General features: G+C 40.5%; 7 protein-coding genes across 7 annotated transcripts in view; 5 read left to right on the forward strand and 2 right to left on the reverse strand.

The window, feature by feature from the left end:
* The first annotated feature begins 7825 nt into the window (after positions 1-7825).
* Positions 7826-8755, forward strand: LOC114553037 (olfactory receptor 142-like). Its single transcript, XM_028574131.1, has one exon. It carries the CDS (start codon positions 7826-7828, stop codon positions 8753-8755), a length of 930 nt encoding a protein of 309 aa, XP_028429932.1.
* A 2669-nt stretch (positions 8756-11424) lies between these two features.
* LOC114553038 (olfactory receptor 4D1-like) lies at positions 11425-12354 on the reverse strand. The gene has a single exon (XM_028574132.1). The coding sequence runs from the start codon at positions 12352-12354 to the stop codon at positions 11425-11427; it is 930 nt and encodes a 309-aa protein (XP_028429933.1).
* Positions 12355-19994: 7640 nt separating this feature from the next.
* LOC114553039 (olfactory receptor 52K1-like) lies at positions 19995-21028 on the forward strand. The gene is made up of 2 exons (XM_028574134.1): positions 19995-20178; positions 20295-21028. Exons 1-2 carry the CDS (start codon positions 19995-19997, stop codon positions 21026-21028), a joined length of 918 nt encoding a protein of 305 aa, XP_028429935.1.
* A 5051-nt stretch (positions 21029-26079) lies between these two features.
* On the forward strand, positions 26080-27024 carry LOC114553040 (olfactory receptor 52K1-like). Its single transcript, XM_028574135.1, has one exon. It carries the CDS (start codon positions 26080-26082, stop codon positions 27022-27024), a length of 945 nt encoding a protein of 314 aa, XP_028429936.1.
* Positions 27025-34592: 7568 nt separating this feature from the next.
* Positions 34593-45465, forward strand: LOC114553041 (NACHT, LRR and PYD domains-containing protein 3). Its single transcript, XM_028574136.1, has 9 exons — positions 34593-35715; positions 36746-37031; positions 37540-39319; positions 39422-39595; positions 39677-39850; positions 39937-40159; positions 41339-41523; positions 41616-41662; positions 43873-45465. Exons 2-9 carry the CDS (start codon positions 36755-36757, stop codon positions 44403-44405), a joined length of 3393 nt encoding a protein of 1130 aa, XP_028429937.1. The 5' UTR covers positions 34593-35715; positions 36746-36754; the 3' UTR covers positions 44406-45465.
* An 8096-nt stretch (positions 45466-53561) lies between these two features.
* Positions 53562-61174, forward strand: or55e1 (odorant receptor, family 55, subfamily E, member 1). Its single transcript, XM_028574137.1, has 4 exons — positions 53562-53570; positions 58970-59026; positions 59154-59205; positions 60171-61174. The coding sequence occupies exons 1-4, from the start codon at positions 53562-53564 to the stop codon at positions 61172-61174; spliced, it is 1122 nt and encodes a 373-aa protein (XP_028429938.1).
* Positions 61175-63777: 2603 nt separating this feature from the next.
* arrb1 (arrestin, beta 1) overlaps positions 63778-71691 on the reverse strand; it is a 17595-nt gene continuing 9681 nt past the window's right edge. The window contains exons 11-16 of the mRNA XM_028574138.1: positions 69747-69884; positions 68372-68455; positions 66849-66872; positions 66271-66341; positions 65707-65755; positions 63778-63892 (exon numbers count right to left, since the gene is read on the reverse strand). Of these exons, the coding sequence (XP_028429939.1) occupies positions 63778-63892; positions 65707-65755; positions 66271-66341; positions 66849-66872; positions 68372-68455; positions 69747-69884 (481 nt within the window). The remainder of the gene's footprint in view (positions 63893-65706; positions 65756-66270; positions 66342-66848; positions 66873-68371; positions 68456-69746; positions 69885-71691) is intronic.

Consider the following 71691-nt stretch of genomic DNA (forward strand, 5'->3'; position numbering starts at 1 on the left):
ACAAAAAATTGAAAAAAAGGTGGGGGGGATCAGTTGAGCAACATTTAGCACGTACAGTGATCCGACAGGAGCTCAGACAGACGTACTTTAAAGGCAGTTAGTGGGATAAGGATTTTGAGTTTCAGGGTTTTTGGTAGTTCATTCCAGTCATTTGCAGCTGAGAACTGGAAGCAGTGGCAGCCAAAGGAAGTGTGGGCTTTTGGGGTGACCAAAGAGATGTAACTGCTTGAGCGCAGGCTGCGGGTGGGTAAAGCTATTTTGACCAGTGAGCTTAGATACAGTGGGGCTTTGCCTAGCAAGGACTTGTAAATGAGTTGGTACCGGTGAGTTAAGCGACGAGTGTGTAACGAGGGCCAGCCAACTAATGCATAGAGGTTGCAATGGTGGGTGTTTTAAGGGGTTGTGGTCAGAAAACGTGTGGCACTATGGTAGACAACATCTAGTTTTTTTCAAGAGAGTTAGTTTGAGGCAGTTCTGTAAATGACATCACTGAAATCGAGAATTGGTAAAATTGTCATATTCACCAAGGCAAGTTTGGCAGCGTGAGTGAAGGAGGCCCTGTTGCGGAATAGGGAACTGATCCTAGACTTAAAGGAGAACTCCGGGCAATTTTTACGTTCAGCGGCTGCAACTAATGCCGAGAGCTCCCACTTAGCTAAAATGGCAGTTATGGGGGCATAAGATAAAGAGTGCCTTTGTGCCTCTTAACAGACACAAAATGCAATTAAAATATCTGTGCAACATGAACAGGACCCTTATATGACAACAAGATGAGTTTTCAACTCAGACTTTGTTTAAATTCCCCTACCCTGTTAGCTGCTGAGTGTGTTCAGCCGGGCTTGTATAGGGAGAAAAGAGTCGGCCCGAGAATCAAACCTTCTGGCACCCCCATAGAGACACCCATAGATCCAGACAACAGGCCCTCAGATCTAACGCACTGGACCCTATAAGAAAAATAGTTATTATAGTTATATAATAGTTATCGTATTTTTCTTTTTCGTATTTATTAGGTGTCCTACATCACTTTTTTATGGACAACCTGCAGCCAATCAGAATCGAGTATCCACACAGACCATGGTTTAAGGCAAGATAAGTATCAAGTTGCGAGCCGGATAGACTTCACAAATTACATCCCTATATACTCCAAAGGCTATGCAGAACTCGGGAAAGGTCAGAGTCTTAAACAGTCTAGGGTCCCCATCTTTAATGCGACGGATAGGTCGCCACGGTCTAAAAACACGCCACTCGCACAGCTCAGAGCCCAGCAGAACTTTAACAAGATTGGTGTCATTACCTGTTAAAATCTGGCTCCTCAGCTGATGAGAGATGGCAGCAGATGGTGAGAAGGGTTAGGGTTAGGTTAGGTAAGGTCCTTCTGGGAGTGAACTCTGGGGTGACGTCATCACGCTGAGGCTGGTGCTGGTGCTGGTGCTGTTCGGAGATAGTGGAGACTTCTGGAGCGGAAATGGATGCTGATGGAGCGGAGATGAGGTTCGACGAAGGCTTGATGGTTGAGTCGTTTTCCAGTTTTGAAATTCTGGCAGTCACATAGAGGATGAAAGATTGAATGTTGGACAGTGCCATAAGCACTGGATCCATGGCTGGAGGTGCACTTGGGCCAGGATGAACATGGCCACCGACCCGTTTGTGTGCAGTACCGGCCGGCTCGAGATCTTTGTCGTTTCTGAGTGTGCTTTTTTTCCGGATGTGTGGGGAGGAGACACTGGCAGGATGTCAGCTGGTGGAATACCAGAGAGTCGCAGAGGAGGATAAATAAATCCTTGTGAGAGGCGCTGATCGGAGACTGGATGTTGTTATTGATCAAGGTTTCCAGTATCTTGGGCACAGGCGCCAATGCTGGGAGGATTCAGGGTTTTACTCGCTGGGAGGATTCAGGGTTTTATTCGCTGGGAGGATTCATGGTTTTACTTTCCAAGCTTCGACGGACGGCGGCGGCGTTGTCATCCAGAGAGGCATCCTCGCCCAGGCCTAGTTGAAGCTGCAATGGCTGGGTGTCATCGATGGAGTCGATTTGCCATGAATCATCATCGACAGCGGTGGAAGTCATGGCCATCAGCAGGGTGAGTAAGACCAGACGTTGGAAGCTAGACAAAAGCATGAGCTTGATGTGCAAACGAGAATTGAGTTGCATAGATGCAAGCAGCAAGCAGTTAGGAACAACTAAATTGGCTTTAAGTAGGGTGCCCTAGAAGCAAGGGGAGTTGACCAGCTGATGCACTGATGCAGATCAGCTGATGCAGCAGTGTTGTTGGCCAATAGCGGTTAGCGGCATCTTGACTACTTGGCCTGCCAGAACTTAACTCGCAACCTTCAAACAATGCACCATTATGCCATAAAAGGCTAAACTATTTTTATGACTTCTGTGCATCAGAGGTCACCTGGAGTAACCACTTCCTCAATGACTAACACAGCTCTTTTGCAATGAGCACATACACACATTTTGTTAATAAAATATTTCTACTTTCTAATACCCATCCCTGTTGTATATAACACCTTTAAGATGGATACTATATACAATTGCCACAGTTTGCTTCTAGCTTGGGGTGTTCATTAATTTGGTATTTTTACATCTTTTTTAAGCAAATTTCCTATCCATTTACATACACCCATCCATACATCCATACATAGGAAGTTTGCTATTTGGCCTGACAATAGGAATCATCGACAACCAGTAGGTCCTTTGATGAGGATGTCAGTCTGCTGCTGGGAGAATCAATTGACTTGGAACGTTTAAAAACGAGTTTCAGCTCAGTTGGGAGGGACTCTTGAGTAGAGCAGAGCAGCAGATGTATGTGAGGATTAATACAATGTCATGGAGTGTGCCTCCTAAGGTTTAATCTTTGTGTTGTATAGATTTAGTTCAGGGTAATGGTAGGTTTGGGTTTTGTGGCTTATTTCCTTTCATAATGAAGAATGAATTGGTATACTGTTGCTTCACATGAGTTTAAAGTGTAAACCACATCTTTACATATCTGGAACTAAATGTCACACAATAGTTAAGTTTAGTTTATCCTCCTATATTTTGATTGCTTAATGAACCAAATGAGGGATCATGATAAACTCTACTCAGGTTTTATATTTTGCACTTGTTGCCTATTTTGACACTGGGGCTTTCAAATATTTGTATTTCATGATTGTTATATCTTTGTATATGTTAATAGTTTTTACCAATCTTTTGCTGATTGTGGTTATCTGTATGAACAGAAGCTTACATGAACCTATGTACCTTTTCCTGTGCAGCCTGTTTGTAAATGAACTGTTTGGTAGTACAGGGTTGTTTCCATTCCTTCTGGTTCAGATCCTCTCTGACATTCACACTGTTTCTGCTTCTCTTTGTTACTTGCAGATTTATTGTGTGCATTTCTATGGACATGTAGAATTGTTTACCTTAGGAGTCATGTCTTATGACAGATATCTTGCTATCTGTTATCCTCTGCATTATAACACTCGTATGACGTCTAACAAGGTTGCCGTGCTTATTGTGTCCGTATGGTTATTCAGTGTACTTGAAATTGTTGTCATGATGTCTCTGAGTGTCACCTTACAGCTGTGTGGGAACACAATTCAAAAAGTGTACTGTGACAACTACTCAATCGTTAAACTGGCATGCTTCGACACAATCGTCAATAACATATATGGACTTGTGTACATGTTTACAGTAATATTTGCTCTTATAATTCTCATTCTTTACTCCTACATGAGGATTCTTAAAGTGTGTTATTCTGGTTCTAAACAGACCAGACAGAAAGCTGTCAGTACCTGCACACCTCACCTTCTTTCCCTGCTCAACTTTTCTTTTGGGTCTTTCTTTGAAATAGTGCAAGGCAGATTTAATATGAACAGTTTACCCATCATGTTACGCATTTTTCTGTCATTGTACTGGCTTACGTGCCAGCCGCTCTTCAATCCTGTAATGTACGGACTGAAAATGTCCAAAATTCGTAACATATGTAGAAGTCTTGCTTTTGGTAAAATAATGTAGAACAGGCCTACAGAGCTGAACAATGTTACCTAAAGTTACGATTAATTGAACATTTGACCCTGATGATGATTAATGAAAGATTTTTTATTTTATTTTTTTCACTGTCAATGTTTGTACTGTAAACATGCTCAACTATTAGAGGAATGATTTTATTTCTAATGAAAGAATGCATATCTTATCTTTGTGATTTTTAAAATACTTAAAGGAAACACACAGATGAACTATTTATGAGTATTTATTAGGGATGCACCGAATCCAGGATTTGGGTTTGGATTTGAATTGAATATTGGGCTTTTCGACGGGGTTCGGTTTCTGCCAAACCTTAGAATTTTTTTTCCACCGAACCCTACTCGGCTGCTTCTCGTTAGCTAACGTTAGCTTTCTAATTTCACCCACCCAACATGCCTTCTGTAGTGGAATGGCTTCGAATGACGACCAAAAACGCTTTTCTTTTACTGTGAACATTTACTGTTCAATATGTTGCAGTTTTACAAACAGGAAAGTGAACAACTTAAGCTTGACGGACATGTCTCACGTTCATCTCAGTAATCTAGCAAGAGTACACAACAGACAACTTCCGTGTAGGCTACTTCAAAATAAAAGCACTTCCTGTGACGGTTAGCAGTAAAATTAAATTACTGTTAAACAAATAAGGTTGTGTACCTGTACATATCAGCTGTAAATCTAGTGCTGGAAATAATATAAATAGTGAGATTTAATCACACTATAATTTACCATTTCCTTTAGACTGTTTTAAACTAAACAACATGAATTTTGTATTTAAGCGCTTTAAACAAACATTTCATAACACCTTCATCGTACACTGGTTTGCGAAAATTTGCCAAACAAAATTGTCACTCATCTGACGATAGCGATGTGCTTTCCTACAATGTGAAAAGAGCGTGTAAATTCAACATTAAGTTGTTACATTTAACTATTTTAGAGACCGTAGACGTTGTTTACTTCATTAATGTGTTCACTGTGTTAATGGACTGAGGATGGGAGGAGGATGTCGGTTTCGGATTCGGGAGAATCTTAACCAGTGGATTCGGTATTCGGCTGGACCCAAAAATCTGAATTTGGTGCATCCCTATTATTTATTGAATATTAACAGTTGAAATCAAAGCACACATTGCTTGAAAAGAAAATGTCACATTTTAGTTTTAATGTAAAAAGCAATTTTCCTGAAAAAGTAGACACAAAATAAATGACGCATGACGGTCATGTTTTGTCGGCTTAACTCAATTGGAACGGCCGTCACCTCGCAGTGATCAGCGACCGGCTCACACCTTTTGTCGGATAAATTTACTCCTTCGGTGTCGTCTTTACTGAAGCCAAAATGTATCAAAACAACGGACGCGGAGTCACGTGACTACACACGCGGTAGTCTGTTTTTTAATGGAAAGTATATGAAACAGTAGGGAAAGTATTTACATGATTTAAAAATAATGAAATGGGAAAATTATATCAGTTAGAGGTTCTGAATTCAGTTTAATTTACTTTTCGAGCAATTGTCCTTCCCTAATTTAGAATATTTACTGTGTCATCTAACAAAGTTGGAATAACAAAAATAACGTCAATGAAATGCCCAGATGATAGTAGTGTTAACAGTGATGATAATGTGTCCCTAATGATGTAAAATTAAACATGTAAATAAAGTTGGTTTGAATCTTTCAACGACTTCAGGTGATAAATCACTCTTGCACCACCTACAGCCTGTAGTGAGATTTGCAAAAATCCACGTCTCCCTGTTCAGATGCACCAATCAGGGCTGTGGGGGGGGGGTTGGGTGTCTAACTGAGAGTCAATCACTGCTCATGCACACGCATTCATTGTCCCTTGTGGGGGGATGGGCTTATGAGACCATTTGGCCTAAACGCGTGCTTGGTCGGGACTATTTGCATCACTTTTGAGGCAGTTAGGTTAAGGAAAAGGTCATGGGTGGGCTTAAGTTTGGCGACGGTTGGGATCAGAAAAAGAACGGGATAGTTGGGTTTAGGAACAGAACAACATGACGGTGACTGTTGGGTTTAGAAAATAGCGGGACACGATCCCCGGTCTCCTGGGTGAAAATCCTGTGTTGTTTGACCCGTCCAACACTTTTTTCTAACCAGGGTCTCTGTTTTTATCTCAGGCACAAACATTAACACACTTCTCCAGCAAAGGGGCGCTATATTAAAAATCCGGTTTTAGAACTCCCCATGGGGTCTTTGCTCGATCTGCCTGAAATTTGGCATATAGCATCTTTAGATGGCCCTGACCAAACGTTACCAAAATAAAAATTGGTTTAAAAATGCGAAAAAAAAAAAACCAACAAATATTTATAGCTACCGACCAAAACAAGAACTTTTGCATATCTCGTCCACATTTAAATGCTGTCAACACATAATTTAAGATTCTTGTTTGCCATGCTGCTCTAAGGCTCTGGACCAAAATTGGCTAACTGCGTGTCAATCACTGCTCATGCACACAGATTCATTCTCCATTGGGGGGGGAGGGGCTTATGAGACCATTTGGGCTTTAGTAGAAAAGGGGGAGGGACTGAGAAGTTGTCGATGTTCAAATGTTTTGGCTATGTCCTGGAGCTTCACAATCCTACCTACAGCACCTTTAATAATTACTTAATTTTCACTTCAAGAACTTAACCTTAACCTGGAGCTTCCCATGAGCAGAATCTAAAGGAACCATAAAGGCTGATTTATAGAAGTTTGTAAGCTCTATGCAGAGCTTACACCATAGCCTACGTCTCCCCTGTGCTTTCTGACCACAGTTGGAAAGCTGTTGCAGGAAAAGTTAACCCTCTCCTTGAACCCATGTTGTTCAAGTAGAAGGAGAACCTGTGAACGAGTAGAAGGAAATGCGATGCTACCAAGCCACAGCCAAGCTAGCCAATCACAGTTGTTGTGGTCTGCTTTGCCTCTATGTGACTTTAAAATTTTGATTAAAATTTTCGGGGACATGTACCTGTGTACATACGTACTTACGGTGTAGATATAACCATATATCAAGCTTAAGAAACAATCCGGATTGCCAGAAAACCCTACCAATAATGCTGATGGTCGAAAGGTGCTCAGTGTGATACCACACATCTCTCAGTTTCCACAGGCCTCTTTGAAAGATAAAAACATTAACCCTTGGTGGAGGAAAATGTTTAACACTGAACAGATGGAATAGATACAACTCAGCCTTTCAGTGCCAGGTGTACCAAACCATATAACTGACCCTGGTACCAGGGATAAACGGGTATAGATAGATTGATGAAAGGAACGCAATTGACTGAAACACCTTCTTTTAGGTAAATTAAATTGGACTATTCCTAAACCATCTGGTGTTAGGGTTAGAAATTACAAAAAGCAGACTATAAAGAGTTATTTTTGCTGACATTAATTTAAAAAAAAGTGTTTAATCCTTGGGACCTTTGGTTCTGAGGTCACACTGTTGCTGCGGGTGTCCTCCCTATTCAGAGGTTTTATAAGACTTTGAAGCAGAGTTTTCGCTCAGTTAGACGGGACTCACATGATGACTTTAGTGGGGCAGCAGGTGAATTCACACAATGTCACTGACTGGTTTTGTATATTTTAACCAAAGCATTATTGTGACTTTGAACAGAAAATGGTCCACCCAGGGATGTTTTATACAATTATTGCCATGATAGTTAATCTGTTTGGCTTTACTCCACTGACTTCTGTTAATGTGTGCTTTATGTTTAATTTGCAAATTGTGCCAAACAAATCCAAGTTGACGCTGCTTAATATTTTTACAAATCTCTAACAAACGGTAATGTGCACAGTAGAATTGTTGTCAACCTAAAGAATAATCACAATGAACTCTACGCAGGTTTCATATTTCACATTTGCTGCCTACTTAGACACAGGACCTTTTAAGTACTTATATTTTATGATTGTCATGGCTTTATATATTTTCATTGTCACTGTAAATGCCTTGCTGATTGTGGTTATCTGTATGAACAGGAGCTTACATGAACCTATGTACATTTTTCTGTGCAGCCTTTTTGTAAATAATCTGTATGGTAGTACAGGGTTGTTTCCATTCCTTCTGGTTCAGATCCTCTCTGACATTCACACTGTTTCTGCTCCCTTCTGTTTCCTCCAGATTTATTGTGTACACACTTATGGAGCTGTTGAATATTTAAACTTAGCCGCCATGTCTTATGACAGATATCTTGCTATCTGTTATCCTCTACAATATATCACTCGTATGACATCTAAAAAGATTGCCACTCTTATTGCTCTAACATGGTTATACCCTTTGATTGCATGTATTGTTTATAGTATATATTTGCACTCCCATTCCCGGCTCTGTGGGAACGTCATTAACAAAGTTTATTGTGACGGCCACTCTATTGTGAAGCTGGCCTGCTCAGATTCACATATAGTTAATGCATTGGGGCTTATTTTATCTTTTGGTGTAATCTTTGGGTCTTTAATTGTTATTGTTTACACTTACATGAATATTTTTAAAGTATGTTTTGATGGTTCCAAACAGACCAGACAGAAAGCTGTCAGTACCTGCACACCTCACCTCATTTCACTCTTAAACTTTTCTGTCGGGGCCAGCTTTGAATTATTACAGAGCAGGTTTAATTTGAGCAATGTAACCATTATAATGCGAATATTTTTATCGGTATATTTTCTTACATTCCCGCCACTCTTCAACCCTGTAATGTATGGCCTCAAAATGTCCAAAATCCGTGTCATAGGCAAAAGTCTGATGGCAAATGTAGGCTATTAATATGAAGTTGTTCAACAGATTGACTTATTATCTTTAATTTAATCCTTAGACTTTAGAAGTTCTCTAATGTACAACTGTGCATTTTATTTTGTGAAAAATAAAGTTAACTAACCTCCAAATTGTACTTCAGTACAACACTCAAGTAAATGGACTTAGTTACTTTCCATCACTCCAAAAGTCACAAGGGCAGGCACAGGGAAACCAAGGTTTCTAGCATAGAAAATGTCCTGCTCAGCCTATAGACCTACAATGAAAGTGCAAGGCCAACGCATTCTCACTCCCAACTTGTCAAACACTGACGCTTGGTCAGGACCCCTTGGCTTTACTTTTTAACACTGGGTACTAGAGCAGCAAAGATTAATTGATTAATCAATCAGTTTTCAACTACGAAGTTACTACAACTATTTTCATAATCAATGAATCAGTTATTTCTTTTGAAAAAAAAAGTTGCAAAGAAACTCCCGCACACTGTCTAACTTGCAAAGATAAATTTAATAGCTGGAAACATTTCAGTACTAGGCCTTCATCAGGCACAATCTTCATCATTTTGCCTAATAAAGGTACAACCTTGCCAGCCATTACATTTTTTCTTTGCATGTTAGACAGTGGGCAGAATTTTCTTCGCCAACTTTCGACCTGCTCGTCCCTCTCTAACGCACCCGTCTAGAGTGTGAAGTATTTTCCTGTTATGAAATAAAGTAAAAGTTCTCTGATTGCAGCTTGTAAAATATATGAATATTTTTTAGTTTCTTCTGCCTGCACCAGGTGTTTCCATGACGCTATTAATCATTATGCTTCCTCCCTTTCTTCTTTTTTTTTTTTTTCGCTTGGCAACAAACAGGCATTAGGTCACCAACTGGAACGGAGCGTGCATTAACTTGCAATCTTGGAACAATGATTCGCCAAACGTGCATTTTTTGAATATCTTTGAGTTGTGGACAAAACAAGGTTGAGAGTTCCCCAAGTTAAGGAGTTCAAGTGTCTCGGGGTCCTGCTCACGAGTGAGGGTACAATGGAGCGTGAGATCAAAAGGTGGAATGGTGCAACGTCAGCTGGAAAGGCATTTAATTTACCAGTAGATCATTCCAACCTCCACCTATCGTCATAAGCTTTGGGTAGTGACCAAAAGGATTTTCTTCCGTAGGGTGGCTGGGCTTAGCCTAAGAGAGAGGGTAAGGAGACTTCCCGGAGAGAGTTCAAAGTAGAGCCACTGATCCTTAGGGGGCTTTCACATCAGGGACCCGGAACAGATCAGAGTACACTTGACCCCAAATTTTGGATCATGTGTACTCCTGTACGATTCACATCAAGTGTGAAAATCGAACTGTATTATTCAAAATGACTACAAGGAGTTTTTAATCGGTTATGAGACGGTCTCAATTTAATACTGATGCCACATAACCGGACTAGAATTCCACACTCTGGTATAGGCTTTTAGAAGCAGTTCATAGGCAGGGCAGGACATTCACGGCAGCCATGGCCGCCCTGCCTCCTCAGTTTGGGCTTTTGACCCTCCAAAAACGATATGCTCTGCAGTCCCACTGGCCTTGATTCCCCACTCGCTCTACTCCAGCCGACTTCGCTGTTTTCTCCTCTGGCTCTTGTCTGTCATTACAGTTTCATGTTTTTTTGATGAGCCAAAGACAATAACATGCATGTGCCTCGATTTATAAAGCTGCACATACGCCTGGTTCTATTTTTATAAATCTGAATCTTTGTGGAGCTAGGTGCACACCCAGGCCTCATTTCCACTCCCCACTGAGAAATGCCCTCAAACATCGCTTGCATAACCACTCTTTAGACCTGTCAGTTAGAAATATACCTACTATATAGTAAGAAAATGCAGTTTCCCAACATGCCAGAGCAGCTGTCATTATCCGTGACCGCTTGCACGGCTGTGGCTATTTATAGCATCTGTATCACTTATTCATCACGTTTCTGCAAACCATCACCGTAAAATCTCAATCAATTAAAGGTACACAGACAGAAGGATGATCAATAAGTTCTTATATTTATAGTGAGTTTATAGTGATTCATTATATTTTGAAACTGACTTCACAATTCAGGATCAAATTAAACAATCATGAACAGGGAGATGATGCTGACATGTAAATAAAAAGAATGATGAAATCCATCATTCATAAATAATTTAAAATGAAGTTTATAACTTCGCCTTTGATATTTGACAGAATGATGTGCAGCCTGAAAAAATAAGGGATTTTAATCAAAGTCCTCCTGATGTGCCACAAATCTGAGACTGAGTGACCTTCTTAGATGAGTTTGTACAAACATTGGTAATTTGTAAATATAATTAAAAAGAAATTGTGAAATAAACAGCTCCCCCCACTGACATTTATACTATGTATTAAAAATGACTGATGGGAACAAACATTTTTATTTATTGGACAATTACGCACCTTCAGTTTCTGTCAACTAAAAGTGCTGATCCCAATAACTAATACCTTCTTATATGTTTTTGTCATGTATGAAATTTTACGTTGTATTTTGAAGCACATTGAGTCTACTCTTGTCGTATGAAATGTGCTGTAAAAATAAACTTGTCCCATCACTACTGTGGACGCCATATCTCTGTTTGTTACTTTTTCAAGATGATAACACAATGCACAGAACAATACAAAGGTATACATCTGTTAGGTGGCTGCTAAATACTAAAAGCCTAAATTTTTTACAAGATTTTTACATGCAACACGGATGTTAGACAGTTTCAGGCCGTACATTACAGGGTTAAAGAGTGGCGGGCATGTGAGAAAGTATAACGATATAAAAATGCGCACCATAATGGGTAAACTGCTCATATTAAACCTGCTCTGTAATATTTCAAAGCAAGCTCCAAAGGAAAAGTTGAGTAGAGAAGCGAGGTGAGGTGTGCAGGTACTGACAGCTTTCTGTCTGGTCTGTTTAGAACCAGAAAAACACACTTTAAAGATTTTCATGTAAGTGTAAAGGATCAAAATTAGAGGAACAAAGACTGACAAGGCACTAACAATAAGTCCATAAATGTTATTGACTGTCGTGTCAGAGCAGGCCAGTTTTACAACAGAGTGGTTGTCACAGTACACTTTGTTAATTATGTTCCCACACAGATGTAGAGGAACAATTAAAGGCAGTGTACAAAAGTTCACAAAAAATACGAGTGACCATGTTATGGCAATAAGGCTGGCAACTTTCTTATATGTCATACGTGTGTTATATTGCAGAGGATAACAGATAGCGAGATATCTGTCATAAGACATGACGGCTAAGTTTAAAAATTCTATACTTCCATACGAGTACACAAAGAAAATCTGCAGGAAACAGAAGGGAGCAGAAACAGTGTGAATGTCAGAGAGGATCTGAACCAGAAGGAATGGAAACAACCCTGTACTACCATACAGTTCATTTACAAACAGGCTGCACAGGAAAAGGTACATAGGTTCATGTAAGCTTCTGTTCATAGAGATAACTACAATCAGTAAAAGATTGGCACAAATAATAAAAACATATAGTGACATAACAATCATGAAACATAGGTATTTAAACAGCCCAGTGTCAAAGTAGGCACCAAGTATGAAATATGAAACCTGAGTGGAGTTTATCATGAGGCTTGTTCTGGTTCACAGCAAATCTACTGCTGTACACACAAAGCAAAAGTTTTGTTACATTTTTAGTTGCGGTGTCGGTTATAATGTGTCTGTTTTAAACATCTGCTGGTTTGACACAATTTGCAGCCAAAACATCAAGCACAAATAAACAGTGGCCGGCATACTAGTACTAAATAGAGTCACCATAGTTTACCATTTTCTGTGTGAATATAATGCTTAGGTTAGAAGTAGATAGTTGAGAAGTAGTTTGTGACACTGTGTAAATGTGAGCTTTCACCTGCTCTAGACGGACTGTGAGGCCCTCCTAATTAAGCTGAAACTCATCTTTGCCTTGAAGTTTAAAAGAAGTCAGAGGCCACAGCGGAGTGACCTCATTACGAAAGGTCCCGCTGACTGATACTCATGTTTAATTAATGCCAGCAAAAATGCAAACTTTGTAGAGCGCCTTCTTTTGGTTAGTTGGTAGGTTATGGTCTCACTTCAATACCAACTAATGTTTTCATTGTGTCACTTTTATCCACCCGTACTCTATTCCCATCTTTGGTTGTCAGTGGTTAGGGCTTGGTGCACCTTATGGGTATCAAGGCATTATGGTATAGAAGAATGATTTCAATGCTATCAAATAAACAGACGATACCTCTTTCTATTAAACTGATATGGAAGTGCTGTATCGAGGCAGGGTTACCAACAGTTTATTGCAAGCACGGTGGTCTGTCAGGCCTTATCCATTTTAAGTCACCTACATGTCTTTGGTTTGTTAAAGGAAACCGTGGAACCGAAGGAAAAACATGCAAACTCCCCAAAAAAAAAAAAACAGCCAGCTCATGGAATCAAACTCAGGGCCTTCTTTGTTTTCAAAGATTCATTTTTGGGCTTTTATGGCTTTTAATTGACAGCACAGCTTGAAGAAAATATATTCGAACCTGGGCCACTGCCAAGGAATCAGCCTATATGGCGCGCACACTATACGCTCAATGGTGTTTTAAGCCCACAACGTCGACTTTAAGGCAGCGCCCATCCTGGGTGCTGCGTTTTTACCCAAACCTAACCATAAACATTGCCTAATCCTAGTGCCTACCAGGCGACATTGGGGGCTTAAAACACCAAACACCACACTCCACCACATGGCACCACACATTCTTGCTGTGGTGCCATAATTCTAACAGCAGTATTACTTAAAAAACCTAAATAAGTCTCACAAAAAGCACTGAACACACGTTCTGTAAGGTCAGATGGCTGTGATGATCCATCAGCTTGTTGATATTACGAGAACAAACTAGGGGACAACCATGTGAGTATGGTGACAGGATGAAAAAGCTTGTCAGTCTCAAACATATCTTCTGTTTAACACCAGGTACCCAAGTTCTTCTCAGGGATCAATAAAGTATTTCTGACTCTGATTTCATTGGATTTGAAAGGTTCTAGGGGTGCCACACGGTGACTTTAGGGAAGCAAAAGGATTTTCCAGTTCTGTTGTTTTGTCTCCGACTCCGGCAGTGGCAGTTTGATTTTGATAGTCGAAATATCAATTAAAATCTTCAATCCTTAAATTTAAAATCGAAGGGGCGGCCTCACCCAGTAAGAGCATTCTCCACATGTTGGCTGAGTCCTGCAGTGGCGCAGGGTTCGAATCCGACCTGCTGCCCTTTGCTGTGTGTCATCCCCATCTCTTTCCCCCTTTCATATCTATCCACTTTCAAATAAAGGGAAACGCCCTTTATTTTACACCCTTTTTACACCCACACTTGGTAAGGTGGTGGAGAAGCTAGGACAGATGTCCAACCAAAGCACCCAGAAACTTCTGATAAATAGACACAAGGGGCAATGAAAGATGGTTTACCAGCAAAGAGAGAAGGCTTTCAGAGTCCAAACCATAAGACACAAGGAAGAGATGGAAAGGACACCCGGATAAACTCGTAAACTGGAAGGAATGGGACATAATTCAACAGAGATATCGAGCCGTATGGGAACGATGTCCACAGTAATCTGGAATTTCGCAAGTGTGACCAGCTCGGGCTACATTATCCCAATTATTACATGGCCAGTTACTAAAGAAATAATAATAATTTGACACAAACTATTGATTAAAAAAAGATTTTATTGGCATCGGTATTTAACTCCTTGTTCATGTCTCACTGGCTGGTTGATCTGCACTACACGCTGCCCAGGCCGGGCTTCCAAAGGAGATTGGGGCTCATACAGAGGTAACCCGCTGATAATGCCTGCCTCCCGGTCGGGAAGGTTTACGTTACCGCAGATTTGCACCACTCTCAAACGGAAGCCAGGTCGCCCCAGTGAGCGTGTGAGCTAACCATGGAGCTAACTAATGCTCTGTTTTTCACTGTAGCCTTTTGCACTGTTAGCTCTTCTTATTTCTTTCACCTTTCTCTTCTCGTTTGTGATCAGCTGATCAGCGTCAGTATGAGCACTGATCTCCCACAGAAGCGCAGTGCAGAGCGGCAGCAATTAGCTAGAACGGTCTGCTCTACATAGCAATGGTCTGTTATAAAAAAAAAAAAGATCATGGAATGCCGGTATTGACCAATCAAGAATTAAGTATTCAACGAAATTGTGTAATAATAGCTAATCGGCGTGGCTGATTTAAAAAACATCTTTATCTCTAACAGTGAACTTGCAACAGTTATGATGTATTCACTGCTCTTTTCAACATCACAACATCATTGGTTGATGTCTTTATTCATGGAACGAAAGCTCCAAGAAATCAACCTCATTTCGGAAAAACTCAGAAGTGTTTTATCACTGTGTCATATTCACCTTCTGGTTTAACGTACTAATGACAAAAACAACAGTTCAAAAATACCTTAATAGTGTTGTAATTCACAGACCCAAGGCTGGATTATTAACCAGGCAAAGTTGACAGCTGTCCTGGGGACCCCAGACCTTTAGAGGCCCTGAAGATTGGATGTTTGAGTATAGGTGGACTTCTTTCAAACACAAAGGTTAGTTATGTGATGGATCATTTATTGGCATGATGAAATGAAATAGTGGCTCTTTTGGAAGTAAATCAATGTAAAAAATGTATGATTTGGATAATAATCCGCAAAGATGAGACGTAAACAGGATTTGTACTTTGGATAAAACTTGAAAAAAATAAACACTTTAGTGGCCCTTATCCTCTTCCCTTTTTTAATCTTTCTAATCTCCAAGAATTACATTTGTGTTGTGGCTGCTGCCAAACCCCTTCCAAAGAAAGGATTTAACAAAACATTACTTTCCTGTGGTCATTACACAGGAGCACAAACACCCAAAGCAAAGCCCCTGAAGCTGCTCTGTTTCCAGCAGTAACCATCGCGACAGCAGAGTGTCCTCCCATGATGCAGAGTGTGCTAATTGGCCTGTTAGTGAAGCTGGTTCGAGCCTCCAGAGTGTCCAAGTGTCCAAAGATGCCTCTGGGGTCTGGCCCTGTGTTGTGGTACAGATGGAAATAACTGCTGCTGTTGTCAATGGCGCTGACACAGAAAGAAGATCTGCCGGGGCTCATTACTGTCAAACAATACAGTTAACATGATGAAATCACACATCAGAGTCCCCACTGCCCACTCTCTGTTCACCATACATCTCACTGTAGCACAAACAATGTCATACATGTTTACGATCTTTGGCCTGTAGAGAAAATAAAGTTTTCACTGACCTTTACCTGGTTGACGTAATATGTTAGAGTTTGTGCATCATTAAGTTCTGGCAGGAGTTCAGATATTTCCAGAAAGTTTGTTTCTTGATGCGGAGACACAGAAGACACATCGGCCTCCTGCTGAATGAACTCTGCACTAATGTGCTCCTAAAGATACAGGAAAATAACAACAAGTGTGTTTACATCAAGCACAATAGACCGAATCATTGTGACGATGCGCTAACACAACAATTACTTCCTGTAGATAAATGGCCGATTTGAATTGCAGAGATGTGTGAATTCAGCAAACGTGTTTATTTCTATTATGTTTAGCGGTAACTGTAACATTTAAAGATGTATAGTTAAACACAGAGTTCCGACCTTTCTGTGGTCTCTGCTGTGCTTATTTTTCGGTACTGTGTTGTAGTGTCTTTGATAAGCCAAATCTAACGTTAGGAACAGCATTCTCACAGCCGGTTGGACTGACTGTTAGTTTGGGTGGTGTCATTTTCTTTAGTATGTGGCCCAACAGTTAAATTAGCTCTTCAAGCTAACATTAGTCAAAGTGTTGATATAATTACATTTTTAAAGAGGCATTTAAGTTGAAGGAGATGAAAGTAAATCCAGTTTTTCCTCGTCCCTGTTTGCTCAGCGGGGTTAAGTTAAATGTAGGAGACACAGGAGTTTTATTGTAAACAAACATTGTGATTGGTTCTATAGCTTCCAGAAAGGCTCAGAGAGAAACAACGTGGTTTACATATTGTAATGAGCTGAGTTAATGTGTCCCTGGTATTATGATTATATCAGTTATGCAAATGTTACCAGCACAGGTCAATGTGGTCATATTGAGACCTATTGTGGTGGGGGGGATTGTCCCGAGTTTTTGTGATGGGGTGGTTGAGGAAGAGCGGGGGTTCTGTTCTGTTGTTGGCGACTGAATGGACGGTGTGGTCACGGACAACAGGGACCTGAGTTAAGCTGTGTTCCCTAAATAAATGCACCGAAGTTGCAAGCCAGTCATCGCCTCCTTATTCAACGCTGCAGCACTGGGATGAGTGTTACACAGTTGTCAGAAGTTTAAAGGTCCCATGGCATGAAAATATCACTTTATGAGGTTTTTTTAACATTAATATGCATATATAGCCAGCCAGTGGCTATAAAGTGTGATAGGTGTAAACCAAGCCCTGGGTATCCTGCTCTGCCTTTGAGAAAATGAAAGCTCAGATGGGCCGATCTGGAACCTTGCTCCATATGAGGTCACAAGGAGCAAGGTTACCTCCCCTTTCTCTGCTTTGCCCGCCCAGAGAATTTGGCCCGCCCATGAGAAAGAGAGAGACATCATTGCTTTCAAACGAGCAAGGTGGCAGTCGGTAAAGGCCACACCCCCACCCTCCACTTGCCCCCCCTCTCTCCTCCTCAATAGCATTTAAAGCTACAGACACAGAAATGGCACATCCTAAGGAAAGCTCATTGTGGGACTGGCTCTAGTAGCTATCATTCTGCACCAAGGATGATTTTCGGGAAAGAGACTTTAGATACAGTATTAGGGGACCACTAAGGTCTATATAAAAGAGACTTCAGATACAGTATTAGGGGACCACTAAGGTCTATATAAAAGAGACTTCAGATACAGTATTAGGGGACCACTAAGGTCTATATAAAAGAGACTTCAGATACAGTATTAGGGGATCACTAAAGTCTATATAAAAGCATCCAAAGAGCACCATGTCATGGGACCTTTAAAGTGACAAACTGGTTTCTTCTCCAGTGTTAGCCTAGCCGGCTAGCGGGCCTACCGAGCAGAGCAGCTGTTTGTACTGTCCATGGACATGCCGCACGAGAGAGGAGCATGGCCGAAAGTTAAGGAGGAAGAGGTGAGCTACAGTTATGCCCGTTCGGAGGATCTGGCGGCAGAGTTTGAGCGCGCTGCAGAGACGAAAGTCCACTTGAAACTGACGGTGAGGAGCATGGCCAACGACGCGGGAATGGGCTCCACTGACCCCCAACAGAGCGGAGGACGTGAGGAAGGCTTCCTCACTGGCACATCGGCTCCACCACAGCATTACAGCAGAGATAACGCGCAGCATGTATGGCAAAATGGCGGTGCTCATGCTTACGGGCCACATGTAAAACACCAAAGTACTCCGGTAAGGCAGACTGACAGGCATTTCATGCCCAATTTGAACTGCTATCACAAGCTGCGGGCTGGTCAGAGAATGATAAAGCACTACAGTTAGCCTTATGCCTTACAGATGATGCACTAGCGTGCCTGTTACTGCTCAGCCCAGAAGAGAGAAATGATTATAAGATTCTTGTTGGAGCCCTACAGAGACGTTTTGGACACTGTAGACAGCCCGGCCTCCTGCGCTCTGTACTGTCCAACAGACACAGGCAGCCTGGGGAGCCCCTCCATGTCTTAGCTAATGACATTGAAACTCTAGCCCGGAGGGCTTATGCCCACACGCCCCCTGCAGTACAGACTGAGCTTGCCAGGGACCAGTTCATTCAAGCCATAACCCCCAAGGGGCTGCGGATTCAGACCCAGCTCGCCCATCCCCGTTCCATACAAGAGACTTTGGAGCTGGCTCTGGAAAGGGAGATTGTGGAGGGTGGGACCATGGAAAGCGGCCCTGGAGAGAGTGGTGCTACAGTGAGAGCCGCTGCATGCACTGACACAGCCTGCATGGGCAGCTGAAATGACATTCACCACAAAGTGCCACACGCCCTCGCCAATGCCCCCTGGTCTGCTGGGGATGCGGACAGCCTGGCCATCTCCTCAGACAGTGCCCCAAGCATTCCAATGACCAGGGAAACGGACCAGGGCCCGTAAAGATGGGACAGTACGGAGCCCTGGCATTATGCCCCATGCTGCATCATCGAGAGAAGGAGGAGCCAAACAGCACAGGCGGGGGAGAGGGGCTCCACTCCCCCCTGAAGCAGACGAGAACACAGAATCCACGATGGTGGTGGGTTGGACGCTGGGAATTTCTGCCACGTTCCCGTCACCAGATGTGGGGCCTCATGGACCGCCCTTGTGGACATGGGGTCCACAGCGACACTGATGTAGCCAGATGTGGTTCCAGAGGAAATGCAGTTGGAGCAGACTACAGTGCAGCTGAGGACAGTGACTAGTGAGCTGGCCCCTATGCTTGGTAGGGGGAGGGTGACGTTGAATGTGGGAGGTGGGCCAGTGGACTTTACAGTGTGGGTGGTGCAGGTGCAGGACCCTTGTATACTGGGGCTGGACTTTTTAAGGTCTGCGCGCTGCCTGCTGGACCTAGGGGAGAACACATTGACCTTCCCCGGGGGCCCCACTGTCAGAATGATACCACCCACACGGTCCTCAAAGCCACACCCCCTGGTCGGGACAGCTGTGGAGACACACTGCCATGACACAAAAACCCCAGAAGAGAGCAACCACTCCCCAATCCGCAGTACACACACTCCAGTTCACCTCCCCCAGCCCAGTCAACTACGGTGTAGGGGACGGACAGTTTGACAGCAGCGAGAGAGATATGGAGACAGAATTGTGACCAACTGGAGCAATGGCAGCAAGGAGCTGTGGGAGGTGTTATCTGACTTTACATATATATTTGCACTATCAGACAATGAAGTGGGCCTGAAAAAGACACTGGGGATGCACAGCCCATCAATCATTATCGAACCGTCAGACAGCCCATGGGCCTCGGGAGTGGTGATGGTTTCGAAAAAGAGGAGCCCCAAGATGAGATTCTGCATGGACTACAAAAGACCGAAAGGAAGCATATCCATTACCCAGGGTCGATGAGTCACAAGACTTGGTGTCTGGCTCCTCCTGGTTCTCTTCACTCGACCTGCCGAAGCAGATACTGCCAGGTGCCATTCATCCCTGAAGCGAGACCAAAGACTGCCTTCTGAATGGACAGGCAGTAGTGGCAGTCCGGGTCCTCAGTTTTGGCCTGTGCAACGCCCCAGCCACCTTTGAAAGACTCTTGGACCGTGTGCTGGCTGGCATTCTCCGTCAGAGATGTCTTTGGATGACATCCTGGCCCACGGGAGCTCCTTCCAAACAGCGTCGGAGACTCTGAGGCTGGTGTTGCAGAGAGTGTCTGTGGCGGGCCTGAAATTACACCCACAAAAGTGCCGCTTCATGAGGAAGGAAGTGGAGTTTATGGGTCACAGGCTGGGGGGGAGAAGGCATCAGCACACTGGTAGAGAGTGCATGCAGTGAGAGACTGGCCCACACCCACTGACCAACGACAACTGTAGAGCTTCCTTGGCCTGGCCTCATATTACAGGAAGTTTGTGCGAGGTTTTTCCTGCACAGCCGCCCCCCTGTACCACCTGCTGCAGAAGGGCAGGGGATTCACCTGGATGCCACATTGCCAGCAAGCCTTCAACTATCTCCAGAAGGCACTGACAGAGGCTCTGATTGGCTGCCTGGTTCAGATGTTTTTCATTCACTCTATAGGAGCTTTTCAGTCGACGTTGCTGGTATGGATGGCGCTGGACCGCTACTTTGCCATCTGCACGCCACTCTACTACCATGAACGCATGGCGTTAACGAGATTCCTCAAGTTCATCATTCCGCTAGTACTCAGAAACGTGTTCATGGACTCGCTGTTAGTGAGCCTGGCAGGAAAGTTGTCATTCTGCAGAAACGTGATGAACCACTGTTTCTGTGAGCACATGGCCTTAGTGGAGCTGGCCTGTGGAAGCACCGCCATCAACAACCTGGTTGGGTTGATGACAGTGGTCCTCATCCCTTTAGTTGACTTCATCATTATCACTGCCTCCTACATCATCATATTCAGCTCTGTGCCCAAGTCCGGTGGGTCCGGGGTCAAAGCACTCCAAACGTGCGTCACCCACATCGTGGTCATCATCGTCAGCCTGACCATCGCACTTGTTGCTTTCCTGTCGTATCGGATCAGAAATGGTCTCCCTGCTGAAAGTCGAGTTTTCTTCAGCACCATGTATGTGCTGTTCCCAAACTGTTTCAACCCGATCACCTACGGCATCAGAACCGCCAAGATCCGACAGAACAAAAGTGTAAAGTGATTTTACCATTTGGAAGCCTATTTTCATGATGAAGAAAAGTCAAAATGTGAAAAAAAAATCAGATGTTAATGGCAAAAATAAAATGAGTCAAATATAATATAACAAAATATTTATATTCAACAAAACTGCATGAAAATAATAGCGCTACAGAGGGCAATGAATGATACATGTTATAGAGTAGAAATAACAGCATGTGCCCATTTACAAGACATGAACTTTTATGAATTTGTCATAGGAAGCTTTTCACTAAGTTTATAAGGTGGCACCCTAACTCTACAACTCGCAAAACTGCATAACTTTAACTCTCACCTTTAGAAGAATGTTTCTGACATGCCCGGGGTGGCTAGGGACGTGGAATCAGTGGGCAATTTGTAAAGCCTCTATTGTGGAGGTGGCTGCTTAAAATTAAGGTCACGCAGTTTTTGTTTTTTTATTTTTTTTACACTCAGTCAATTGGCTGCAAGATGATGAGCTGTTGAACTTTGTCTGTGCAGCCAATGGCAGCGTCAGACGGAGGGTATTAAAGTGCTGAGTAGTAGGTAGAAGGAGAGTCAGCAGGTGAAATCATCACCCTGCATACGAGACACATTTACTGATGAACACAAAGAGTAAGTCAAAATCTGCTTTTTTTTCCTTCATGTTTGAGTCCTGAAATCTGATTTTCTTCAAACCAGCAAGACAGTGATGGGAGATTATTTCACGTTGTGTTGTTTGCCGAGTTCTAAAATAATGTTATTGTTATATATATTGATCAATGTTTGTATGTTGCACTCTTCTAGATAGAGACATCCTTGGAAAACTCCCAACACAAGGGAACCTGAACTGAGAACAAGTTGAATTCATGCTGAAATCTAACAAGTGGCTTTTCTTTCTCTGCTGAAGTGGTGTGTTTGTTCTGGGACTCAGTGAAGAATCAAACTTCCTCTACACAGTGTAATTAATATTCATTTGCTTTTTTCTGTCACAGAATTCCAACCCAGTGAAGTCAAGTCAATTGTGTTTGTATAGCTTTAAAATCACACTTTTTTAAGGTCTTAGCAAACTGTTCAGCATAAAATGATCCGAGATTTCTTTTGCTGTGTGATTACCTAAACGTATGTAATCTATAGCCGATAAGAAGTAACAATCCAATAACATTGTGTTACAAAAAAAGCTGTTAACTGTGTGTTTTATAATATTTATTGATTTACTGTATGTTTATGATCAAATTGCTATCGTCGTTATATGGCCTGGTTCAGGTTAAACTCTTTGTAAAAAATTAACAATACATACAAAAGATGTATGCCATAGAACTTTCTTTTATTAACTAGTTTGACAGTCATAGCCAAAAAAAGAACATAAACAGACTACTTTAAAGTAGATTCTTGTTGTGGCTAAGTTACGTGGTATCGGATCAGTGCATAGACCCAAATACTCTGATAGCAGCATTTTAGGCTTAGAGTCGGGGTCCTGCCTCAGGCTGTCAGTGTTCTAATTCATAATAATTATACATTATCCCTCACAAAGATGTTTATTTTGATACATATTTTATGTGTCTGTTGCACCAAAACTGTGATATTGTATTTTTTTAGAGCCTAAGTCTTTATTTGAATATTTTATAATGATTTACTTATTATTTACTTAACCCTAACCCGAAGGCTTTCTTTTGAACAGCTTTTATATAAAACAACTTGTTTTTAAGGAGTTTTATTCACACCAGTGGTCCCCTTGTGCCCATGGCCCTCGCAGTGTTCATTCCAGGCATTGCGTTTTAGCTCAAAACTAACCCTAACCCTTTCTCTTTTATATGATATGACTTTTCTTATTGCTTTAATCCATATTTATGTTTAATAATAACTTTGTATTTGTTTTTATATTTGCCTATTCATATCTTTGATAGCATGCTTTTAGATTTTATTATTCTTTCCTTTTCAGGAGTTAATTTCCACCTGCAGAGGGGGTCCCACCTAATATGCTTTTACATTTTTTATAAATATTTTAAAAATGCCTTGGTTGTCCTTTATAATATTTGTTCTGCCTAATATAGATTTTAATGATTTTATTGTTTCTTTCTCTATTTTCTAATATGTATTATTATTATTATTATTATTATTATAATTATCATTTATTATTACACATTGAATTACTTGCCTCAATATTTTAACATGATAACACACATGCCATTGGTTTTATGCATGACTAACAGTGTGGTTTTATTATATAATGTATTTTAAATTATTTATGGTTATTTATTGTATGGCACTTTTAAACCTCAGCACTTATTACTAATTATTAATGATACGTGTACTTTTTAACCTCAAGGGCAAGTAATTCAGATAGTATTTTAGACTTTTTAAATAAAATTGGGATACTATTATATTGTGATGCCAGGGCATTTATTTTCATATTTGTATATATAATGTTTATTAATTTTAATTATTTATTTTGTTATGTCTAAAGGAGAGAGACCAGGGCAGGTGTGGAGGTGACCTTTTATTTAAAGTTTTATTCTCCCACTGTCTGTCCTGTCCAGTGGTTCTTTTAACCTGCTTTTAATATTTGGCTTCTTTTAAACAGCTTTTATATAACCAAACTTGGTTTTCTAAGGAGGTTTTAAAGTGTTTTATTCACAACAGTGGTCTTAGTTATTAATTCACTGCATACCACAACCAAGAACAAGTCTCCCAATCCACGGTCCAGTTGATAAATAACTTAGATTTAGTTATAGTTCAGGTCCTTAAATAGTTTTAAAATACCTTTTGAGAGTGACAGGAGGCTCCATTATTGCGGTTTAAATTTTTGTGAATGAATGACTGAAAGAATGGTGTATTTCGGTTTGTATTGTAATGAACAAAGCATGACAATTTGTGTGAACATGCAATTGACAAAAACATTATTATACATGTTTACACCAATCCATTCCACACAATATAACAAAGACAATCAGCAACCCCAAAAAAGGAATAGACTGAAGCCCAAGCTTTACTTTTTCCTATCTTATAAAGAGAACTGTAGTGTGCATAGAAAGCACCTCATTTTTAGGGGGCTTTCACACCTGCCTCATTTAGTTGTGTTTATTGGCCTGGAGTTGGTTTTAATCCCTCGATGGAGTTTGTTTGGGCATGTGTGAATGCAGCAATCACACTCAAATGCACACCAAAAGCTGACCGAAGAAGCATACCAAGACCACCTTCACGCTTTCAAACCAACTCTGAAGTGGTTTGTTTGTGGTGAAAACTTGATCCGACCTCGAAGTGGTGTAGTCTACGTGATACGCAGGTATACGCAGTATACCCACTAAGAAATCTCCAGGATTTCCATATACCCACTTAAAAAGGTGCAATGATACGCAACAACATAGTTTTGTGACAGAACTTTCCCTTATACAGATATTTGTATTCAGAGGTGTAGTGGTAAAAAAGAGGTGGGTAAACTATAACTTCTGTGACCAGGTGGACCACGACGTGGTCACCCGGTAAGGTGGGCCACTGCCTACCGGTGTATGTGTATCCTGATGACATCGCTAGAGGCTATCATTTGTTGGTACTACCAAGGGTATCACTGGTTGTTCCCTGATAGGTCACACAATCACTATTCAATTCATACATTAATCTAAGTTCTTGTTAAAGAGACTCAAGAAGGAATAATATGGTTGAAATCTATAAAGTTTACTAAATGACAAAACAGAGAGAACAAAAATATTTGAGAGAGATATAGAGGGAGGCTCATACAGTATCCAGGGCTTCCAATGCATAATACGTAATGATTATGGGTTTAGGGATTTGGGATTATTTTCATAGTTGATAAATCTGTTATTTTCTCAATTAATCGATTAGTTGTTTGGTCTATATGTCAGAAAAATGTGGAAAATATGGATCAGTGTTTCCCAAAAGTCCAGGATGACGTCCCTAAAATGCCTCGTTTTGTCCACAACTCAAAGATATTCAGTCACAGAGAGAAGACACTACAACATATTCACATTTAACAAGCTGACATCAGAGAATTTTTTACTTTTGTCTTAAAAATGACTCAAACAGAATAATTGATTATCAAAATAGTTGTGGATTACAGTTTTTAACAATTGCTAATGTAGCAGGTGCAGATTGATGACAGAAGGATCAATCTGGTGCCACAAATTTTAATTTAAATATAACTCAGTTTCTGTAATTAACAGAAGAAAGACAATTTAAGTAGCACTGTACTTTCCACAAGCGTAATGGCTGCCGACATTTACAGACGCTTTTGCAAAACCTGTTACTTGTAACATGGGCTAATGGGAAAAGGTAGAGGTGACTTGTTGAGTCAGTGGCATGAATCTACGTGAACCAAATGTACCTCAAAAACATGAAGTTTAGTACTGTTTTCCGAGCTCACCCACTTTGGGCTTGTATCCGAGGCCGTTTGCTGGTATCAGGATGAGGGCTGCTGTCTTGACGGTGCTTAAACACTTGCCGGATATCCATATTTACAATTCATTCATCATTACATGAGACATGTAGGCTAGTTTGGGCTAGTGACCATAGACTTGGCTAGTGACTGACGAATCTGGATGCAGTCTGCTGCTTCCTGCTGGATATGCTGGAGATGCTCGATGGTGGTATTAGCCCCCAACGATGACTTGAAGGCATAGCTGCCTGGAAATCAATGTTGGAGGCTTAAATCACCAAACACCGCAAGAGATTGGTCAACACAGACAGTAATGCAGTAATGAAATGAGCTGGTTTGACCATGGAGACGTCAGAACACAGGACCTTCTTCCTGTTTTTACGTTGTTGTTCCCCCCAGACACATCTGATCATAAGAGGACTGAACTGCGTGGTTTGTGATGATGCATTTTGGTTGGCTTGGATTTTTCTCCGTGTGAAATGAAACTGAACCAAAGGGGGGAAAGCGATCCAAGTTTAAGAACTCATCAACTGATTCAGACCAGAGAAAACTAACGTTAGGTGTGAAAACACAGTGCCACACACACAGGAATACACTTGTGGAGAAGTGAATTAACTGTCCAAATGTTTGTCTCTGTTTTCAGGCTGAAAGTCAAACCCTGAAGGTGGTTTTAAGAAGAAAGAAGGATGCAGAACGTCTCTTCTCACAAACATTTCATCCTCGATGGCTTCAGTGAACTGGGAGCGCTGAGGCCCGTCCTCTTCGTCCCTTATTCCATAATGTTTGTTGTGTCGCTGTCGGCCAACTCCTTGCTGCTGTACGTCGTCATTTCACAGAGAAGCCTCCACTCGCCGATGTACATCCTCATCGCCGGCATGGCATGTGTGGACCTGAGTCTCCCGCTGTTCTTCGTCCCCCACATGCTGCTGAGCTTCCTGTTTGACTGGAGGGGAATCTCTCTGATTGGCTGCCTGGTTCAAATGTTTTTCATTCACTCTTTAGGAGCTTATCAGTCGACGTTGCTGGTATGGATGGCGCTGGACCGCTACTTTGCCATCTGCACGCCACTCTACTACCATGAACGCATGGCGTTAACGAGATTCCTCAAGTTCATCATCCCGCTAGTACTCAGAAACGTGTTCATGGACTCGCTGTTAGTGAGCCTGGCAGGAAAGTTGTCTTTCTGCAGAAACGTGATGAACCACTGTTTCTGTGAGCACATGGCCTTAGTGGAGCTGGCCTGTGGAAGCACCGCCATCAACAACCTGGTTGGGTTGCTAGTAGTGTTCCTCATCCCTGTAGTTGACTTCATCATTATCACTGCCTCCTACATCATCATATTCAGCTCTGTGCCCAAGTCCGGTGGGTCCGGGGTCAAAGCACTCCAAACGTGCGTCACCCACATCGTGGTCATCATCGTCAGCCTGACCATCGCACTTGTTGCTTTCCTGTCGTATCGGATCAAAAACGGTCTCCCTGCTGAAAGTCGAGTTTTCTTCAGCACCATGTACGTGCTGTTCCCGAGCTGTTTCAACCCGATCATCTACGGCATCAGAACCGCCAAGATCCGACAGAACATCGTGGACACACTGAAGCGCTGTCGTCTTGTCTCAACTGGGACTCATTCTTAAGAAACATTTAAAAATGTAACATGACTTTACCATTTAGAAGCCTATTTTCATGATGAAATTAAGATCAGACGTTAATGGCAAAAATAAAATGAGTCAAATATAATATAAAAAAATATTTATATTCAACAAAACTGCATGAAAATAATAGCGCTACAGAGGGCAATGAATGATACATGTTATAGAGTAGAAATAACAGCATGTGCCCATTTACAAGACATGAACATTTATGAATTTGTCATAGGAAGCTTTTCACTAAGTTTATAAGGTGGCACCCTAACTCTACAACTCGCAAAACTGCATAACTTTAACTCCCACCTTTAGAAGAATGTTTCTGACATGCCCGGGGTGGCTAGGGACGTGGAATCAGTGGGCAATTTGTAAAGCCTCTATTGTGGAGGTGGCTGCTTAAAATTAAGGTCACGCAGTTTTTTTTATTTTTTATTTTAACACTCAGTCAATTGGCTGCAAGATGATGAGCTGTTGAACTTTGTCTGTGCAGCCAATGGCAGCGTCAGACGGAGGGTATTAAAGTGCTGAGTAGTAGGTAGAAGGAGAGTCAGCAGGTGAAATCATCACCCTGCATACGAGACACATTTACTGATGAACACAAAGAGTAAGTCAAAATCTGCTTTTTTTTCCTTCATGTTTGAGTCCTGAAATCTGATTTTCTTCAAACCAGCAAGACAGTGATGGGAGATTATTTCACGTTGTGTTGTTTGCCGAGTTCTAAAATAATGTTATTGTTATATATATTGATCAATGTTTGTATGTTGCACTCTTCTAGATAGAGACATCCTTGGAAAACTCCCAACACAAGGGAACCTGAACTGAGAACAAGTTGAATTCATGCTGAAATCTAACAAGTGGCTTTTCTTTCTCTGCTGAAGTGGTGTGTTTGTTCTGGGACTCAGTGAAGAATCAAACTTTCTCTACACAGTGTAATTAATATTCATTTGCTTTTTTTTCTGTCACAGAGTTCCAACCCAGTGAAGTCAAGTCAATTGTGTTTGTATAGCTTTAAAATCACACTTTTTTAAGGTCTTAGCAAACTGTTCAGCATACAATGATCCAAGATTTCTTTTGCTGTGTGATTACCTAAACGTATGTAATCTATAGCCGATAAGAAGTAACAATCCAATAACATTGCGTTACAAAAAAAGCTGTAAACTGTGTGTTTTATGATATTTATTGATATACTGTATGTTTATGATAAAATTGCTATCGTCGTTGTATGGCCTGCTCAGGTTAAACTCTTTGTAAAAAATTAACAATACATACAAAAGATGTATGCCATAGAACTTTCTTTTATTAACTAGTTTGACAGTCATAGCCAAAAAAGAACATAAACAGACTACTTTAAAGTAGATTCTTGTCGTGGCTAAGTTACGTGGTATCGGATCAGTGCATAGACCCAAATACTCTGATAGCAGCATTTTAGGCTTAGAGTCGGGGTCCTGCCTCAGGCTGTCAGGGTTCTAATTCATAATAATTATACATTATCCCTCACAAAGATGTTTATTTTGATACATATTTTGTCTGTTGCACCAAAACTGTGATATTGTATTTTTTTAGAGCCTAAGTCTTTATTTGAATATTTTATAATGATTTACTTATTAATTACTTAACCCTAACCCGAAGGCTTTCTTTTGAACAGCTTTTATATAAAACAACTTGTTTTTAAGGAGTTTTATTCACACCAGTGGTCCCCTTGTGCCCATGGCCCTCGCAGTGCCCATCCCAGGCATTGTGATTTAGCTCAAAACTAACCCTAACCCTTTCTCTTTTATATGATATGACTTTTCTTATTGCTTTAATCCATATTTATGTTTAATAATAACTTGGTATTTGTTTTTATATTTGCCTATTTATATCTTTTATAGCATGCTTTTAGATTTTATTATTCTTTCCTTTTCAGGAGTTAATTTCCACCTGCAGAGGGGGTCCCACCTAATATGCTTTTACGTTTTTTATAAATATTTTAAAAATGCCTTGGTTGACCTTTATAATATTTGTTCTGCCTAATATAGATTTTAATAATTTTATTGTTTCTTTCTCTATTTTATTATATGTATTATTATTATTATTATTATTATAATTATCATTTATTATTACACATTGAATTACTTGCCTCAATATTTTAACATGATAATACACATGCCATTGGTTTTATGCATGACTAACAGTGTGGTTTTATTATATAATGTATTTTAAATTATTTATGGTTATTTATTGTATGGCACTTTTAAACCTCAGCACTTATTACTAATTATTAATGGTACGTGTACTTTTTAACCTCAAGGGCAAGTAATTCAGATAGTATTTTAGACTTTTTAAATAAAATTGGGATACTTTTATATTGTGATGCCAGGGCATTTATTTTCATATTTGTATATATAATGTTTATTAATTTTAATTATTTATTTTGTTATGTCTAAAGGAGAGAGACCAGGGCAGGTGTGGAGGTGACCTTTTATTTAAAGTTTTATTCTCCCACTGTCTGTCCTGTCCAGTGGTTCTTTTAACCTGCTTTTAATATTTGGCTTCTTTTAAACAGCTTTTATATAACCAAACTTGGTTTTCTAAGGAGGTTTTAAAGTGTTTTATTCACAACAGTGGTCTTAGTTATTAATTCACTGCATACCACAACCAAGAACAAGTCTCCCAATCCACGGTCCAGTTGATAAATAACTTAGATTTAGTTATAGTTCAGGTCCTTAAATAGTTTTAAAATACCTTTTGAGAGTGACAGGAGGCTCCATTATTGCGGTTTAAATTTTTGTGAATGAATGAATGAAAGAATGGTGTATTTCGGTTTGTATTGTAATGAACAAAGCATGACAATTTGTGTGAATGTGCAATTGACAAAAACATTATTATACATGTTTACACCAATCCATTCCACACAATATAACAAAGACAATCGGCAACCCCAAAAAAGGAATAGACTGAAGCCCAAGCTTTAATTTTTCCTATCTTATAAAGAGAACTGTAGTGTGCGTCCCCATAGAAAGCACCTCATTTTTAGGGGGCTTTCACACCTGCCTCATTTAGTTGTGTTTATTGGCCTGGAGTTGGTTTTAATCCCTCGATGGAGTTTGTTTGGGCATGTGTGAATGCAAATTCCCAAGGATTTCCATATACCCACTTAAAAATATGCAATGATACGCAACAACATAGTTTTGTGACAGAACTTTCCCTTATACAGATATTTGTATTCAGAGGTGTAGTGGTAAAAAAAGAGGTGAGTAAACTATAACTTCTGTGACCAGGTGGACCACGACGTGGTCACCCGGTAAGGTGGGCCACTGCCTACCGGTGTATGTGTATCCTGATGACATCGCTAGAGGCTATCATTTGACGGTACTACCAAGGGTATCACTGGTTGTTCCCTCATAGGTCACACAATCACTATTCAATTCATACATTAATCTAAGTTCTTGTTAAAGAGACTCAAGAAGGAATAATATGGTTGAAATCTATAAAGTTTACTAAATGACAAAACAGAGAGAACAAAAATATTTTGAGAGATATATAGGGAGGCTCATACAGTATCCAGGGCTTCCAATGCATAATACGTAATGATTATGGGTTTAGGGATTTGGGATTATTTTCATAGTTGATAAATCTGTTATTTTCTCAATTAATCGATTAGTTGTTTGGTCTATATGTCAGATAAATGTGGAAAATATGGATCAGTGTTTCCCAAAAGTCCAGGATGACGTCCCTAAAATGCCTCGTTTTGTCCACAACTCAAAGATATTCAGTCACAGAGAGAAGACACTACAACATATTCACATTTAACAAGCTGACATCAGAGAATTTTTTTTGCCACAAATTTTAATTTAAATATAACTCAGTTTCTGTAATTAACAGAAGAAAGACAATTTAAGTAGCACTGTACTTTCCACAAGCGTAATGGCTGCCGACATTTACAGACGCTTTTGCAAAACCTGTTACTTGTAACATGGGCTAATGGGAAAAGGTAGAGGTGACTTGTTGAGTCAGTGGCATGAATCTACGTGAACCAAATGTACCTCAAAAACATGAAGTTTAGTACTGTTTTCCGAGCTCACCCACTTTGGGCTTGTATCCGAGGCCGTTTGCTGGTATCAGGATGAGGGCTGCTGTCTTGACGGTGCTTAAACACTTGCCGGATATCCATATTTTTATCCCTCGATGGAGTTTGTTTGGGCATGTGTGAATGCAAATTCCCAAGGATTTCCATATACCCACTTAAAAATATGCAATGATACGCAACAACATAGTTTTGTGACAGAACCTCCTGATGCCAGCCGTTTGCTGGCATCAGGAGGAGGGCTGCTGTCTTGACGGTGCTTAAACACTTGCCGGATATCCTTATTTACAGATTGGTCAACACAGACAGTAATGCAGCGCAATATGAAAGACTTTGTCTTAGGTTTAACAACCTATGAAACTAATAATGAACAATATGAAACTAAAACAACATAATAATAATATTTAAGCTTAATTTAAAATGGCTTAGGAACTATAGGCAATTTAGAGGTGGATGAACTCAATTTAGAGGTGGATGAACTCTATTTAGAGGTGGATAAACGCTATTTCCGAATTTTGGGAGGTGCGTAAATGGCGTTTACGTGCGTTTAGCCTCCACTACATCCCTGTTTGTATTCACAAATACGGGGTTGAGTAACGTGACAGCAAACTAAAGTAACACAGGAGAACATGCAGAGAGACTTTTCTCATCTTTCATCGACCCACTCCTCCCTGAGCCCGGTGCGTAGTGTGTGCATAGCAACCAAGTCCAAATGCTCCGCCTACACTAACGCCGGTATCCTCCTTTCACCGCACATTAAAGAAAAATATAAATAGCCTACTTTATTTTGTCCTCGTTAATTTGGGGTCAACTTTTGTGATCCAGGCTGAGGTCCCTGATGTGAAAGCCCCCTTACTGCTTTATATTCCATTATATTTTGATATATTTGAATGTCATCTGTTTTCCTTCTCATGGGATAAATAAAGGTATTCCCACCATAAATTGGTGCATAAACGGGTATCAGAAGGCAGGAAATAAAGTCTTTGACTCTCAAAATAACCCTGGGGGAGGACACCGAGACGCCATACTTTGATTTGCCCCTCCCACCCAAAGGCCCATTATGAGCCAGGAAAAAATAAAATTGGTACAGTATACCCACTACAATACATTAGACTACACCACTGGCCCTAACTATGTGTACTCCACAAGTCTGAGCTAATGTCTCTTGTAGTCAGGTGTGCTTTGCAATCTGTGATGCTACAGAGCAGCAAACTGTAGCAGCTTCAATGTTTCTCCCACAGAAGTAGACGGCGGTCACGCTTACCGTCTCTCGCATCTCCGTGGTCAAACAAGCCGGCGCTAAAGTTGGAGACAGACGCCGTCAGAGCAGAGTGAAGTCTCGTTGAGCAGAGCAGACGTAAAAACTGTGTCTGAAAAATGATGTAAATGAAATGAGCTGGTTTGACCATGGAGACGTCAGAACACAGGACCTTCTTCCTGTTTTTACGTTTTTGTTCTCGCCCCCCCCCAGACACATCTGATCAATAAGAGGACTGAACGTTCTTGCGTGGTTTGTGATGATGCATTTTGGTTGGCTTGGATTTTTCTCTGTCAAAGACCCACATGGATAGCTGTTTGAGATTGTCTGCTTTGGGGAGAGTGAACATTGCCACTCAACTGGATGAGGGATACAGGCTAGCTGTCCGTCGCCACAACAATCCTCAACCGGCTAATCCAGTGTGTGAAGTTTTGCGGAGTGTTTGAGTTAGCTTTGCGAGGCAAAGATGAAACTGTGGGCTCCACCAACCCTGGTATTTTTCTTGGACTGGTCAACTTTTGGGCACAGTTAGATGAGGTGTTTCATGAGCATCTTAAAAATGCTAAAGTGTTCAAGGGCACATCAAAGACAATTCAAAACGAGCTACTGGAGTGTATGTTAGCAGTCGTGAGGGAACATATTGTGGAGGAGGTGAAGTTGGCGAACTTTGTAGCTATCCAAGCTGACGAGACCACGGATGTTTCTGTACATACACAGCTGGTGCTTGTGCTGAGCAACCATAAAGTGCAGGAGCACTTTTTTGAGTGCCTTCCCATCTCGGAATCAACCTCAGTCTCAATTGGCAGTGTGCTTTTGGAGAGACTGAACGGTCTTTTTGCCGACGACGAGAAAGTCAAACTCATTGCGCAAGCTTGTGGAGCCAGTGTGATGAGGGGAGAGCAGGCTGGTGTGCAGCAAAAGGTGCGTGAGCATTTCAAGAATGCCCATTACGTGCATTGCTATGAGCATCAGCTGAATTTGATCATGCAGCAAGCTACTTCTGGCATCAAAAAAGTGAACATTTTCTTTTCCGATCTGAGCGGGATTGCAACTTTTTTTTCCCGGTCACCCAAATGCACCTGCATTCAAATTACATTATTCTCATTATATATGGCCAGTGGTGTAATCTAGCTTACTTTATATACTATGTGTACTGTACAGTTGTGCTCATACGTGTATGAACACATGCTGAAGTTGACTAAAGATAGGAATAAAAAAAAATCATCTTGTGGAAATTGATCTTGATGCCTTAATTAAAAAAATTGGAAAAATCCAACCTTTAAGGACACCAATTTTCTTTTTTCTTTTATTCCTCTTTTTAGTCAACTTTAGCATGGGCTCATAAACTTATGAGCACCACTGTACATAGCCTACCAAACACATTGGTCTGTTTGCCTTCAGGGACTCCTCTCAACAGCAGCTGCAAGAAGCAACAGGAGCCTAAGGATTTGAGAGAAGAGGAGAAGCAGAGGCTGTCTGAAGAGGTCTGCAACACCATCCTGGATCACATCAAAGCTAGGTTCTCTTTCACTGGCCATCTTGTGAGTGCTACCTAACTGCAAGCAGATATGTTTGAAAGGTACTGCCATTCATTTCCTGATGAGGCTCTGAATGCCACTGTGAACGCATACCCCATGCTGAACAAAGCAAAGCTCAAGACAGAACTCTCTCTGATCTCTGAGAATCCTGAATTCAAGGGCTGCTGTGGTGCACTGGCACTGTACCAGGTTCTCATGAGCTACAACCTCCAGGAGACGTTCTCTGAGACTGCGACTCTGTTGAACATCTTAACTACTACATAACTACTCCCATGACAACAGCTGAACCTGAGAGATGTTTCTCAACTTTGACACGAGTTAAGACATTCCTACGAAATTCACTGGGCCAGGAACATCTGAATGCACTGGCCATGCTTTCCATGGAGAGGGAACTAGTCCTCAGCATGCCTGATCTCAATGAGAAAGTCATTGACCGCTTTGCTGCATTGAAAGAGAGAAGTTTCAGTTTCAGTACAAGTAATGTAGACTGTCTCTCTCTGTCCCTCCCTCTCTCTGTCTCTCCCTGTCTGTCTCTTTAACACACACACATGCCCAAATCAGTTCACAGTTGATGTTGTTTTAAATAGTTATTTTTCATTCATTCCAAAAAAGTAAAAAAATAAAATGAAATCTGTTCATGTTCATTTTTACAAATCTATACAATTGGCCAGAATATGGTTGTTCATATTTACAAATCTATACAAATGGCCAGAATATGGTTGTTCATTTTTGCAAAGCCATACAGATAACTGTGTTTACCTTTTCTAGAAATTATTTTCAATTGCTGTTTTCAGGCAAAATGTCTATCACTGTTCATGTTCATTTTCACAAATCTATACAAGAATGCAGAATATGGAAGTCTATACAAATTGCTTATTACCAATAACTTGCATCAATGCTTTCAGTAGCCTTTATCAAAAGCTCCTGCTCACTTGTTGTGAATTATACTTTGGTGCACATATTTCCAATTCAACCATGAGGCCTTTTTGAAGTAAGTAATTAATGTGTATATAAGAATTATTTAGTTAAACTTAGCAGCACCTCACCATTCTGGTTTGGTCTTCAATGTGTAAAGCCAAGATGCCCAGACCACACTAGGTCAAGCCTCACTTGTTCATTCCCCTATTTGCGACGTTACTTTGCTTTTACAGTATTAAGTAGCACTTTGGTTATATCCTACATTCCAGAAAATGTAGTTCTATACAATTTGTCTACTTGTTATTGCTATGCTGTTACTATTTATTGTTTAAAGTGTGGATTTCCCTTTACTCTAAAACATTAGGCTGCACTACCTTTGAAATGTTGTAAATGTGGTAAAAGCTCTTGCTGATCCTGCAATCTGAACAAATACCAAGATGCTGTATTTTCAGCTGATATTTCATTTGTTTATGGAAATGCATATTTTTTATGCAGTGTTGAGGAATGTGAAAGAACACCCTTGATTATTTTTACTGTGCTAACTTATTTTGCTTTTGTAAGCCAACACTTTTGAGATCAGTCAATAAATGCTTCTTAGTATTGACTTATATGCTGCCCCTGTCTTTATGTTGTTGCTGGACATATCTTTTTAAAAATGTGTGTAGGTCACCTAAATCTTCAGAAAATTGCCCCCCCTGAGAATTTTTTCAGGAGCCATCACTGCTTGAGAGGAGACCTTTACTGTTTTGTCATTCAGGGATCTGAAATGGACACGGAACCTGTAATTCCCATCCTTTCTAGGAGCTGTAACGACTGATGACAACCATGGACTTGATGGCTTGATTATGCCACTAGCCATCATCACTTTTAGCATCTGATTTACAGCAGCTTGGTGGGCATAGGTAAGTTGCCTAGGCTGCTGGTGGATTGGCTGTGCATGCCGAGTATTGATGAGTGCTGAACCAAATGCATAAGACCCACATCATTGAGGTCGGTGGAAAAACTGTGTCAATTCTCATGCGGGAGGTTCCACAGCCTATCCTGCTGCTCCAAGTTCAGGGCTTCAGAATTATTCTCCCAAAGGTCCATGACAGTTGCACTGGCTGCAGACTTTGTCAGGGATCGGGGCAAATGCAATGCAAATGCGGCTTGTTTTCCACTGGGACTGCTGCTGTGAGTTTGTCATCTGGTAGTGAACGAAGGCTTTCAGCAAAAGGGCCTTCCCCTGAGTAGGATCTGGAGAACATGTAGGTTTCACTTGCACGTTAATGACCCCAACTATATTGTCGGTCATTTTAGGAATAAGGGTGTCAATCAGATTGAACATAATGGTCTGTGTGTTGAAGTCCAGTATTGCCCTTGCCCTACACAGAAAGTCCAGTCCAAGTAATCACTTCTATTAACTTTGGCGACCCAGACCGGTTGGCAGGCTTAGTAAGCCCCCAATTGGATTTGTGCTTCACACCACCACAGCATGGGAGCTTTTCCCCACCGGTCACTGTGATGAGTAAGACAGTGGTGGCTTGGGGTTGAGTTCAACCTGGCAGGAGATCAGGGCGACGGAATGGCAGTTGACCCTGAGTCCAACAGGACATTGACCATTAACCAAATGGTGGGCTGATAGGCTTGTGTCTTAGGGAGTGTTGACACCTATCTGGGATGTTGGTTGTAACTGTGTCTTTCACTACCAGTGCTTTCTCTAGAACTCCCCCCCCCTGTGGTTCAACCTAATTACAAAGTTTATCTGGACTCTTGGTTAATTTATGCATGCTCTTGAATTATTAATCTGTGTGCACAGATTTCCACATTAATGTTTTTTCTACTTCTACTTACACTAATGTAGAAATGTCATAATTCAATCTACAACACTGGTCTGTTTTGATAATTCTATAAGGTGACTATGTTCTTTTGATATCTTTTGGATCTTTGCAGGGATAAAAGATGGCAACGCCTCAAGAGGTCGTCTTACGAACTTTAGAAGACTTGGGAGCTGAGGACTTTCAAACATTTCAGTGGTACCTACAGCTGAATGGGTGCCTTGAAGGCTTCCCAGCAATCGCAAAGAGCAAATTGGAGAATGTAAACAGGGTGAAGACAGTGGACCTGATGTTCTCGACCTACAGTATGAACACCATTAATGTGACCAGAATAGTTTTAGTGAAAATGAATCAGAATGATCTAGTGAAGAATTTATCAAACACCATCTCAGAACCTGCAGGTGAGTCATAATCAATATGAATTTAAAAGAATGGATGTAACAAACTTGTATATCACAAAGTCTTCAACAAATATTAGCTTTGTAGACAATGTCTCCACAAAGATAGACACATACAGTATGTTGTGCTGACAACAGTATAAGCTACCAAAGCAAACCAGAGAGAGAGAGGTGTCTCTGAGAACAAAAAACAAAGTTGATAAAACAAAGTTAGACAATCCTGTGTTGTTGCCTCTGCTGGTAAAATGTGCACAAACTAATTACATATAATAATTACATCTGTAGTTAAGTCATAGACCTGATTTCTTTACGCACCACAGAGTTCATGGGTGCATGACTTAGATGCACAATATACCAGTTGTTGTAGAGGAATATTAAGTAATTTTACAATAGTTAATCTATTCAGGACATGGTTGTCAAATGAGTAGACTAGATTTCATGAATACAGAAATGTGCACATTGACATTCACCAGAACAACGCCTCATTGATTTCATTGTTTTATTCATTCAGATATTCTTGTTGCATGCCAGAGAAACATCAAATCCAAGTCAAAAAAGAAGTTCCAGTGTGTTTTTGAGGGGATTGCTAAAGCCGGAAACAAAACCTTTCTGAATAAGATGTTCACAAAGATCCACATCACAAAGGGGGGGACTGCAGAAGTAAATGATGAACATGAGGTCAGACAGATTGAAACAGCTTCCTGGAGACAATACAGACCAGAAACAACAATCAGATGTGAAGACATCTTAAAACCCCCACCTGGAAGAGATGAACCAATCAGAACAGTGATGACTATGGGAGTGGCTGGCATCGGGAAAACAGTCTTAACACAGAAGTTCACTTTGGACTGGGCTGAAGGCAATGCCAACCAGGACATCCAGTTCACATTTCCATTCACTTTCAGGGAGCTGAATGTGCTGAAAGAGAAAAAGTTCAGCTTGGTGGAACTTGTTCATCGCTTCTTTAGTGAAACCAAAGAAGCAGGAATCTGCAGGTTTGAAGAGTTCCCGGTTGTGTTCATCTTTGACGGTCTGGATGAGTGCCGACTTCCTCTGGACTTCCTCAATACTGAGGTCCTGACTGATGTTACAGAGTCCACCTCAGTGGGTGTGCTGCTGACAAACCTCATTAGGGGGGAACTGCTTCCCTCTGCTCGCCTCTGGATAACCACACGACCTGCAGCAGCCAATCAGATCCCTCCTGAGTGTGTTGACATGGTGACAGAGGTCAGAGGGTTCACTGACCCCCAGAAGGAGGAGTACTTCAGGAAGAGATTCACAGATAAGGATCAGGCCCGCAGAGTAATCTCCCACATCACATCTCCTGCATCACGAAGCCTCCACATCATGTGCCACATCCCAGTCTTCTGCTGGATCACTGCTACAGTTCTGGAGAAGGTGTTGGAACCCAGAGAGGGAAGAGAGCTGCCAAAGACCCTGACTGAGATGTACATCCACTTCCTAGTGGTTCAGTCCAAACGGAAGAATGTAAAGTATGATGGAGGAGCCGAGACAGATCCACACTGGAGTCCAGAGAGCAGGAAGATGATTGAGTCTCTGGGAAAACTTGCTTTTGAGCAGCTGCAGAAAGGCAACCTGATCTTCTATGAATCAGACCTGACAGAGTGTGGCATTGATATCACAGAAGCCTCAGTGTACTCAGGAGTGTTTACACAGATCTTTAAAGAGGAGAGAGGACTGTACCAGGACAAGGTGTTCTGCTTCGTTCATCTGAGTGTTCAGGAGTTTCTGGCTGCTCTTCATGTCCATCTGACATTCACCAACTCTGGAGTCAACCTGCTCGCAGAAGCAGAATCATCTATTTGGTTTCAACAAGGTTTCTACCCAAATGCTGTGGACAAGGCCTTACGGAGTCCAAATGGACACCTAGACTTGTTCCTCCGTTTCCTCCTAGGTCTGTCACTGCAGACCAATCAAACTCTACTGCGAGGTATGATGACACAGACAGAAAGTAGCTCATGGACCAATTGGGGAACAGTTGAGTATATCAACAAGAAGATTAATGAGAATCTGTCTGCAGAGAGAAGCATCAATCTGTTCCACTGTCTGAATGAACTGGATGATCGTTCTCTAGTGGAGGAGATCCAACAGTCCCTGAGTTCAGGACATTTCTCCACAGTTAAACTGTCTCCTTCTCAGTGGTCAGCTTTGGGTTTCATCTTATTGTCATCTCAAAATGACCTAGACGTGTTTGACCTGAAGAAATATGGTGCTTCAGAGGAGGCTCTTCTGAGGCTGCTGCCAGTGGTCAAAGCCTCCAACAAAGCTTTGTATGTGCACACAGAACTATCCAGATTAAATGTACTTTTTCTATATTCAGAAAAAAAACTTGTTTGCAATGGTGTTCTTGTGTTGTGCTGATTCCTCTTCAGACTGAGTGATTGTAACCTGTCAGAGAGAAGCTGTGAAGCTCTGTCCTTAGTTCTCAGCTCCCAGTCCTCTAGTCTGAGAGAGCTGGACCTGAGTAACAATGACCTGAAGGATTCAGGAGGGGAGCTGGTGTCTGCTGGACTAAAGAGTCCACACTGCAGACTGGAAACTCTAAGGTTAGTGTTTAAGTGTGTGAAATGATGACCGTCTGAGTTATTATTTTCTTCATATGTTAATTATTGGACTTTTTATTTCAGACTGAGTGGCTGTAACCTGTTAAAGAGAAGCTGTGAAGCTCTGTCCTCAGTTCTCAGCTCCAAGTCCTCTAGTCTGAGAGAGCTGGTCCTGAGTAACAATGACCTAAAGGATTCAGGAGTGAAGATGGTGTATTGTGGCCTGAAGAGTCCACATTGCAGACTGGAAACTCTCAGGTTGGGATTTAGCTATTTGAAAATGATGGTCCTCTGAGCCGCTATTTTCATCATAAGTAAATTATTGGATGGACTTTTTATTTCAGACTGAGTGACTGTAACCTGTCAGAGAGAAGCTGTGAAGCTCTGCCCTCAGTTCTCAGCTCCCAGTCCTCTAGTCTGAGAGAGCTGGACCTGAGTAACAACGACCTGAAGGATTCAGGAGTGAAGATGGTTTCTTGTGGCCTGAAGAGTCCACACTGCACACTGGAAACTCTCAGGTTGGTGTTCATCTGTTTTATGAGCTGTCATTTTCTTCATTTACTAATTATGGAATGGACATTTCATTGAATCATTTTAGTTTGAGTAACAGTAACCTCTCACCCCTATTTTCCACCGGGCGTATCTGAGCTGTGTTCCAAAGGCGTCGTGACCCCCGCGAGCAATCGCACCCATTCAAGTCAATGCTTAATGAACCAGCCACACTACGGGGCTTCCCAGAAGCATGCGTGAAGTGGCTCCCTGCTCTGCTAAAGATACGCGCCAGGTCTATTTTTAAGTGCGCCGCGGGCCGTTTGGACAGCCAGGCAGGAAGTGAAACAGCAATGTATCCAGTCAATTTACCAAAACACCTTCCACCAATATTGTTTATGTCTCCTACAACACCACGGACGAGGAGAGATTCATCTTGGAGGTTGAAAAACATAATACGACATCACAAAACATTAACTTTCAAACCAGTCTTTTCACCGGATAAGTGCCCTGAAAAGTAGTACTTCTAGTACTTATTCAAGTACTTCTATATGCCATCTATTGCCAATAAAATTAAAACTCAGAACACCCAATCACACAAATTTAACTCCAGAATCAGTTCTCATTCAACAAACTTCTTTTTAACAAAAAAGTATGTTATGTGGTACCAGACAAGCACTTGGTGAGTCTCCATTTTTTACTATTTCTTTTAATGAGGGTTTACCCCTTGAACATGTGACTTATTTCAAATACTTAGAGATGATCCACTGCTTTCCTTTAAAAAAAGTATATTGCTAGCACCTTCAACAAATTAAGAAGTAATCTGGGTATACTGAATGAGCCTTGATGTGTATGTAAATTGTATGTGATTGTGTCTGTTGTATTGTTTGTTTAATGTTGGAGTCCCTTGAATGAGATCGTTTATCTCAAGAGGCTATATTTAATAACATTTCAAACGTTTAAACTGGGCTTAATGGCCTGTGGGATGAAGCTGTCCTTGAGCCTGGTGCTCAGGACCTTCTGCGGGACGGCAGCAAGCAGAACAGTTTGGGGTGACCTGTGGATTTGTGTCTCTGATTATCCCGTTGGCCTTCTTCTTGCATCGCTGGTTGTAGATGTCCTCCATTTTTAAGCAGTGGATGAAAATGAACGTCTAACATGACAGATTGTGTGTGTGTGTGTGTGTGTGTGTGTGTGTGTGTGTGTGTGTGTGTGTGTGTGTGTCTGTGTCTGTGTCTGTGTGTGTGTGTGTGTGTGTGTGTGTTCAGTCTGTCAGGCTGTCTGGTCACAGAGGAAAGCTGTACTTCTCTGGTCTCAGCAATGAACGCCAACCCCTCCCATCTGAGGGAGCTGGACTTGAGCTACAATCATCCAGGAGACTCAGGAGTGAAGCTGTTGTCTGCTAGACTGGAGGATCCACACTGGAGACTGGACACTCTCAGGTATGGACAGACAGTTACGGAGAAACTGTGGTTAAATTTCAATGGAGTATCTGAGTGTGTGAAGTTAATTGTGATTTTGTTTCTTCCTGCAGGGTGGACCCTAGTGGACCACAGTGGTTGAAACCAGGTCTGAGGAAGTGTGAGTGTGTTCAAAGTTTAATTCCTATGAACTCAGCTGCATGTTATATTAGATTTCTACATTTCCTTGACTGATGTACAAAAATGAATTTCACTAGTTTCTGTTTTCGTGGCTGGAAAGATGTTAGAACTCAATTTAAAATCCACTGACTTCAGACCAGAATACAGATGGTTGTACATGGTCTCTGGTCAGTGAAATTTACCTTTAAGCCAGTTGGTGGACCCACAGTCCCCTGATATTCATTCAGACTCAGTTCAACTTTTCTGTAGCAGACAACAGTTTGAGATTTGATTTTCAAAGGTGTGAACTTTGAGCTAAAAGTGAGCTCTTTGGTGGAGCTAATACATGTTTTAGCAAGCAGATGGTTCAGAGGTACTTTGTGCTGCATTTGAAGGTGATGTGACAGTTTTATTAGTGAGATGTTATTTGGTTCATGTTTACGGTGGCCCTGAGAGGCCACAGCACGCAACAATAAGACAACACATGCAAATAAACCACAGCACGCAACAATAAGACCACACATGCAAATAAACCACAACATGCAACAATAAGACAACGCATGCAAATAAACCACAGCACGCAATAATAAGACAACACATGCAAATAAACCACAACACGCAACAATAAGACAACACATGCAAATAAACCACAGCATGCAACAATAAGACAACACATGCAAATAAACCACAACATGCAACAATAAGACAACACATGCAAATAAACCACAACACGCAACAATAAGACAACACATGCAAATAGCCCATAACACGCGACAATAAGACAACTCATGCAAATATCCCACAACACGCACCAATTAGACAACACATGCATATAGCTCACAGCACAACGGAAGTGTTTCCAGGGGACTCTTTTTAGTGATGCACACGTGCCTCAACCATTGGCGTTTCCGGTACATAGACAGACCAACAACAGGACTTCATCACTAAATTCACTTCTGAGTACGTTTTAGGCGAGAAATTAACTCTCTAGATTTCGAATATAGGCAGTCTTGCGAAAATCGTTGCCGAATTGACAATTTGCTTCAAAGTTTTCGAAATTGAGTAGCTCCATAAAGTGACGTGACAGCCAGCTAGCACCTGCCGGGGCCGCTAGCTCATCGCTCAGACTGTCCTGCTCAGAGACCCCGCTCTAAGCTGGAGGTCTCTCAGACCACTCTCGTAAATAAGAGGCTTTTATTTCGCCGTTGATGGATTATTTGCTTAAATAGCACAACACATGTCCATCATATGATTAACGGGAACCTGTGGTTAACTGCATTTTCGGAGTTAAACTCCACAAGCGCTTGCAGGCTCAACAACCTCGCTGGCCGGCCGTCTCACACACACACACACACACACACACACACACACACACACACACACACGGGTGCCGATAAATAATAAAAAAATACTGAGCACCCTACGTGTGCCAGACTTCCAGTAGGCTACATTCATTTAAAATTAAACATTGCAGTTGGTGCTAAGTGGAGCGTATGTCATAGTGTGATTGGTTATGTCGGTGGCATTGATTCTTAATTTACCACGAAGCTGATCGCAGTTACGTGTCAGTTAAACTTTTCATCTCCAATCCTATCTGTATTTGTGAGAAGTGGCGCTGTCCTGAGTTGAAAAACCTTAGGAAATGGTCAGCGGCCGACGCGAACACACACACCTATTAACTTGATAATTTAGCCGTAAAGTTGGCTTTCAACTCAGGACAGCGCCACTTCTTACAAATACATATAGGATTGGAGATGAAAAGTTTAACTGACATGTAACTGTGATCAGCTTCGTGGGAAATTAAGAATCAAATTGTCAATTCGGCAACGATTTTCGCAAGACTGCCTCTATTTGAAATCTAAAGAGTTCATTTCTCGCCTAAAACGTAGTCAGAAGTGAATTTAGTGATGAATAAAATGGCGAAAATTGTCCTGTTGTTGGTCTGTCTATGTACCGGAAACGCCAATGGTTGAGGCACATGTGCATCACTTAAAAGTGTCACCTGGAAACACTTCCATTGTGGTGTGAGCTATTTGCATGTGTTGTCTTATTGTTGCATGTTGTGGTTTATTTGCATGTGTTGTCTTAGTTTGTTAAAGATCATTCACAACTGAATATGAAATAAACATTTGAATGATTTTCTTTCTGTAATTGTTAATTATCAGCAGATAATAACCACGCAGCTATATTGTTTCTTGTTCTCTCCATCAGATGTCTGTGAACTGGAACTGGATACAAACACAGTGAACAGATACCTCAAACTGTCTGACAACAACAGGAAGGTGACACGTGTGAGAGAGGATCAGTCATATCCTGATCATCCAGAGAGGTTTGACTGTTGGTCTCAGCTGCTGTGTAGAGATGGTCTGACTGGTCGCTGTTACTGGGAGGTTGAGTGCAGAGGACTGGTTTTTGTATCAGTGAGTTACAGAGGAATCAGAAAGAAAGGAGACAGTAGAGACTGTTTGTTTGGAGGGAATGATCAGTCCTGGTGTTTGGACCACTCAGATAGTGGATACTTTGTCTGGCACCATAACAAAGAAACATTCATCCCATCCTCCTCCTCCAGTAGAGTAGCAGTGTATGTGGATGTTCCTGCTGGCTCTCTGTCCTTCTACAGAGTCTCCTCTGACTCACTGATCCACCTCCACACCTTCAACACCACATTCACTCAACCTCTTTATCCTGGGTTTGGTGTCTGGAAACCTGGTTCCTCTGTGACTCTGTGTCCTCTGCAGGACTGAGAGTCTCTCCTGTGGACAGAAACACTGACTGAAGATCAGCTGCTGAAATCAGAGTTCAGTCTGTTCACCATCACACACACTCTGCACTGAGAAGCAGATCTGATACTCAAACACAAAACATTTATTTGTCTGAGCAACATTTTTAAACTATATTTTCTGATGTTTAATCAAATCTTTACTTTCCATCTTGAGGTCAATCATTTTTTTTTATTTGATCACTTGTATGATTTCTCTCATCAGTTGACTCTCTTTACTGAGTTTCAACACATTTCAATCAGGAGAGACTTTGTTACAGATAAGCAAAGATTAATTGTGCATAATATGAAATGTACAGAGTCAGAGTTGCTAAATGCTAATTCCAGCATGTTATAGGCCGCATTATGGTGACCTTCACACTGACAAAGGAAGCTGTTTCTGTTTAAATCTGCAGACATTTTTATGCTAAGCTTCCATGTAGGAAAATTAGTATCAGTATTGTTATGGAAATATTAGTATCAGTATTGCTTGACATTTAAAGTTGGTGTGCTTATTGCAAGAGTTGTGTGCAGTCATAGAGAAAGTGGTTACAAGTTCCAGGCGGGGCACACTTGCATCCCCTGTACAAGGATTAGACTCTGAGTGAGACTCTATAGTGTTGTTCACCAGACAGAGTAGCAGAAAAGCAGGAACCGAATGTTATTGTGTTCGTCAGACCGTAAGAGGCAGTCACACCACACTGACCATAACTGATTTAATGAGCCATAACTGGCTAGGAACCATAACTGATTTAATGAGCCATTCGCAGTTTCACTGTACCGGCCGTGTGTACTTAGACTTGCATGGCTTAATCTTTGAGACAAGCATAAGGATCTGCCCGGAGACAGGACGAGGACACCCCATCAAGGAAGAGGATAAAGGTTGAGGGACATTGCAGGGTGGGGCTCACAAACAACAGGAGACTTTGTTGAACTGAGCTCGGAACACTTGTGTCTGAAGCTAGGGAAACTTAGTGTCATTTGTGAACCCACATATGTGTTGTAAGACTTAACTGCTGGACTTAGTAAACTTTGCCTGACTTGAATCTATTGTCTCAGATTTGATCTTTGAGTTCTGGTGTCATAAATCCCAATCAACAGACGCGCGGGAATTAGTGCTGTTAGAGTAATTGGAGTCAGATACTTAGGCCTTCAGGCCTTCTTGTCTTTCATGGTCTATATTGCCTTCAACCATTGACTGCTGATTTCTTCTTTTCTAATTCAACTGTTGCTCAGAGGGATGTTTGTCTCTTTCTGCCCTTTCAGTAGCCTGGAAATCTAGACCCAAAAGATTAAGGGTCTGGCATTGAGTATAAGTCTTACCTACAGCACCTTTAACTTTAGGACCGGTTATTATTGTGAGGAACATAGTTCACTAAATTATCTGACAGGATTAATAATGACATCAATTTTGGACACATTTTTGTTGTGTCAATGCTTTTTTGTTTCACAGTTTTCCTGCTTTTCTTGTTGTTTCTTTTACCAACAACATTTTTTTTATTTATTCTTTTTTTTTTTTAATTGATGCCGGGGTTTTTTAGGCTTTTAGGATTTCTTTTATGCTTTTAACATTTTTAGTTTGAACGCTTTTGTACCGCTTTCAACACTTTTGATACTGTTTTGACACTGTTTTGCAAAAAGAATTACATTTTTTTGGATACTTTTTTGCTGCTTAACCTACAATGCTTTTTCAATTTAAAATACAAGTCAAAACATATGAGAGTTTTTGTTCAGTTGTTACAGAATGAAGTGTAACAGATACACAACAGCAACATTGTTAAGAAAAGTGCTACAGAAATAAAGTTTATTATTCTAACAGCTGCACCGTTTAGCAGCAGACGCATGTAACTAGTTTGTATCACGTTTTGAAAAGAGCTCCCAGATACAGACAGGAAAATGGTCTCCCCTACTTCCTGCTCTGTGCTCTGTGTGTGTGTGTGTGTGTGTGTGTGTGTGTGTGTGTGTGTGTGTGTGTGTGTGTGTGTGTGTGTTTGTGTGTGTCAGCAGCTTTTTACTTTAACTTCCTCCTGTGTTGTGATGCAGATATGTTTCCTCTGGGTTAAACTTTTGGTAAGTGACACTTTTCAGCTGATTTCTGATCTGTTATCATCAACGTTTTTATTCCAGACTCAAGGTCCATTCAAAAGACACAGACATGACATACAACATACCTTAAAAACAAATAAAAACTTATACAAAGAAATAAAAGCCAGAAGAAACAACAATACTACATTTCTGTAAAAGACACTTATACCAGTGTTTCCATAGTGATGATTGGAATCGTATGGCACTAAACCTAGGATTTACTAATAGCATAACAATGCTATTTTGGGAGACGTTCAGGCGACAAATAAATTTGTAGATGAGACTCAACAATACCTGGAAGGTGCTGACCCCCGCATTACAGAACAGCTCACTTGCACTAGAGCACCTGGGTTTTTTGAGCAGTATCCTCATACAGTCATTATAAGCAACCTTGAGCTTCTGCATGCTTGCCTTTTTGAACTTAGTCCATAAGGGAGTAGTATACAGAGGAGTACAATAAGCTTTAAACAGACTCATTTTGACGTCATCCGTGCACATGTGGAATTTTCTTACCAACATGTTAGCTTGGGCATATAATATGCGACGCTGCCTGAGTATATCCTCATCATCAGATCACTGATCTGTAATGTAGTTACCCAGATATTTAATTTTATTACAGACACTCATCATTTGTCCTGATAGATAAAAGTCTGGAAAACAAATGTCTTTGTCCATTTTTGTCCTACATATCAAGACAGCACTCTTTTTACCATTATACAACACATCATATTTCACCCCATATTCAGGGCAGATATTCAGTAGCAACTGAAAACCAGCACTGCTGGGAGAGAAAATGGCCAAATCATAAGCATACATGAGATGATTTACCAAAGTGTTACCAATCATACAGCCTGTTTTACATCTTGTCAATTGGTTGGATAAGTCATCCATGTACACGTTGAAGAGTGCTGGTGAGAGTAGCCCCCCCGACGTACCCCATTACTTACCCCAAAGGAGGCAGAGACTGTATTACCCCATTTAACCTGCATATTCTGGTTGGCATACCAGTAAACCAGAATTCTTATAATACCGACAAGTACACCCCTTTGGCTCAGTTTTTCAAATAGCTTTTAATGATTGACTCTATCAAAGGCCTTGGAAGCATCAATAAACCCAACTAGCATAGATGAATTCTGCCTGATGTACCCCTGTGTTGCCTCCTTCAAGGCATCAATACACAAATCAGTACCAAGCTTAGCTTTAAAGCCAAATTGATTGTCAGTGGTACCAATATAAGGACATAGACGATCGAGCAGAATTCTTTCCAGTACTTTAGATATCACACTGGCTAGGGCTATCGGCCTATAATTATCCAAACTCCCAACCTTGCCAGCTTTGTCCTTGATGACAGGCACAACAGTAACTGACAACATAGATTCAGGTAGCATGCCATGGGTCATAAATCCAGAAAAGCAAATAGCAAGCAGTACTGCCACCTTTGAGCTAGCAAACTTAAGGTGCTCTGCTGTAATATGGTCTGACCCACTCACTTTCTTATCGATGACTGGGCTACGGCTTGGCAGACTTCACTGGAGGTGATTATCTCTGGATTACTGTTGACAATATTTGCCACTTTGTAGGAGTCACTTTTAACACAGTTAAATAAGGCAGAATAGTGTTGCCTCCACAGCTCAGCTATATTGTCAGCTCCAGACACCCCCTTTATAGCACACGGAAGAAATGTATTGACCCTGTTTAGAGCGCTCACCTCCTTCCAGAAGCCAATAACATCCTTTCCCAGATGTTTCTCAGCCATAGAGTTAACTCTCATAGCCTGTTCATGTTTACCAATGTATAGCGGATGGCATATTTGAGTCTAGCGCTAGTATGCTTTTTATACTCAAGCGAAGGGCCAATTCTGGGTCTGCCTGTCTTCACCCATGCCTTAAATGCTACCTTAGCTTCTGCATGATGAGCCTCAACATGCTTGTTCCAGCCAGGCTTAATGTTGTTTGTTTTTACAGGTAGAATAAGGTATGATCTACTAGCCTCACACATTGCACCCACAATACTGTCATACATGGCACAGAGGGTTTCACAGTGGGAGATATCATTACAGTTCACATCCGAGCACATAATAGCATTTTTGGGTATACGAATATTCCCAAGAAGAGTTTCATCAAACTGTGAAAATGTGTTTGTGTGTCAATTACTTTTTTTCTGTTTTAACAATTAGCTGCTAGCCACCGTGTTCAGGATCACCAGCTAAACAAGAGCGAACCATGCTAAACGTCATGAAGCTGATTCAGTACAATAACTTTAATGTACTTCTGCTCATGAAAGAATCTGAATCACTTTATCTTCATTCTGTACTGCAGTAAAACTACCAAAACATGCTGTCAAAGTACTGTAAGTACAAGTTAAAGTTCTGCTTTGAAGATTTTACTGAGGTAAAAGGATTATCGGCTAAATGTGCTTAAAGAATCTTAGTAAAAGTTCACAGATATTGGCTAAATGTACTTAAAGTAGGCTATCAAAAGTAAGTGGATCACCGGCTGCACAAACAATAGGAGCTAACACTGCTAACCATGCTAACCGTTATGGAGCTAATTTAGTACAATAACTCAAATGTAGCTCTGCTGACAAATACTCAAGTATTATGAGCTAACTGTACTTAAAGTATCAGAGTAAAAGTACACAGGTATTATCAGTTCTCCTGTGCTGGTTTCTGAAATGAGTAATTCATAATAATATATCTCTCCTGTTTGTACTTCACGGTTGTCGGAGTCGTGTTAAGTTACTGCTGATGAAACCCAAACATTTCCTGATATTGTAGCTTCAAAATAAAAGCTTTTGTACCACAAAACGAGTAACTTTTATTGTGAAGGGTTTATGGGAAATGAAATGTGTATATCATAGGACCTTTGTCAATGGCTAGTGTTCAATAAAAACAAGAGTCTGGAGCCAAGGGTTTACCCCAGGAAAACATGAATGTCGAACACTAAATTTCCTGCATTCTGGTGAATTTTTGACGCACCATTTTACGGTGGAAATGTCTTTATTTATGTAAAGGAAAACTCAGGTGACAGGTGAAAATATATATAAAAACGACGGCTGTCAATTGATTCATTTTTAATTGTGATTAATTGCATGAGTGTCCTAATTGCAAATTAATCACACATTTTTTAACTGTTCTAAATGTACTTTAAAAGTGATGTTTTTCCCCAGTTTTTAATGATCAAGTATTATTGGAAACTGGACACACTCCGGTGGTAACTAGGGTTGGGTACTGAAACCCCAGTCTAATATGGCACCGGTGCCTAAGGGGCTGTTCATTATTTACTTAAGGGGCCACCGGAGGAGTCTTGGGGTCTTCAGTTAAAATAGACCTGACCCTCCCTTCATCAGCAAAACATTTTGGATGACCCTCCAACATGATTGGGAGAAAAAGGATGACCCTCCCTCCCCAACAATTTATTGTACTGATTTGCATTTGGCAAAGCTGTACAAATTTCCATTGTGTTTTTACAGCCATGACATAGATGGCTAAACAGCTGCATTCTCATCTGACACATCCCACTCCTCTGCTATGGTGTGGGGGCCATTTAAGTAGATTTACTCACAACTCTAACATTGTTGTGGAAACACAATAAGCATGGAAACTAAATGCACACTTCCTGCGTTACTTCAAATACTAAGTTACTCCTCTAGTAAACTAGTATTCACATGAAATAAAACAATAAAACATTGAGACCATTCAGCAAAGCACACTGGGTAATTCAACACTGGTTGCTATGGACTCGTCACTAGGCTTCCTCAGTCATTGAATATTTTAGCATAGGTAAAGTTGCCAAAGCTGAACATTATCCAAAACTCCATTTCTCAGACGAGCATCAATTTAGAAGCTTGCATGCTACCGCTCCTTCCTTCTCAAATCCCTTGAAAAGGCTGTCGTTTGCACAATTTCACAAATAATCACAGGGACTGAAAGGATATACCTCCCGTCTCATGCCTTCCTGGCTGCCGGATGGTGCTATCCGCGGCTCGAGTTTCGGGGTTTTCAAAATAAAAGCTTGCGGCTGGCCAGCTATGTTTTCGTACGGTGTTTTGGATATTTTTTAACTAAACAGTACGGCAATCATGCTAATTAATACAATTCTTTTTTCAGCAGACAACAGTTATAACACTATTGAGCTAGCAAAGCAGTTTTGTGTTTATATGTGCGAGCAGAATTTATTCAGTTTGGGAAATCCCACGGTCTCTAAGCTACAGGTCTGGCTCACTAAATAGGGAGGGACCCATCTGCTAGCGATAGGGGCCGAGACTGAGAGAGCTACATGGAGCTACATGGATAAATATGCACCAAACAAGCCACTTTGAAATTTTGCTCTTCTCATGAATACAAAAGTTGGAAGACCCTCCCCTGTAGACTGAAAAAAATTGGATGACCCTCTGATCAACAAAGAATAAAAACACATGACCGTCCCCTAATTTCCTCCGTTTGTCCATTCCATAAATACCGAACGGTCCCTAAACGCAGATTTTGGTGTCTTACTCCGGTGCCATTTAAATTCCTGCGTTGCTCTCTGATTCCCTGAAACAGACGAGGCAGCAGAAACATCGCTGCATGCTAGTTAAAGGTCCTATGACATGCTGCTTTTTGGATGTTTTTATATAGGCGTTAGTGGTCCCCTAATACTGTATCTGAAGTCTATTTACCAAAATTCAGCCTTGGTGCAGAATTACAGCCACTAGTCCCACAATAGGCTTTACTTAAAATGTGCCATTTCTGTAACCTGACTCCGCCAGATGGATTGCTTCGCATTTGCTCGGCATATCCATCTGGGAACTTTCCGTTGGAGAACCTTTGGGAAGGGGCAAAAATACTGGTTAGCTGATTCGATGAACCATCTGTCTATCACCATGTTGGTGATAGACGGGCCAAATCAACCAATCAGATCTACGAAGCGTATAAAAATACAACCACAAGCCCGCCCCTGCTGCTGCAGGCAAAGCATAGCTCGTTAGCTCCTGCAATAAAGCAACATGTCGGTAAAGGAGATTTGCCGTTTGTGTAACGAGAATTTATGAATAAAAGGCCCCATTTCAGGTTCCCGGACCATATTCCAAAAGAAGGATCCAAGAGAAAAAAAGCATTAGCATTTGCAAGCCATGATGTCTCTCTCTTTCTCATGGGCAGGCCAAATTCTCTGGGTGGGCGAAGCAGAGAAACGGGAGGTAACTTTTCACCCTTATGACGTCATAAGGGGAAGATTCCATTCCACACATTCCCATCTGAGCTTTCATTTTCTCGAAGGCAGAGCAGGATACCCATGGCTCGGTTTACACCTATCACCATTTCTAGCCACTGGGGGACCATAGGCAGCCTGGGGGAACACATATTAATGTTAAAAAACCTGAAATTGTCATGCCATGGGACATTTAACACTAATTACTGGAATTGTTGGGTCTTTCTGGTAGTTCAGTTCAAACCAAAGAACATCAAGTTTCATGGAAAATCTGAGACAGATCCACATTGGAGTCCAGACACCAGGAAGATGATTGAGTCTCTGGGGAAACTGGCTTTTGAGCAGCTGCAGAAAGGCAACCTGATCTTCTATGAAACAGATGAAACAGATTTAAATGTATTTTCAACAGCAAAATTATCACTGTTAAATTCAACTGTCAAAGTAGTTCTGTATGACAGCTTGCCAACCACCAGCACATTATAAGTTACATACTCATTCATACTAACACGTAAAAAGGATTATCTGTTATGTATTCCCGATGTGAAGTCTTTACACATTTATATCAATTTTTAACACATCTGCCATGCAGCTTACATCCCTCATCAAACTTATCAACACTGAACTGTTTTTCTTCTTAAAACATCTCATTTTATCCTGTATGACAAAAAATTCTATTTATTTTAAAGAACCGCTTGTTGTTTAAATCATTAATACTAAAAACAGTACTACTATTATTGTTGTTCTGTTTCAGCTGATATGATACTGATTTCAACTTTAGTCGCTTCCAAAACACAATGAGAACAATGTGTAATAGATAGTAGGATAAAAGATTCAATATTCATCTGTAGCTCAAAGCACATCACTGAAATCAAACAAACATCTCCTCGTGCTAAAATATTGAAACAGTACATCAGAGGAAGGAACATGTTCCCTCCGAGGTTTGAACTACAAAATCTAATTAGTCTGCGGCTCATCCCTTTAGGATTCTGAGTCTGTTGTTGTCATTCCGTGAACCTAATTGGCCCAGAGGTCAAAACAGCTAGAGTTTAGTTTCCTCTGAGAAGGACGCTGGGATTAATTATCTGTTCTTCTTAATAAGTCTCTTCAGAGCTGCAGCTGTAATGAGATTTTTGTGTCTTCAGTTTTTAATAAATGAACACTTCAGGGGACTCAAATAAAACAGTGTAGATCTGTCAATCATCAAAGACAGCAGAAGAAATACAGCTCAACAGTGAGCGCCCACTTTTTTAATGGCTCCAGTGTTTTTCCCCGTTCAATTGTTCCATTGACGTTTCAAAAATTGCTGATATAAAAAGTTTTATGTCTGGAGCAAAGCCAAGCAGCTGCCGGAGGAATCGTAACCATAAGACATTTGAATCTGTGCAAAAACACATTTTGTAAACAGCAATAAAGGCAAAAGGCACAAGACTGTGTACCGAAACTACCATAGACTTAGGCACTGAGCAATTACTTAAAGGAGCTTGACTTCTCTTATAACACAACAGCCTGTGTATGGAATTAAGTCTAAAATAAGGCCCTAAGGCCTGTCAAATCTGACTCCAATTTATTAATTCCCGCGCCTTCTTTCATCGGATTTAAGTTTACCAGAACACAAGGATCAATCTGAGACGAAGAGTTCAGTTAAGCAAGTTTACTGAAGTCCAGCATTTAAGTTTACAGAATCCCCTCTAATCCGACCCACAGGAGTGTTTCAGAAACAGTGGCAGGTAAATGTCCTCATATCTAAACCCGTGGTTAACGTTGTGAAACGGTCCCAGTTTGATTAGGATTTAGACACCAAAACTACTTAGTTAAGTTGATCTGGGTTCAAATCAGACGTTACTTCACTTGCTGAAGGTTACCACGTGATGCAGAATGTGACGTAGCTCCATTTGTTCCCTAAAGTTAAAGTCCCAGTGTGTAATGTTTGTAGTTGTTCATTATCAAAATCTCTGTTGCCCATTCACAAACTTGTCCTTTTTCATGAATATTTACCTCCACCATCAATTCCAAGTATTCCTATTGGCTTGAAATTTTACATTTGCGTTCGCATGAACTGGGGTAGATGCTCCATATTCATGCTCCATCTTGAAATACGTTAGCCAGTAAGGGACATACAGGACATACTGCTCTGCCTTTCACATTTTCGCTGTCACATGATAAACTCACAGGTGCTGCTAATGGCTATTGTCGCTTCCCGGCCCTTTTTGAAGCGTGAAGGCTACCGTAGCTGTAATACGTACTTTGAACTGCATGGCGCGAGAGAGTTGACTGCGGTATATGATCTCAACACTAGAGGGGAGAAATTCCTACACATTGGACCTTTAAGAATGAAAAACTTTCCATTTCCTTTTATTTTCAAATGTGACTCGAACCTAGATATCCTGGGTTAAAGTCCTGTTTGTTTGCCTCCTTCATCAGTTCACTTCCTGCTTTGCTACCGTCATAAACCTAAATATAGTAATCGTAATTGCTGCTTGAACAAACAACCTGTGGGAGTGTTTTTCGGGGAAGGACAGTTTCAAATCAACTGTTGGAAGACTGAAGGATTTCTGCTGTGATAATGATCAGATTTGAAACAAAGGGAAGATGAAGTGATGGTTGATTAAACTCCAGAGAATCTCCTCTAATAGGCTCAGGGACTTTTTAATTGGTTCAAACTGAGTTCAGCCAATCGGAGTGCTGCTGTGTTTGGGATCAGTCGTCTTGTGGGATGTTTGGACTGCGGGTATAAGATGAAGCCAGACAGCACCGAGTTCCTCCTGACAACGGCTGATGGACCTCAGCAGGTAGGACAGCTCACTGTTACTTAATTATTTTACAACTAATTGATTGTGATTTACAGAAGCGTAGTGCAAAAAGTATTAGATTCACGTTATTATTAGAACAGTTTATAGTAATAACAAGATGTTTTTCACATTGTTACAAGATGTTTTTCACATTGTTACAAGATGTTTTTCACATTGTTACAAGATATTTTCACATTTTAACCCAATATTTTTACATTTTAACATGCTATTTTAATGCTAGAAAACTATATGTATATATATATACAGTACAGGCCAAAAGTTTGGACACACTTTCTCATTCAATGCGTTTCCTTTTTATTTTGATGACTATTTACATTGTAGATTCTCACTGAAGGCATCAAAACTATGAATGAACACATATGGAATTATGTACTTAACAAAAAAGTGTGAAATAACTGAAAACATATCTTATATTTTAGATTCTTCAAAGTAGCCACCCTTTGCTTTTTTATTAATAAGGGAAAAAATCCACTAATTAACCCTGACAAAGCACACCTGTGAAGGTAAAACCATTTCAGGTGACTACCTCATGAAGCTCATTGAGAGAACACCAAGGGTTTGCAGAGTTATCAAAAAAAGCAAAGGGTGGCTACTTTGAAGAATCTAAAATATAAGACATGTTTTCAGTTATTTCACACTTTTTTGTCAAGTACATAATTCCATATGTGTTCATTCATAGTTTTGATGCCTTCAGTGAGAATCTACAATGTAATCTACAACTGTGTGTATATATATATATATATATATATAGACATAGATATAGATATATAGATATTTTCAAGCTATAACAAGATATATTAACATTTTAACAAGTTAGTTTAACCTTATAACAAGATATATTAACATTTTAACAAGATATTTTAACCTTATAACAAGATATCTTCACATTATTTCAACATACAAACTTATCAAGTTATAACAAGAACACTTTCTTGTACTATTACTATATACTATTTATCATGTTATAACGTGAATCTATCACCTTATTAGGGGGACATTTTTCACAAATTGTGATCATTTTTAATGTAAGATGTAATGTTTTTAAGTTATAACACGATACTTTATCTTGTTAAAACATGAAACTGCTATTTGAATGAAGACATGATGTGCTCACCGATTAATTGCAAACTATAGCTACTTTACACTGAATATCAGGAACATTTTCTTGGTATAACTTGATATGTTTGTATGTTGTAATGTTGTGAAAATACAACTTTATTACAATACCGTTTTCACATAATAACGTGATACTGATACATATTTGGGTGTTGCAGCACTTCGCTAACATAGTGATTGTTACCATCTGATGAAAACCATTTTTAATGAGCATAAGAAAGTACTTACATTTAAAATTGAATTACCTGACATGATGCCTAACTGGCTCTTTAACATTCTCATGTTTACAACTTAAAACTAGAGAATGCATTTCCTGCAGAAAATGCGTGTGAATGCTGAAAAGCCAAATTGCTAAAGCTAAAATGGATTGATGGCTTAATTGCGTAAGATTAAGGTAAAGTACTGAGAATAGCTGGACAAGTGGGAATGGTTTTAATTAGTATGAATTTCATTACAAAGTTGAATAACACTACTAATGTACAAAAAGATGTGGAATATTTAAAGGTTTTCTGAAAAGCTAACACTAAACTGAAACTGAAAAACTAAATATTATTTTCAATTACTGAATGTTTAAATTCAATAATGCCAAAAGATGTAGAACATTGTATGGTTCGAATTCATTTTCTAGCTGAAAGTATGAGCAAGTAGAAGAGAGAGCGCTGTGAGAAACATTTATGAAAATGCAGAAATATTAAAAGAATTATTTGAAGAATGCTAATATTGTAGCACATCAGCACACTGAATACAGTCATAGTATAGTATGTATAGTATGTCAAAAAACCTGATTAAAAAGTTAGTAAAAATGATAGTATGTTGAAAAAAATAATAGTATAGTATTTTGAAAAAAGTCAGTATAGTATGTTGAAAATAATCATAGTATATATTATGGAGAAAAAAGGGATGAAGTCATAGTATAGTATGTTGAAAAAGGTCAACATAGTATGTTGAATAAAATGGTGAAATATATATTAAAGTATATGCTGTATATAGTATAGCATGTCAATAAAAACAATGTATTCTGCAGAGCCTACTTGCTTTTCCTATTTGCATCAGTGCTATCCTCAGAGCTATTGTGCAACTACATAAAAAGTCTTAGTATAGTATGTTGAAAAAACTCATAAAAAAACTCATAGTATAGTTAAAAAAAAAAAAAAAAAAAAAGTCAATAACATACCCTGAAAAAATAAAACTTCTAGTCTTTTTTGACAAGCTTTAGAAACAAAAGTCGCCAACTTATATATATTCAATTTGAACAACCGATCCAATTGGTCCTCATCCGTGCACCAGAACAATTCAGGATTTTAGACAGACATTTCACGTAAGATTCTTAACTCATCATAATACGGACAATACAAGAGAAAATGTGATTCGTTTACAATACTATGACTTTTTTGACTTTTTTCGTCATACTATACTATGACTTTTTTGGACATACTGTACTATACTATGACTTTGTATGACTTTTTAGACATACTGTACTATTATATTTAATTTTTTTTCCCAACATATTCTGCTATGTTTTCTACATATATACAGCGTTTCGGTTGCAGGATAGCTCTGAGGTTTGCACTGATGCAAATTAGACCAGCAAGTAGACTCTGCATCCTTGAACTCTGGTTCCATTCCCAACAGTTTTTTTCTTTTTTGGTTTAGAGTTGGCATTTTCTTCCAAACTTTCATTCACATACTATACTATGGCTTTTGTTATGACTTTATTTGACATACATATGATTGTTGTCGACTACAATACTTTGACTTTTTTATGACTTTTCTCGATGTACTATACGATGAATTCTTTTTTCGACTTACTATACTATGACTTTCTTATGATTATTTTTTGACATACTATACTATGACTTTTTATCACTTTTTAGACATATACTATGACTTTTGTAGACTCACTATTATATGACTTTTTATGACTTACTCTACTGCTATACTATACATACTATACTATTAAATCATTAATAGGTCATGGGATTTGTATGTCAAAAACAGTCAAAACAAAAGTCATAGTATAGTATGTGAATGAAAGTGTGGAAGAAAATGCCAACTCCACACCAAAAAACCCAAAGCAGTTGGGAATCAAACCAGAGTTCAAGAGTGCACAGTCTACTTGCTGGCTCAATTTGCATCAGTGCAAACCTCTGAACCATCCTGGAACTGAAACATATATGTAGAAAACAGTCATAGCAGAATATGTTGGAGAAAAAAAAAAGAAAAGTAATAGTATGTCAAAAAAAGTCATAAAAAGTCATAGTATATAAAATAAGTCATAAAAAAGTCGTAGAATAGCATGTCAAATAAAGTCATAACAAAATGTCAAAAAAGTGATAAAAAAGTCATAGTATAGTATGTCCAAAAAAGTGATAAAAAAAAAAGTCATAGTATAGTATGTCGAAAATAGTCATAGTATAGTATTTCGAGAGTTCAAGGCTGCAGAGTCTACTTGCTGGTCTAATTTGTATCAATGCAAACCTCTGAGGTATCCTGGAACTGAAATATATATGTAGAAAACAGGCATAGCAGAATATGTTGGGAAAAAAATAAAAAGTTATAGTATATCGAAAAAAGTCATAACATAGTATGTGAAAAGTCATTCAACCTACTATTCTATGACTTTTATATGACTTATTTTGACATACTATACTACGTTTTTTTCATAAATATTCATGGCAGAGTATGTTGGAAAAAGCCATTAAAAGTAATAGAACATAGTCAAAAAAGTCATCAAAAGTTATATTATAGTATGTCCAAAAAAAGTCATAGTATAGTATTTAAAATAGAGTATCTTTTTTTGACTTTTTTCTCAAAATATTAAATGTTTTCATTAATGTTTTTTTGACTTTTGAATGAATTTGGGATTGTGAATCCTGTTTTTCAGGGTACTGATAAAGAAACCTTAAACTTTGATGCTGCTAAATGGGCCTTTATAGATTTTAATACCTTTAAAAAATCATAATAAATCATAAAATGTAATGAGCTTCTTCTCATATAAGTGTGTAATTATTAGTAATAATGACTCATAAATTATTACAACTATTGAAACAAAATGTCAGCTGTCATTTACAAAGAAACACATGAATATGAACGGTAGAGGTAGCATAAAATCATGTTGTCTGATACGCCTTCGATACAGTCTAACATGTTGGAATCGGTATCGGAAAGTCCTGGAGTTTATGCACCGATATGTTATCACGTAATTTAGCTCAGAAGAAAATCTACATTAAAGTAGTTTATTTATGTTCTTTTTTCCGTTATGACTCACTGTTTAACTGGATCATGTTTCTTAAAGAGTTAAACCTGACAACAACAATGGAAATCATATCACTTCCATACAGGGATAGTAGTATACAGCTATAATAAAATATATTATATTATCTATATCGGCCAATACACAACTTCAGGTATAGGAATCGGTTTCTGGAAGGAAAAAATGGTCAGGTAATAGAGGTTGTTAAAGAGTACAAGTATTTAGGATCCATTTTTGATGACAAGTTGTGTTTTGAGCCAAATACTAGTTTGCTTTGCAAGAAAGGCCAGCAGTGCCTTTCCAGGTTAATTAAGGTGAGCAGCTGCATCACAGGTTCCAAGCAGAAAGGCCTGGAGGAACTTTATCAGAAGAAGAAGGTCTATCCTGTCAGATAGTTCTCATCCCTTACAAGCTGAATTTCAGATGTTGACATCTGGATCACGCTTTAAAGGAACACGGCGACTTATTGGGACGTTGTCTTATTCACCGTATCCCCCAGAGTTAGATAAGTCCATACACACCCTTCTCATCTCCGTGGGTGTCTTATCTCTATCTGACGCACCCACTGCTAAAGCACTGCTACTCTCTGCTCCTCACCACGGGGCTTCTGGTGCTGCAAGCAAATCACTCGGCCCAAGTAGCAGAAGTAGCACTGCTTGGCCTTCTTTTTGTACACTGCTGTGACTATACAAATCACAACATGGAAATAGGAACATGTTGGCGTTATTTTGTCACTTATTGGGAGCAGTAGACTAGATGGAGCCGGTCACCTCCAGGAGCTGTGCTAAGCTAGGCAAGATGGAGCCGGTCACCTCCAGGATCTGTGCTAAGCTAGGCTAGCGGTGGGGGCACCCGGACAGAGTTAGGACACCCACGGAGATGAGAAGGGTATGTATGGACTTATCTAACTCTGGGGGATACGGGGAATAAGACAAAGTCCCAATAAGTCGGCGTGTTCCTTTAAACTCATAAAACTCACAACCAACAGATATAAACACTGTTTTGTACCTGCAGCCATTCTACTTCTTAATTCTATAAAGAACCATAGATAACTTATTGACTTACTATTTATTGATTGTTTACTGTTTTTTTAATTGTTTTTAACTATGCCTGCAAGATAGGCAATCTCTGTATTGTGTGTATGATGGTGTGTGATTTGTTCTATACTATCTGCTGCACAACAAATTGCCCCATTGGGGGACAAATAAAGTAACTTGAACTTCAACTTGAAATGGTATCGGACCATCTCTAATTTAAAGGTACATTTTTTGAGCCTTTTCATCTTCCGGTTGCTTTAGGTGAAGTAGGCGCCATGTTGGAGGGGTCGCTGGGTGGAAACTTCTCCCACATCACGTTCGTGTTCGGAGGTTTTCCCGAGCTGCAGAAACACCGCCGTCTGCTGGCGCTGCCGTTCTCCGCCTCCTACCTGACGGTGCTGCTGGGAAACTGTCTGCTGGTGTACGTGATCCGCAGCGTGGAGAGCCTGCACAGCCCCATGTACCTCCTCATCTGCACGCTGTGCGTCGTCGACGTGCTCGTGGTGACCGCCATCATCCCCAAAATGCTCCTCGGCCTCCTCTTCGACTGGGACGAGATCTCGCTGGCCGGCTGCTTGACTCAGATGTTCTTCACGCACTTCCTCTCCTCGCTGGAGTCGACGCTGCTTCTGGCGATGGCGCTCGACCGCTACGTGGCCATCTGCCAGCCGTTGCGCTACGCCAAAATCATCAATTCCTCCGCATTGGCGAAGCTGTTGCCCTTCGCTCTGGTGCGCAGCGGCTCCATCATGGCGACGCTAGTCGCTTTGGCCGGTTCGCTGCGCTTCTGCGGCTCCGACATCATCGAGCACTGCTACTGCGACCACATGGCGCTGGTGAGCCTGGCGTGCGGCAGCACGGAGAAAAACCAAGCGGCGGGACTCGCTGTGATCGTCTTCTTCGTGGGCGTGGACATACCGCTCATCTTCCTCTCCTACGTGAAGATTTTGAGCGCGGTTTTGCGGGCGACAGCGGACGGCGAGGAACGCTGGAAGGCGTTCCACACGTGCGGCACTCACCTTATGGCCATGATGTGTTTCTACCTCGTGGGTAGCGTCACGTTCCTCTCGCACAACCTCAACATCCCCATATCGACGGACGCCAACACCTTCATGGGACTCGTGTACATTCTGTTCCCGGCGACGGCCAACCCCATCATCTACGGAGTTCGAACTAAAGAAATTCGGAACGTTTTTTTCAGGTTTTTTAAAGTCAGAATGAAGACAATAAGGAAGGTTTCTCCCGCTGGAAAAGGACAAACATGACAACATTTCCGACCCTGAAAATTAAAGCCAATGTTGAAGTGCCTTCATATAAATTACTTATTTGATTATATACTGTACATCTTACAGAAATGTGTAGTTACAAGTCATGTAGTTACTGAGTTTGTCCACGAGATGGCGGTTGATTTTTACAGCGAAAAAAAGTCCCAAACACTTCAGATCACAATATCAAAAATGAGTTGATGTTAAATATTAAAAAATAATATTGTCTGATGTATCGTTACCTCAAAGCGTCAGAAACATCCCAATGCCAAAACACACACACACACAGGTTGCCACAAACTTATTTTTTATTAAATATGCAGAGGAATATATAGGTTTCCTTCTGGCCCTGTCAAAATAAAAGCCCATTCAAATAATATTGGAAATAATAAAGATGTTTTTGGGTGTCTTTAAAATCTTGTTATCCTGTAATGTTTCAGTGTCACACACACACACACACACACACACACACACACACACACACACACACACACACACACACACACACACACACACACACAGAGACACACACACATAGTAACAAAGGCTCACATGTTTCAGTCCCTGTTTTACTTTGAATGTTGAATTAAAGTTCAGTAATTACATGCTGTTTTCAGCTCATCAAGTCTCACTTGAATAAAATGTTCATTAAAGGGCCATACACATCAACACTTCCTGTTTACATCACCTTGTCATTTTCTGAATCATCCATCAGTTTTGGACTAACTCAGTGTTTTCCTGTTGGAACGTTGAACCAAGGATGCTCTTGTAGTAAAGAGAGACTATTCTCCTCCAAAATACTCCCCCATAAGTGGTTTGTTGTAGCATCATTCTGACCTATATTGATGTTTCTAGTGGCGGCGCCCACTAGTGGTAGTGGTCGTAGTAGTTCTGACGGGAGCAAAGCAGGAAGTATGGTGAGGAAGTATAAGATCGCCAAATGTCCAGGTAGCGAATATACTAATCCTACTATGGACATGCCAAGACCCGCCCTACGAAGCAGCTCAATTGGTTGGGGTTAGGCATTTGACCTCGAGTGGTTAAGGTCAGGATAGCCGATTGGTCAGGGGATTGGACCTGAACAAATAGTAGCCAATAGTAGTGATTGAAGGGTGGGTCTTAGCGTGGCCATAGTAGGAAAGAAATATTGTGTCCAAGTAAGGAGGGAGGTTGGGGGGGGGGGATGGGTCAAACAAACACAGGATTTTTTTTAACTTTAGGGAATAAACGGAGCTACGTCACGTTCTGCGTCACGTGGTAACCTTCAGGAAGTGAAGTCACGTCTGATTTGAACCCGAACTTAACTCAGTAGTTTTGATGTCTAAACCGAACCAAACTGGCACCGTTTCACAACGTTAACGACGTGTTTAAAACCGCCACCGTTACCTTCTCTGGTTTATATATGAGGACGTATTTCCTGCCACCACTAGGGGGCGCTAATTTAGGAAATGCTCCTGTGGGTCGGATTAGATGGGGGGGGACAAACCACTGACATTGGAATGCTGGCGCGTGTTATTTAGCTTTGTAACAATTGGGAGCTATCATCCGAGATATGAACGTTTGCGTGTTATTCAGGTTTATTTTAATCAGGCCTCGTGGTGTTTCTGTGGCACGTCTTTGGGCCGCTGCGTCGCATGTGTTAATTAGGCGTTGTAGTGTTTTCTGGCACCGTGGTAATTGGGCGCGAGTGCGGCCTACTGTTTAGGCTTTTCAAAAGTTGAGCGGATCTGTGTATGGCTAGCTTTGTTGTTAGACTTTGGCTGCTATGTCATTGGGTTTAGCTGATCAGCTTGTAGGCATTTAAAAGCATTGTGTAACATCCTGGTTGGATGCTTCCTTTTGTGTAGAATCCTGACTTTGAGAAATATACATAATAATGTTTTGAACTTTGTCTAAAATGTTTGATTGAGACATGATTTGAGGTTTGTGCACACATCTCATCAGAAAGCATAGAGGTTGAACTTTTTTTTTTTTTACATAAGTGTGGTGAAACCAGCAGCGGAGTTCAATCCTCACAAAACAAAACCAACGCTAGTGTGGTTCTTTAAAATCACAGCGATTTCTCTACAAAGGTTGATTATCCATGACATTATTAAAGCATATAAAGATGGATTTCATGCAAACGGGGCCACCAGTTGCTCTCAGCTGATTGGTGGCTCTCTCTGTCGGGACGTCTTCTTTGTCTTGGCACAGGCTGACCGTGGACAAAGACCTCGGTCAGCCGGCGTCCACGCTGCGGCCTCGAACGCTGAACTGTTCCGGTGTTGTTGTTTATAAAGAGCCTCTGATTGACACATCGAAACTAATCTCAACACAACATTACTCCTGCTCAGTCCCTAATGGAAACATGTACAACAAAGTGACATTAGAGGCATGCTACCAGCCGTCGTTACGACGCCCGCGATCGCCGGTTCAAGTCTCCGGCGCGGGGGCGAAGGTGTGGAGAGCTGCTCCGTCTGAAAACGATGCGGAATTCTAGCTTTTTACACCCCGGCAGGACGCAGAGGACGAACATGAACGAGAACACAAACACCGCACCGCCGAGTGTTGAAAAGTGTCCGGAACCTCCGCAGCAGCAACGGCGGCGGCAGCGCTCAACGGTTTTATCTGTCGTCGAGTTTGGGCGAGTCCACCGGCTCCTCGTCTTCGTCCTTGTCGTCCTGCGCTCCGCCTGTCAGCCGCTGGCGGGCAAAGTCTTCAAAGATGATGTCATCGTCGCTGAGGGAGGGAGGGAGAGGGTTGTTGTTACTCAAGTCTAAAATACCACTTCAGCATTAAAAAACGTTAAAAACATTTACAACAGATAACAAATATGCGATAAATTTGCGATTAAAGGTCCCATGACATGGTGCTCTTTGGATGCTTTTATATAGACCTTAGTGGTCCCCTAATACTGTATCTGAAGTCTCTTTTATATAGACCTTAGTGGTCCCCTAATACTGTATCTGAAGTCTCTTTTATATAGACCTTAGTGGTCCCCTAATACTGTATCTGAAGTCTCTTTTATATAGACCTTAGTGGTCCCCTAATACTGTATCTGAAGTCTCTTTTATATAGACCTTAGTGGTCCCCTAATACTGTATCTGACGTCTCTTTTAGATAGACCTTAGTGGTCCCCAAAAACTGTATCTGAAGTCTCTTTTATATAGACCTTAGTGGTCCCCTAATACTGTATCTGAAGTCTCTTTTATATAGACCTTAGTGGTCCCCTAATACTGTATCTGAAGTCTCTTTTATATAGACCTTAGTGGTCCCCTAATACTGTATCTGAAGTCTCTTTTATATAGACCTTAGTGGTCCCCTAATACTGTATCTGAAGTCTCTTTTATATAGACCTTAGTGGTCCCCAAAAACTGTATCTGAAGTCTCTTTTATATAGACCTTAGTGGTCCCCTAATACTGTATCTGAAGTCTCTTTTATATAGACCTTAGTGGTCCAATTAATACTGTATCTGAAGTCTCTTTTATATAGACCTTAGTGGTCCCCTAATACTGTATCTGAAGTCTCTTTTATATAGACCTTAGTGGTCCCCTAATACTGTATCTGAAGTCTCTTTTATATAGACCTTAGTGGTCCCCTAATACTGTATCTGAAGTCTCTTTATATAGACCTTAGTGGTCCCCTAATACTGTATCTGAAGTCTCTTTATATAGACCTTAGTGGTCCCCTAATACTGTATCTGAAGTCTCTTTTATATAGACCTTAGTGGTCCCCAAAAACTGTATCTGAAGTCTCTTTTATATAGACCTTAGTGGTCCCCTAATACTGTATCTGAAGTCTCTTTATATAGACCTTAGTGGTCCTCTAATACTGTATCTGAAGTCTCTTTATATAGACCTTAGTGGTCCCCTAATACTGTATCTGAAGTCTCTTTTATATAGACCTTAGTGGTCCCCAAAAACTGTATCTGAAGTCTCTTTTATATAGACCTTAGTGGTCCCCTAATACTGTATCTGAAGTATCTTTTATATACACCTTAGTGGTCCCCTAATACTGTATCTGAAGTCTCTTTTATATAGACCTTAGTGGTCCCCTAATACTGTATCTGAAGTCTCTTTTATATAGACCTTAGTGGTCCCCTAATACTGTATCTTTTTTCAGGATTGTAGTTTATGGATCTGTGTTATTCTGTCTTGTTTCAAACTGAAGTGTTGCAGGTGAATGAACGTTGTGTGAGCGTGAAGTAATGAGCTGTAAAATGCAGCAGGGTTGCTCTCTGTTAGCTCACTCAGGAATGGTTTTATGATGCTCTGTCTGCTGACAGCAGGATGAGCTTCCAGTTTATGGCATGTTTCCTGCAGCGAGCATTAAGATGCATTAAGGAAGAGACTCCGGAGGCGAGGCCATCACGGATAATGCTTCAGCAGGCGGAAAGAAAAAGCTCTCTGCTTCCTGACAGTTTCTAAAGAGGCCGTAAAACACAGCAGAACCAAGGAGAGAGAGACAGAAAGACAGACAGACAGACAGACTGAAAGACAGACAGATAGACAGGCAGACAGACAGACAGACAGACAGACAGACGGCAGCTTACTTTGTGTCAAACTGGATCAAGTTTGTGTCGATCGGAGCTTCATCTGGAGCTGCAGTGAGAGAGCGCGAGGGTTAGAAATCAGTCAGGAAGATTAGGAGATGATCACAGACATTAACTGTCTAAAGTGCTGTGTCTAGTGTGTTAATTAGCTTATGATGCTAATTAGTCAAATTGCCCAAAATGCAACTTTGAGCAACCAAGCTTCATTTCATAACCCGAACCTCAATTAAAAAAGTGAAAAAAAACATCAAAAACATCGCCAAAGGTGACAAAACTTGTTTAAAAGAAGTGAAAAAAATTGGGGGACAAAATCTCGGGAAAAACGACAAAGAAACTTGTTTAAAACATTGACAAAAACATAATTAAAAAAGTGACAAAAAAATTGGAAAGAAAGTGTCATTTTTTTTTTATAAAATCGACGAAAACTTCGAGAAAAGTGTAGAAAACCCGTGAAATGACCCAAAAAAACACCAAGTTGCAGGTCAACGGGAAGACAACACAAGGGTTAAAAGTAAAGTTGAAACAACATTTCTGATACATGAACTTGTTGTAAACACGACTCACCATCTCTGTAGAAGCATTCTTCCAGGGGCTTTGGGTGCATCAACGTGAACGGCAGCTCGACAGAGACGTCACTGAAAAACAAACCATTCGATGTACAGTAGGACCAGACCGTGGTATATGCAGGATAGTCAAAATATATATAGACAAATGCTATGGGGTGCCGGCAGTCCACATGAGTAAAGAAAAGGTAATAGTTAACAATAACGAAGAATAAAGTGTCAAAAACACCTGAAAAAGCAGCAAAAATGTAGAAAATGTTGGAAAAAACGTACTTTTTTTTGATAATGTGATACAAACTATGAATAAATTGTCAAAAACGTCAAACAAGGCCACAAAATTATCAATAAAGCGGCAAAAATGATGAAAAAAATGATGAAAACATCTTTTTTTTTTTGCGACCAAAAAAGTATCAAAAATGTCAAGAAAGTGTTGAAATAGCGTAAAAAACGTCGAAAAAAAACCACAGACAGAAACGTTTTAATATTGCCTCGGCCGGCTCATAAAAACACCAATAATAACAATCCACAGACACTTATCGTGAGACGTTCAGGGGACCTTTGTAAATCTCAGTGAATTACCTTGCCGCCAGATCTCCCAGGAGCCTGAAATCAATAAACATTTAACACATTAGATAAGATCAAACTTTATTGATGGGAAAAACAATATTGTGAATACCTGACTACATTATTTAAAGGATCCCTACAGAGAGAGACCTTTCTGTTAAAGAGTAAGATCCTTTTTCAACCATAAAAACATCCACAAACTTGCATTTGCTAAACCCACCAGACTCCATGTAAATAAACAGTAATTTTAGCATTGTAAAATACACTTCATTCAATGTGGACAGAAACAAAATAAAACTATGAAAAGTAATTTTGGTCGGTTGAAAATAAACACAGTTTACTGATTTACATGTGAGAATATGCTGGCTCTATACACAAAAGTATTGCTTTTTTAAATGGAGTCTGCTGGGTTAGCGCTAGGACCTCAGAGCTATTTTTTGTTTATACAAAAAGGTCTTATAGAGGTTTTATAAGGTCTATCTCTGTAGTGATCCTTTCCATAATGTTGTCAAACACTTAGAATAATAATCTGAGTCTGTCAGAACTTTTAGTGGACTGTAACTGATGCTGAACATTTGTGCTGTAGGATTACATTGCAGCCCGGCTCAAGGCTGCCGGTTACAGTGTTCTCACTCAATACTGGACCAATTTCAAAGATTTTTGTTGCCATCAGTCACTTGAACACAAAAACATGAGAAAATAGGGTCCAGGTTTGAAAAAACTAAGAAAATGACTGCAGAGGAGAAACTACAACAAGAGACGTGCAACTGTTTGTAAAATAATTATCAAGTTTAGACATACAGTATGTAAAGCCGCAGGATGAACAGAAACTTAAGATTCACACTGAAACTAAGCTCTCAAGTCGTACTTAAATGTACATTCTTCTCACTTAAAGAAAAGAAAATTACACTACAATGGCACAACAGCTTTGTGTATATTTTTAAATTTTACAATTATTTTATAATTATACAGTAACGTACAAAGTCACAGTGTAATGTATGAATTCATGAGGTAACTTACAAAGTTATGGACTTACATATGAAATGACAGAGTAACATACAAAGTCACAGAATAATGTACAAAGCCACGTACAAAGGACACGTACAATGTCAAGGACTTACATACAAAGTCAAGGCCTAACGTACAAAATCATGGACTAACGTACAAAATCATGGAATAACGTACGAAGTCACAGGGTAACGTACAAAGTCACAGTGTAACATACGAAGTCACTGGGTAACGTACTGTCACAGGGTAATGTACTAAGTAAAATAGTAAGAGATAAAGTCACATAAAGTAATGTTAAAAAGTTACAGAAAGTCATGTACAAAATCACACAGTAATGTGTGACGTCATGGATTAACATAAAAGTCAGACTGGGTAATTTACAAAGTCATGGACAAACGTTACATAAACATAAAGAAGATATACAGCATACGGAAATAACATAAACTATGTATTTTGGTTCCAATTGGACTTTAAAGCTCGTCTCAGCTGATAATATATGATTATATGATAAAAACACAAAGTGCACTGACCCGCCTCGAGACACAACCAGCTTCACTTTGACTTTGTACGACACTATGATTCCGAGGATCTCCTTATTGGCTCCTTCTCTTAACCTGATCAAGACAGAAAACATTCAGTTAGACCAATCAGCACCTTCCTTCCTTCCTTCCACCTGTAAAGTGCTCATATTATGCTCATTTTCAGGTTCATAATTGTATTTAGAGGTTATATCAGAATAGGTTTACATGGTTTAATTTTCAAAAAACACCATATATGTATGCTGAGCTCTCTGTTTTAGCTACAGAGTTGGACTTTGTTGATCTTTGTTGGGAGTCGCACATGCTCAGTACCTAGGTAAGGACTACTAGCCAGTCAGAAGCAGAGTATGAGGGCGTGCCCTGACAGTACCTAGGTAAGGACTACTAGCCAGTCAGAAGCAGAGTATGAGGGCGGGCCCTGACAGTAGCTAGGTAAGGACTACTAGCCAGTCAGAAGCAGAGTATGAGGGCGTGCCCTGACAGTATCTAGGTAAGGACTACTAGCCAGTCAGAAGCAGAGTATGAGGGTGTGCCCTGACAGTAACTAGGTAAGGACTACTAGCCAGTCAGAAGCAGAGTATGAGGGCGTGCCCTGACAGTACCTAGGTAAGGACTACTAGCCAGTCAGAAGCAGAGTATGAGGGCGAGCCCTGACAGTAGCTAGGTAAGGACTACTAGCCAGTCAGAAGCAGAGTATGAGGGTGTGCCCTGACAGTACCTAGGTAGGGACTACTAGCCAGTCAGAAGCAGAGTATGATGGCGTGCTATACTAGCAGCTAGGCGAGCATTATAATGTGTGTTCCAAAGTGACCACGTTTGTCTCTGAAGTAAAGACTGGACTACAATAGAGCTGTTTGGAGCAGATAGTGAACAGTGTTTTCTGTTGGAGATGATAAGTCCCTTTGGGGTGGACTTTGGGCTTTTTCATTTCATAAACCTATAACATGCACAAAAATGATATACAACACAATAAAGGGAAAAAGCCAAAAAGCATAATATGAGCACCTTAAAGGGCCATATACACTCTAAGACAGATGTGAACACACGGTTCTGTTTGGTTATGGAAAGTTAAATTAGAGGTGAAGTTTTCCTATTAATTGGCAAATTAAAATTTTCAACATTCTTCCTGTAACAGATGTAACAAATTTTCCTCCTATAATTAAAGACTTAATTATTCTTTAAGTGAGCTAATAATGTTACTATTGTACCTGAAACATCCCTCAAATTCCCATAAATATCTCCAAAATATTCTCCAATCTGGCTGAACACTCTTAAGGGCCACTCTCACTTTTCCCCTTAAGTATGATGTCAGAATTTCCCACTTTCCTACAGACCTGGAAGGCATCATGACTGCTGTTGGACTCACAGTGTGCTGGAGGCCAAGTTGGTGTCCTCGTGCTTCAGTTTTCCGTCTAGAGCGAGGCCTCGTTTCTCTCGGTTGTTTGCCAGAAACGGAGTGAGAGTAAAAACCTTGCAGAAAGTCGAACTGGGAGCGACGACATCACTGAAGACAAACGAAACATGAACCCAGATGTCAACTTCTGACTTGATTCACTTCAAACCAGGGAGGCACCAAATCCAGGATTCTGCTTTAGATTCGGCTGAATATTGGGCTTTTTGACAGGGTTGGGTTTCTGCTGAACCTTAGAATTTTTTTCCAGCGAACCAAACCGTACGCTTGCACTAGGCGCGCTACACTGGTCGCCATAATGACGGTGCCATTGATTACGGGAAGGTGTTTACATAGGTGGAATGGAACTGTTGAGCAGAAAAAAGTGTTGTTTGGCAGTACTTTCAGTCAAAAGAAAGCCATTCAAGTCAAGCTACATTTTCAATCTGTTCAATGCTGATCGGTCTGGTGGTGGCGAGGACCCTCAACTATACACAACATGGCTGCTGTTACAACATCTGGTATCAAGCAGCCAGAATGCAGCAACTTCAGGTACAGCAAAGGAAGGACAGTCCCTGTTTACTTCATTAATGTGTTTACTGTGTTCATGGACTGAGGATGGGGGTAGAATTCTGTATTTGGTTTCGGATTTGGCAGAATCTTAACCAGTGGATTCGGTATTCAGCCGAACCTCAAAAATCTGGATTCGGTGCATCCGTTACAAATGCAATATGATGATATGATGGTGTCTGACCATTAAGAGCTTTGTAGGTCAGGAGAAGGATTTTAAATTCAATTCTGGATTTAACAGTAGTGAATACAAGAGAAATATGATCTCATTTCCTGGTTTAATCTGGATCAGAGAGTTTAAAGACCAGATGTGCCTAATTTTTTGCGATGTTACACAGTGAAAAAAGGCTGTTCTTGAAGATTGTTTTATGTGGGCGTTAAAGGATATATCCTCATAAAAGATAACTTTATCAAAGACAAAGATAAGTGTAGCTATATCTTTGGAAAATGAGCTTTGGAGGTGTTTGGGGGCCAAGTGCAATAATATCACAGAACTGATTCTTCTGATTTCCGATAGGTCACCTCGATGGTTTATTTTGGTTCAGGTTAAAGAAAGTAAACAAGTAAATAAGTGTTTGACTGTTCTTCGAGGTAAAGGTACTCCTGCCTGCTTCTCCAAGCCTGCAGGAGAAGCCGGCTACTTCCTCTTTAGCGCTCCGCTAACTTGAATGACAATGTGATCTTTCCAAATGTTATCGGACCGAATGGATCAAATTATGACAGTGAAATGAGTCATTTTGCAGGGGGTTGTGACGCTCAAAAAAATGTATCTGCTGATTTACGGACTTCTCTTTCTCCATGTAAGTCTGAGGGAAACTGTATTTTTGGGCCAGAGGGCATCACGTGACGGGACACAGGAGTTGTAGTTCCAATGTTTGGCCACTATGTCCAATTTCTTTCAAAGCCCGGTGCACTTTCTGGAGGCTTTCTTCTCCAAACTAGGGGCGTGCCGATCGCCATCTACTGTAGGTGATACACTGACTTTAGAGAAGTAGCTCATACAACCACACTTCAAAACATCATCTTCAACTCTTCCTTTAAAGACATATTATATATATTAAAGGTATTGTAGGGAAAACTAACTTTCTGTCATATTTGCTGAACCTGACCCTATGTTCGAGTACATGAACTACATGAAGCAGGTCATTTAAAACAAATGTGGCTCCTCTGGCACCACATACAGCCTGTAGTGCTCCCTGTTCAGATGCACCAATCAGGGCCGGAGAGTGTCTAACTGTGGGTCAATCACTGCTCATTCATTCTCCCTTGTGGGGGCAGGGGCTTAGGAGACCATTATGGGCTTTAGTGGAAAGGGGGGAGGGACTGAGAAGTTGTTGATGTTCAAATATTT

The sequence above is a fragment of the Perca flavescens genome, chromosome 3 (assembly GCF_004354835.1).
Source record: "Perca flavescens isolate YP-PL-M2 chromosome 3, PFLA_1.0, whole genome shotgun sequence".
In the NCBI taxonomy this organism is placed as follows: Eukaryota; Metazoa; Chordata; class Actinopteri; order Perciformes; family Percidae; genus Perca; species Perca flavescens.

Bases quoted from the DNA above. Each gene is read 5' to 3' on its own strand.
- LOC114553037 (XM_028574131.1), top strand. From the start codon at position 7,826: ATGAACTCTACGCAGGTTTCATATTTCACATTTGCTGCCTACTTAGAC.
- LOC114553038 (XM_028574132.1), bottom strand. From the start codon at position 12,354: ATGATAAACTCCACTCAGGTTTCATATTTCATACTTGGTGCCTACTTT.
- LOC114553039 (XM_028574134.1), top strand. From the start codon at position 19,995: ATGTCTTTGGATGACATCCTGGCCCACGGGAGCTCCTTCCAAACAGCG. The intron at 20,179-20,294 runs GTAGAGAGTGCA...TTTCCTGCACAG, and splicing joins GAGAAGGCATCAGCACACTG to CCGCCCCCCTGTACCACCTG.
- LOC114553040 (XM_028574135.1), top strand. From the start codon at position 26,080: ATGCAGAACGTCTCTTCTCACAAACATTTCATCCTCGATGGCTTCAGT.
- LOC114553041 (XM_028574136.1), top strand. From the start codon at position 36,755: ATGGCAACGCCTCAAGAGGTCGTCTTACGAACTTTAGAAGACTTGGGA. The intron at 39,851-39,936 runs GTTGGGATTTAG...TTTTTATTTCAG, and splicing joins TGCAGACTGGAAACTCTCAG to ACTGAGTGACTGTAACCTGT. The intron at 41,524-41,615 runs GTATGGACAGAC...TTCTTCCTGCAG, and splicing joins TGGAGACTGGACACTCTCAG to GGTGGACCCTAGTGGACCAC.
- or55e1 (XM_028574137.1), top strand. The intron at 59,027-59,153 runs GTATAGGAATCG...TTGCTTTGCAAG, and splicing joins CGGCCAATACACAACTTCAG to AAAGGCCAGCAGTGCCTTTC. The intron at 59,206-60,170 runs GTTCCAAGCAGA...CGGTTGCTTTAG, and splicing joins GGTGAGCAGCTGCATCACAG to GTGAAGTAGGCGCCATGTTG.